This window comes from Papaver somniferum, chromosome 6, assembly GCF_003573695.1.
Source record: "Papaver somniferum cultivar HN1 chromosome 6, ASM357369v1, whole genome shotgun sequence".
Lineage (NCBI taxonomy): Eukaryota > Viridiplantae > Streptophyta > Magnoliopsida > Ranunculales > Papaveraceae > Papaver > Papaver somniferum.
The window spans coordinates 92,949,615-93,021,703 of NC_039363.1; the positions used below are offsets into that span (position 1 = coordinate 92,949,615).

At 36.1% G+C, this 72,089-nt stretch overlaps 2 protein-coding genes and 2 long non-coding RNA genes across 13 annotated transcripts; 1 reads left to right on the forward strand and 3 right to left on the reverse strand.

The window, feature by feature from the left end:
- The first annotated feature begins 7,257 nt into the window (after window positions 1-7,257).
- LOC113285893 lies at window positions 7,258-10,002 on the forward strand. 8 transcript variants are annotated; one of them, XR_003328992.1, is made up of 5 exons: window positions 7,258-7,548; window positions 8,659-8,710; window positions 8,818-8,879; window positions 9,035-9,469; window positions 9,575-10,002. It is a non-coding gene; the product is annotated as an uncharacterized LOC113285893 (long non-coding RNA). The 8 variants fall into 8 exon arrangements; XR_003328996.1 differs by having other exon boundaries at window positions 7,258-7,473; XR_003328989.1 differs by having other exon boundaries at window positions 7,280-7,336; window positions 7,474-7,548; window positions 8,659-8,879.
- Window positions 10,003-18,955: 8,953 nt separating this feature from the next.
- Window positions 18,956-20,933, reverse strand: LOC113288429. Of its 2 annotated transcripts, none has more exons than XR_003330623.1 (3): window positions 20,783-20,933; window positions 20,302-20,412; window positions 18,956-20,087 (listed from the first exon to the last, which is right to left on the reverse strand). It is a non-coding gene; the product is annotated as an uncharacterized LOC113288429 (long non-coding RNA). The 2 variants fall into 2 exon arrangements; XR_003330624.1 differs by having other exon boundaries at window positions 20,830-20,930.
- A 15,727-nt stretch (window positions 20,934-36,660) lies between these two features.
- LOC113288430 (ABC transporter C family member 2-like) lies at window positions 36,661-52,150 on the reverse strand. 2 transcript variants are annotated; one of them, XM_026537458.1, is made up of 28 exons: window positions 51,989-52,150; window positions 51,497-51,875; window positions 50,764-50,942; window positions 50,606-50,645; window positions 49,970-50,126; window positions 49,449-49,563; window positions 49,277-49,357; window positions 49,088-49,112; window positions 48,492-48,548; window positions 47,732-47,797; window positions 46,628-46,702; window positions 45,748-45,855; window positions 45,281-45,415; window positions 44,740-44,846; window positions 44,553-44,646; window positions 44,141-44,308; window positions 43,322-43,462; window positions 42,825-43,025; window positions 42,624-42,722; window positions 42,343-42,495; window positions 41,140-41,522; window positions 40,642-40,822; window positions 40,025-40,348; window positions 38,911-39,667; window positions 38,573-38,694; window positions 38,196-38,441; window positions 37,519-37,933; window positions 36,661-37,217 (listed from the first exon to the last, which is right to left on the reverse strand). In XM_026537458.1, exons 2-28 carry the CDS (start codon window positions 51,827-51,829, stop codon window positions 37,120-37,122), a joined length of 4,860 nt encoding a protein of 1,619 aa, XP_026393243.1. In that variant the 5' UTR covers window positions 51,830-51,875; window positions 51,989-52,150; the 3' UTR covers window positions 36,661-37,119. The 2 variants fall into 2 exon arrangements, with proteins under 2 accessions (XP_026393243.1, XP_026393244.1); XM_026537459.1 differs by lacking the exon at window positions 51,989-52,150 and having other exon boundaries at window positions 36,661-36,987; window positions 37,110-37,217; window positions 51,497-51,829.
- Window positions 52,151-57,422: 5,272 nt separating this feature from the next.
- On the reverse strand, window positions 57,423-58,083 carry LOC113285894 (ribosomal protein S14, mitochondrial-like). The gene has a single exon (XM_026534632.1). It carries the CDS (start codon window positions 57,991-57,993, stop codon window positions 57,658-57,660), a length of 336 nt encoding a protein of 111 aa, XP_026390417.1. The 5' UTR covers window positions 57,994-58,083; the 3' UTR covers window positions 57,423-57,657.
- Between the last annotated feature and the right edge of the window lie 14,006 nt (window positions 58,084-72,089).

Below are 72,089 nucleotides of genomic sequence, written 5' to 3' on the forward strand. Positions count from 1 at the left end.
CAGTTGTTCCTCTTTAAAGAATAGTCGTAAATCAGATGGTAATCAACGACCGGTTATTGTGAAAACTGATATGACTAGGAAACACTCAGACAAACTTCAAGGTTTTGGCCCATATTGTTGTTGTGATTATTCCAATCACCTTCAACAGGTTTGTATGTCGTTTCAAAAGAGTCTGAATGTTGCAAGTAATCTTTGTAAGAAAACTAAACAACTTTTTGATACTCTGAAAGGACATACAAAACTATCAGGAAACTATAAACAGAGAAGTACTAATAGTATGGGTGCCTTTTCTTTAAGATATACGTCTCCTTTTCAATGGTTTCTTGATAGTGGTTATAGTAGACATATGACAGATGATCTCACATGGTTTGTTTCGTCTATTGACTATGAAGGAGTTCATGTAACGTTTGGAGATGGGAGTTGTTGCTACATCAGCAAGAAGGGAACGATCAAGTTGCCCGGTGTTCCAGAAATCCATGATGTAGTATACGTAAAAGGTATGACTGCTAATCTTCTTTCTATTAGTCAAATTTGTGACAAAGGCCATCGAGTTGTCTTCAATGCAAATGGATGTAACATTGTAGACAAAACTGGGAAAGTAATTTTTCGAGGAACTAGTGGTAAAAACAACTATTATCTACTTGATACTCAGTTTAGCAACCGTTGCAATTTGACTAAGGTGGAATCTACACATCTTTGGCATGAGCGTTTTGGTCACATCAATTATCGTCTTCTAACTAAGATCATTAACAAAGAACTTGTTAGAGGCATTCCCAAAATAAATTCAAAGATTGAAGGTGTATGTGGTGCCTGTCAAAAGGGTAAGCAAACGAAAGTTCACCACAAATCATCTCGAGATATTCTCACCAAAGCTCCACTTGATTTAATTCATATGGATCTCTTCGGACCAATTCAACAACCCACTATTGCTGGTAAGAAGTATGAATTAGTTATGATAGATGATTACATCAGATTCACTTGGGTTGCTTTTCTATCTCATAAGAATGAAACTCTTGGTGAATTCAAGATTATTGTTAAAAGGATCCAGAACGAACAAGGTCGCAAACTAAAGAAAATTATTAGAAGCGATCGTGGAACTGAATTCAAAGACACCAAAGTATTTGAATTCTGTGACGAACTGGGGATCATTCAACAATACTCACCACCTATCACTCCTCAAGCTAATAAAGTTTTTGAAAGAAAGAATATGAATATTCAGGAAATGTCCAGGATAATGCTCCATAACAAAAACTTACCAGTAAGATTTTGGGGAGAAGCTGTTTTTACAGCATGTTACTTGATCAACCGTGTGTATTTACGGTCTAAAACCCTTAACACTCCTTATGAGTTGTGGTACGGAAGGAAACCCAACCTACACTATCTCAGGGTGTTTGGAAGTAAGTGCTATATTCTGAAAGATCGAGAACAGAAAGGGAAATTCAACACCAAAAGTGATGAAGGTATCTTTCTTGGCTATGCTTCTGATAGTCGTGGTTTTCGAGTGTTTAACCTCAGAATACAAGTCATGATGGAATCTGCTAATGTTATCATCGACGACATTAGTAACTTTCGTCATGATAATCCTCCTGCTGAATTGCCTCCAACCGAGACAACTGAGAAAGTCAAAGAAATTCCAGAATCAGTTGAAGTTATCCCAACGGTTACTGATCCTGACATTTCTAGTGACGAACAGAAGAGCACTGATCAAGCCATTCCTGACGAACAAGAATGTGTCCCTCCACGACATCTCTAGGTTCAAAGGAATCACGATCCCAACAGTATTATTGGAGGAAGAGATTCGACAGCCAAAACAAGAGGAGAACTTCAAAATATGTGCAATTTTGGTTGTTATCTTTCACAAGTAGAACCAAGGAATATTGATGAAGCTCTGAACGATCCCTTTTGGGTGAATGCAATGCATGAAGAGTTAAATCAATTTCAAAGACAAGATGTTTGGGAACTTGTACCTTATCCCTCAAATGTCAATATTGTTGGTACCAAATGGATATTCAAGAATAAGTCTGATGAATTTGGCACGATTATCAGAAAAAAATCTAGACTTGTCGCTCAAGGATATTCACAGATTGAAGGGATTGACTTTGACGAGACCTTTTCTTCTGTGGCACGCCTTGAGTCCATTAGTCTTTTGTTAGATCATGCTTGTTTTCTTAAGGTTAAGCTGTTTCACATGGATATAAAATCCGTGTTCCTAAACGGAATTTTAAAGGAGGAATCCAATGTCGCTCAACCTAAGGGGTTTGAAAATCCTGATTTCCCAGATCATGTGCTAAATCTCAAAAAGGCATTGTATGGGTTGAAACAAGCACCTAGAGCCTGGTTTGAAAAACTTACCACTTCTCTCATTAGAAAAGGTTTTTCAAGAGGCGGAGCTGATAAAACTTTGTTTACAAAATGGAGTGGGAAATATGTGGTTATTGCTCAAATCTATGTAGATGATATTATATATGGATCAACTTCTGAAAATTTTGAAAAGGACTTCCAAGTCTCTCTTGCTAAAGAATTTGAAATGAGCAATGTTGGTGCATTAAAATTCTTCTTAGGATTACAAATTCAACAACATAAGGATGGAATTTACTTATTCCAAGAGAAGTATGCTCGAGACCTTGTGACAAGGTTCGGTCTGGATTAGTCTTCCCCAAAATTAACACCTATGCCCACTACTGGTAAACTACATAGAGATGATAAAGGAGCAAAAGTGGATCAAAAGCTGTATAGATCTATATTGGTAGCCTTTTGTATCTTACAGCTACTAGATCTGATATTTCTTTCAGTGTTGGTTGTTGTGCCAGGTTTCAGGCAAATCCAAAGGAATCTCATCTTGCAACTGCAAAAAGGATCATTCGATATATTAATCACACTGCCGGGTATGGTTTATCTTACACTTTTGATACTAACACTGATCTATCTTCTTATTCAGATGCTGATTGGGAAGGATGTGTAGAAGACAGAAAAAGTACATCAGGGGGTTTCTCCTATGTAGGACTGAATCTTGTAGCTTGGCATAGCAAGAAGAAATTTTTTAAATCCCTGTCTACATGTGAGGCAGAATATATTGTTGCTGGATCATGATGTACTCAACTCCTATGGATGAAACAAATGCTAGCTGATTATGGAGTTGATACTGAAATAATGAAGATCTTTTGTGATAACTCTAGTGCGATTCGAATCACTGAGAATCCCGTTGAGCACTCAAGAACAAAGCACATTGACATAAGGTACCATTTTATTCGTGATTTCTATGAAAATGGTATCATAAGTATGGGATTTGTGCCTTCCGAACAACAATTGGCTGATATTCTTACCACACCATTAGACACTGCTACGTTTCAACACTTGCGGCAGTCTATTGGTGTTGTTTTGGTTCATTAAAACGTTTCTATAACTCTTGCCCCTATGCATATCTCTATCTTTTTGGCAATTGAGTTTGAAACTCCAGTAGGTTTACTCCAGTTCAGTTTATGTAGAGTTGTTTTTGTCTTGTTAGTGTCATTTTTGTTTCAAAATCCTTCTTTTCTTTTGAAATTAAGGCCGCTCTTGTTGTTCCCTTGGGAATGACATCAAATGGGGGAGAGTTCTTTTGAACTTGTGCTTAATGGTCATATCTTGAGGGGTGTGCGGCTGTGGAATTTTAAAGGGGTTATCTTGTATCTTTAAACTCCTTGATGAATGCTATTAGCTTCGGCTATATGATTGCATCTAAATTAGATGGTATGTATTTTCTTTTAGTCATGAAATGTCTCTTACGAAAATTTCATTATGATCCCGTTCTTGTACCTTTGCCAATTTTATTGACAAAAAGGGGGAGAATTAATATGTAGTTCACACTAAAAATACATATGGTTTTCGGATCATTGTGTAAGGGGGAGTGGTTTCCATGTGAGATGGAGTATTGACTAAGGGGGAGTGATACATATCACCATAGTATTATTGTTGAAGTTGTGATACAATTGGACTTTGACATGTGTAATAATACTATGACACTGTATAACAATGATCGAGACCGATGCTTTCTCATTGTTATAGCTACGGATCTTCAACAACGGTGATGCTAAACTTACAACCTTTGGGATCATTGGAGTACTTGGAAGTGACGAAGATTTCGAGGAATGTTGAAGATTAGACATGTGGAATAGGAGCTACTAAAGTTTCTTTATCTTTTTTGTATTCCATATGTATTGATAGTTTTGTCACTAAAATTGACAAAGGGGGAGATTGTTAGAGCATTGCTCGGTCGAACTCGCATGCGTTGCTATCTCAAGCATGTTTGTCAATGTTAGTGATCAAAACTATAAGTCTTGATTTCTAGTCTACTATAGCTAAGTCTCGGACTAGGATAGAAAGTGTAGTTGAGCTCAAGGACTTCATGGCGATTCATACAAGAAGAAGAACTACTCAAGGAACCGGTGGAACTTCTCGAAAAAAGGTATGTGAAGACTTGAACTTATCTGTCACTCAAAAGTCTATCTACTCTATCTCCTACTTCTTGAGACAAAAAGTCGTATGCTATATATAGACTTAGATTATACACATTTGGTATTTCGAGCCGAGTATACCTCCTATCTATATCTCGAAATATGTGTTGGTAAGCGTTTCGCTTCGACCATGTTTATCTTTACCTAGTGACGAAAGTCATGATATGTTTCAATCACTTTGAAAATTGCTTTGACGAGAAATGGTGTAACAACTATAACGTCCTCTAAGAATTTTCAATGGTTGGAATGAGAGTTTAGATTACATAACCAATGATGGACATAAGTATTGTTGTGGAAACACATATGTGCATAAGTCCTATTCCTTGAACCAAAGTTTGCGAACTTTGTTGATCAAGAGAAACCGGAAGAATGGCTTGTTGCCAAGTCCGCGAACTCAGTCCGCGAACTGCCGAACTTCTCATCCCGAGAAATTCTGCTGGAGTTGACAAACCTGTTGCGTGAGTACCAGTCCGCGAACCGGCGGAAAGTCTTTGCCGAGATTTTCTGCTGGAGTTTGTAAACTCTGCCCGGTTCCTTAAGTCCGCGAACCTAGTGTGCGAACTTAAGAAGGTTATATATCTGAAGATGATTTCTGAACTTAAACTTATAAAGACTAAGGAACGCAATTTGCAAACCGTGTCTATAAAGTTCATGAACCGATTCGAGTGAATCAAATCATCTTTGCTTCAATTGTCTCTTGTGTAGTACATAAGATTTCCTTGCAATTGAACAACTCTCTAACTAGTTCATTTGAGTCATTTGAAATAGTTATGGTGAAGAAGATTATGGTTGGTATGAAATGCTCATATGGATAACCTTTTGGTTAACTATTGTTGAACCAACAATGTACATGTTTGGGTACGGTTAACAAACCTAGAAGCGTGCATTTCATTTGTGTATAACAAGCTAAGTTTTCGATCTAACGGTTGAGAAATATTAGCTTGAATCTAAATCAGGTTTTCATCTAACGGTGGATATTGTTTGCTTTGTGACCAAGGAGAAACCCTGATTTGAAAGACTATATAAGGGGACATCTAGCAACTCTGCAAAACTAATCCCCACACTTCACGTGTGATACTAGTTTGCGTGCTAGAGTCGTTTCTCCTTTAATCTTTGGTTTTCTTCTCCTAAAACCAGGTTAACGACTTAAAGACTTCATTGGGATTGTGAAGCCAGACCGATACTACTTTTATCGTAGTTGTGTGATCTGATCTTGCATCTTCTGTCGTACGAGTACAATCAGATTGATTGTCTTGAGATTAATATCTCTGATAGGCAAGATATAAAAAGTAGTCACAAACATCTTCGTCTCATTGTTTGTGATTCCGCAACATCTTGTTTCGCTACCATACGATTAAGATTGTTGTGAGGAGATTGATTTATCTAGGCTGTTCTTCGGGAATATAAGACCGGATTATCAATTGGTTCCTGTTCACCTTGATTATTATCAAAAGACGGAACAAAAACTTTAGGGTTTTCCTGTGGGAGACAGATTGATCCTTTGATAGACTTGTCTGTGTGAGACATATTTGTTTATTGTCAAATCCTGCGATTTTGGGTCGTAGCAACTCTTAGTTGTGGGTGAGATCACCTAAGGGAATCAAGTGCGCAGTATCCTGCTGGGATCAGAGGCGTAGGGAGTACAACTGTACCTTGGATCAGTGGGAGACTGATTGGGGTTCAACTACAGTCCAGTCCGAAGTTAGCTTGGAGTAGGCTAGTGTCTGTAGCGGCTTAATACAATGTGTGTTCAATCTGCACTAGGTCCCAGGGTTTTTCCCTCATTTGCGGTTTCCTCGTTAACAAAATTTTTGGTGTCTGTGTTATTTCAGTTTCCGCATTATATTGTTTTATCTTTATAATTGAAATAATACAGGTTGTGCATTAGATTATCAATTAGAGTAATCCAACCTTTGGTTGTTGATTGTCATTGATTGATCCTTGGATATTGGTCTGTGGTACCATCCAAGTTATTCCTTGTATTTGATTAGTACTCGCAGTTTCTGTTTGAGGAAATCAAATCAAGAGAGAGAGATATAAACTCGTTGATGTACTTTTAATTGATTGAGTCTTGTTGATTCTCTTAAAAGTATATTTGAGTTTGTCCATACAGATTGCTAAGAGAGATACTGGATGGTGCTGTTAGACCCCCGTTTTTTTCAATTGGTATTAGAGCAGGCAAACACGTTCAAAACCTCAAAAGTCTGTGTTTGCAGCTATCTGACTCTATGGACAAGAGTACTATCTCTGATAAACGCTTTACCAGAAATAAAAGTTCTATATTGTCTAACTCTACTAAATAGAACGGTTCTACAATCTCGAATATAGATGAACCTTCTGTACTGACGAGACAGACTAACACTGACATGTGTACTTCCGATTACCCTTCAAATGTGAGCCTCTATATTAATGAACGGGATTCGGCTAAAGAGAGTGAATTGAATCTAAATCTTGTTAGAATCCAAGCTGATAGATTCAATCGGTTGAAGCACCATGTCAATGTTCTACTTGGTGTAATAAGAGATTGCAAATCCAAAGGTAATACTGAAGTTCATTCTTCGTGTACGTCTCTTGAAGCTAGCCTTAGAAGAGATGCCTTGGAAATTGAACATCGCCTGAGTAAGCTCTCTATTCAAGGATTCTCAAAGCAATATAATATGCCAAGTACTTCTGACACAACTAAAGATGGTTCATGCTCAGAAGTAAAAACGGAAGTCCCTTCTAGTAAAACGGATGTGCCTGAAGTCACCATCATTCAAGGATGTTGCACATCAAATGGAGGGAAGAAATCTTCTAACGATGATATTAAGATTGTACTATCTAATCATTCCGATGGTCAGAAAGTATGTCTTGTCTGTGAGGCAAAGAGTTCTGTTAAACGAAAAGGAACCTCTATGTCAAAGAAAAACTCCTTGCTTCTTTTATCTTTGCTTTTTTTTTAATCTTTTTTTTTTTTGAAGCAAATCTTTGCTATTTTCAGGTATCTTTGAGACTCATTTGAAGTTTTGGATTCGCTTACGTTTTAATGATTTCGATGCATTTATGAGTGGATCTGGTTCGTATTTTGTTAGTCTTTCTGGTTAGATTTGTAGTAGATTAGAAATTTGTGAATTAAATCGATTTTTTTGGGTTTTTGATTTCTAATTGAATTTCTGTTAAGCTTATCCATGGCTTCTCAGGGTTTTTATTTCAAGGGGTAAGTAAATTCGAAAAAGATCGGATTTCTGTCATTATAATTGATTTTCAGAGAGACCCAATTTATAATTTTTGCATTTTTTGGATACTGGATAGTAAGGTTGAGGCAGTAAGTTTTGTTGAAATAGGTTAATGGTTTGGCCGTTTGAAGGTTGAGGCAGCAAGTTTCAACATTAGAAAATCTAGGTTTTGTTTTTTCTTAATTTTTTTATATTTTGGTAGTAATTGCTGTTAAATTTAATGTTCTCGATGAATATGAATTGTAGATTTGGTATATAATCAAGTTATAATATCCATTTGGCAAGCAAGAATGAGCCATTTTAGCAGATTTGTACTCAATTGATTTGCGCATTCCCTGATTGTGACTACATTTGATATGATTAAGACTGACAAATTGCAATTAGATGTGTATATATTAGTCTGGAAAATGGAAATGGTGAATTCTCGAATTTTATATCCATTCTGTTGCTCATAGAAGAATGTTGTAGTATGATTGTGAGCTCGAATCATTAGAAATTGTTCAAATGAATAAGATATTTGCCACCCTGAAGGGCAATTAGTGCACAAGGATGCAGATCCTTGAAATTTACGGAATTGCTTGCTCAATTAATTTGTGTTATGTATGCTTAAGATGATTTCAGATTTAGCTTCTAGGTAGTATTGATTCAGCATACAATAATCGATTCGCTTTGAATGTATTTTTTTTCTTTGCTTTAGTTCAGTGGACACTATTGGATCTCCACGTTTGTTTTGTTAGTTTATTTTACTTAAATGCAGTTAGTTATTAAACTCAGTTTGTCTTATCAAGGATTTACAAGTACAATTTTCTTGTTAAAACTTTGATTGTATGACAGAAGTTTTAATTGTAGACAGAATCTTATTGTGGGTGGTAGCATAGTTATCTTGCTTTGATTGTAGACAGAAACTTAATTTGATTCTAATTTTGTTTCAATTTGTTTAATTTTCATAGGGGTTCTACATTCTAATGGGTGACGAATCAAGTCAATCGATTGCGGTAACAGGTAAGATGTCAAGTCCATCTGATAATGAGGATAAGGGACAGACAAGTCTGATGTTACTACCCCCCAATACCATGTAATAATGCTATACTAGCTGCTTCCTGCTATAGTTATGAAAAGTGCAGAAGGGCTTTAGTGGAGTTCATATAATGTTGGACTCAAACAACTACAGGTCTTAACTCATAAATTTTGTATTTTTTTATCTTTATTTATATTTTAGTAACCAATTACAAATTGCGTTTCTTAATTTTTCAGCGACTAAGATCTGACAGTAACAATTATTATACATTGTTACTCATTTTTGCCTTAAACATCTTGCTGTTGTAGGTCGGTATGAATGCACAATTATGAATGGCATGATATGAAGAAGAGCCTAAAGTCCACAATCGGCACAAAAAGATAAGTGCTTCACATCTTCTATTTTTCCTATTTGAAAAATTAAGAATGTTGTTTAACACTCTGATCTTGTACACTGTATCAGGCGAGAGTTGGTATGTGCTGAACTGGACTAGTTGCTCCTCTATAAAAATGATTAAACCAGTATTTTGACCCCCTTACACTGCTGTTGTACAGAATATAGGCTAGTATTCTACGATTCTGCCTATGAATCTCTACAAGACGATAACCAGAGAAATGCGAATGGCGTTGCTGGATGATTCACTGCACCTATGCATATGTTTCAGCTGCTCAAGATCCTAACATGTATTCTAACCAAGCTATGGGGGTATTGGATATGGTAACTATCAATAGCACCAACATCAGGTATCATCTTGTTGTTTCCTTTATTTTCGGATTTTAAGTTTCATTATTTCATGTAAATTATAGGCAGGTTAATATCTAACTTAATTTTGGTTTTGCTTCATCCAGTGATTTGATCAGATAGCCAGAGTCAATGTGGTGGGCAGATGAAAGCTATATTTTTCAAGTAAAGAAGAGGTCAGGTCTCAGTAGTCTAAGACTCTAATGGTTTAGATGTATCCTAGTTAAATCTCCTATTTTCCCATTTCCTGCTGCACGATGGTTTAGACTGCTAACTTAGGGTAGTAAATATGAAGAGATTGTTATTTTCTGTTTTTTTTCTTTTTTTGTTCTTTCTGGTTTTATGTCTGTGTATGACTTTATCTTCTTGTGATGATGTGTATGAGCTTCGGGTGATGACATCATGTGGCAAAGTCATTACTAAGAAATTCATTCTTACACCGTTGTATGCTTCTGTTGAATGCTCTCACTAGGCTTCTACATCTGATTATTCTGTATCTTATTTGTTTATATATGTTTGATGGAGCCTTGAAATCTTTTACTCCCTCCATCCCCTATTAAGTGACCTAGTTCAAGTTTGCACAATTTTTAAGGCAAGCAAGGAGAAAAGTATTTTTAATCACTTTTTACAATTATACCCTTATGGATAATAAATAGTGAAATTTTGAAATGATCTATCTCTCAAATTACACCAGGGATGTTCTCAAACTTTGTACCATTGAAAAGCATTTTAAAACACTTACGTAACGAATATAAACATGACTATCAAATTATGCATATTTCTTATATTTCTTATAATCAATTAAAAGGATAATTTTAGAAATATCACCTTGTTTAGTGATATAGGTCACTTAATGGTGGGACAAAATCTAAAAGTAACTAGGTCACTCATTAGTGGGACGGAGGGAGTATTATTTTACCTCATAGTCATTTGTTTAGCGCAATCGTGTCACTTGTGCCTGTACTTTCTTAACATGACGTCTGTTGGTGCATTAGTATAAGTTTACTCATTTCTACACTAGGTAGCAAGTCTTTTGAACCTTCCATTATACATTTTTACTCATTCCTGACTTAACCATCTTGTTGTTGTAGGTTGGTGTTAGCTGTCATCACTATATTATACACCGTACTAGTACTACTATTAAAAAAACTGTAAATCATCCCTCTAAAAGATCTCACGGATTAACCAAATTTTATCCTCATCATATCTTGTATTTTTTTTAGCATTTGGCTCTATGACAGGTCTCTCCCGTTAAGACTTCCAGTAGTCAACAGCACCAACTCAGTCAGCAAAGCCATACATCATAGTTACTTGGATCAACTGGAATGCACATGGGACTTGTACTTCATCTCTGATTACATTTGGATTATAGAGCATCATACTTATCACCTACCACAAAACAACAAAGAGTACTTTCAGAGAACTAAATACCTACATCACAAAATTCAAATTAAAGTGTTGAAAACCAGTACTACTCAAAACATCATCATAAACCTCAATACCACCAACACTACTAGAAATCATTTCATGGCCTCTTCCTCGGGAACTAAATCTTCTGATCCAGTTGAAAACCTTGTAGATCAAATGAACTCTTCTCTAAATATCCCTAAAGACCTTTTCCCAAAAGTTTTCATTAATGCTGAGAACACTCTACCAAAAAATAAAGAAGATTGGAAATGGATCTTCATTGGAAGATACTGCAGCAAGATTTACCATGAAACTAGAACAATCTCAAGATTTATCAATTCTAATTGGGAACTTAGAAGAAATGTTGAAGTCAATCTTTGGAAAAAGAGAAGAAACTATTACTCAATCAAACTTGGCAGCACAGAAGATTATAAAGTCTTTAGGAAAGGAGGTACCAGAGGAAATTTTGATAAACTCATAGTCATCACTGAAGTACCACCTTATGGACCTGATTTCATTGATGAAGCTAACTTCTACAAGGTGAGGATTGATGTGATTTTTAATTTGTTAAAGTAGTAAGATTCGAACTCTAAGACTTGTGAAGATTAATTTTAAAGATTTAAATAAAATACTAAATATAAACAAAAGCGAGAGTTACTGGGACTAGGATTCCACCAAATATTCAAATTCATGCGATTCACCTATTTATTCTAAACCATTATAGTTCATTCAATAAGAATTTTGACTCTAATTCTTTGCCTAAGGTAGATTCTTAAAATATTAATTGTAAATCTTAAGCATGGCATATCAAAAGAATTAATCCTAAGCATAAACCATCAAACGAAATGATAATTAATTAAGAAAAATCTTTTTCTAATTTTAATTTAATGCAAATAGTCATATAAATAATTACATGAATTTACCATATGACGAATTTTGGTTTCCGCCATCGACCTAGTGTAGGGGTTTAGCTCCACATGGTGAAAACACTCTCAAAATAGTATTTCATTGCTCAAATGGTGTTTACAAAGAAGAGAAAATCAATTAAAATAGGGAATCACAACGTTTATAAGCATTTCAAACCCATTGACACAAATAATAACGGTAAACTGTCGCACTGGACAGTCTTATATCTTAAGCATAAACGACAGAGTTTAACGACTGTCTTTGTCTGTATGTTCTTCGTGTTCTTCACTATTTTTCTGCTGCTGCTGCAGCAATTTTCTCCACTTTGTAGCCTCCCCAAACACTCGATGCCCCTTATCTGTTTCTCAACTACCTTTTTATACTCAACAACATCCAAATCTCCTCGGTTTAATGCAAAATATTCCCTCTTTAATCCATTATTCTCCACTGCCAGTACACGAAAATAACTTCCCTTTTTCTTCTCCTGCACGCGCCTACAACAGTTCAACTCTATCAAAACACGTCATACAAGTTCACCAGAGTTCAAACTCTCCAGAGACACGCCAACTCCCCAACTACAGCTCATACATTCCGGAAATAACCGAGAAAATATCTTCCCTGTTTTATCTCATCCCTGTCTCTTGAAAACATTCCCTTTACGTGTTATTCTTTGACTGAAACTCTCCAAACAGGATCCCCACACGTGCTAGATGATGTAAAACACTTTGTAACACATGAAACCCTTGATTAAATCCGATGAAATCCCGAGTATTCTTCACGAAGATAATATTGCCCTGTTTTCTTAAATTGGTGAAAATATCCTTCCTTTCTTGGATCAAACTTTATTACCAACTCTTTTTTACGTCAATAGAGTAATCCCAATCCAAAACACGAGCTAACTCCGACTAAAACTCATGCAAACCAAATCCAGGGAATTATGTTTTTTCTTTCCCGCCAAAAACAGTTTCAAAAGTGAAGAAGGAGATGGTAAGCCCTTAACTAGATATGGGGTTTGAATATCAGGTGTCCAACTGAGGTGCCCCTTATAAATTGAGGTTCCCCTTATCCAAAGTGAGATCCCGCTTAGCAAATGCCCTCCGGGTACAAAAACCACTTTTCGAGCAACTTTCTCCATAAGAGCTTATTTCATAAAAACACCTACAAACAAGTTTATTAGTGATAAAATGAGTCCCAGCTAATGTATTTATGGGTGAAAATGCGTCACACTTTCATGCTCATCAAGGATTTGGGCTTTGGTTAAAATGGTTCCAAAGCATATCATCCCAGATATCAAAAATATCATCAAACCAACTGGAATCCATCAAGAGTCTAGGAAAGCTTATGGCAGAGATGAAGATGAAAAGAACCTAGAAGTTCTGCTAACTATTGATGTAACAAAATCTCTCAAGTATGGCATCGATGCTTATGAAAACCCCACTACATCCTACTAAACTTTTTAGAATCCTTGATCATCCTGGTCCTCTCTGTGAAGAAAATGAAACACAACCTCAACATACCTCTCACCAAAACCATCCTTTAAATCTCAACAACTTATACCCCTCATCTTCCAGCAACCCTATAAACTCAAATACCCCCAACAATTCCAACACCAATAGTCCTCAAAAACCCATCAAGATAAGACACTACTCTGACAAGGATGCTGCTGAAGAGTTTGCCATCAAAATGAGACTAGCTCAAAGACAGATACTCTTTAAGAACAGCTCTGAAGAACTCGATGGACCTGAGGACTACATAATCTTTAAAGCTGGTCTTCATCAACCTATCAGTGGAGAAATTCCTACTACAAATTCTGAAGCTCTTGCTTGTCAAAAAAAGCATCGAAAAATCATTGAGAGTAATAGAAACAGGGAGAAGCTTTTAAAGAAAAAAGGCATCAACATTAAGGCTGCTGCTAGGAAATTGCATTCTACCAATACTGCTGGTGTGGATAACTCTACTACTCCTGAATACTTTTTCCCAAAAGTCAATAACCACCATCATCTACCAAACCCCTCTGATGTCACTCCCACTGTCTTTGAAACACTTCCATCTTAAACTGAAATACAAAATCAAATCAATGAGGACTTCAATAAACAGAAACAACTTCTTTGGGAAAGAAGAAAACAGGAGTTCAAACTCAAGGAAGTGGATACTCATTTTCACACTCAGTTAATGGATCCAAAAAGAAAGCTCTTCATTCCATAGGGTTCAACTGGTAACCTCCTATATCACTGGGACTAAACTCAACCTACCAAGAGAAGCCATAATCAAACTATGCAAATGGAAGAGGACCTTCTACATGATATGACTACTGGCAGTCTTGAGGGAGCAAACCCTTTCATAACTCCTCAGGTAACTAAATCTATCCCCAGCTCTTTCTGTCAGAGTTTACTTTTCATATATCTCAAACCTACCATTAAAATGCATAATCTTATTAAACTTAGTCTAACTATTTATCTCATTCCTATATTATTTAGTAGAATTGGGTATATCATTATAATCTTTACATATCCTATTGTCTCATATTTCTGGCAATTTTACTCTATTTTGGCCTGGAACTGTCAAGGATTAGGAAAACCAAACACTAGTAGGCAACTAAATCGTATTCTAAATAAGCATAATCCTGACATATTCTTTTTATCTGAAACCAAACAACAAACAAGAAATCTAAAAGCTATCCTTAGCAATATAAGAGTCTCAAATTTTTGGTTTGTAGAACCTAGTGGTAAATCTAAAACTGTTGGTGGTCTAGTTTTAGCCTGGAAAACAAATCTCAACCTCACTATAAAGTATTTCTCTAACTATCATATAAGTGCTACTGTTTATCCTATTAATGGGGAACATTGGATTTTCACAGGCTACTATGGTAACCCCTACACTACCCTAGACAAATTGCATTCCTGGAAAATGATAGAAATACTCATACCAATAACTCTCTTCCTTAGTTGATAATGGGTGATATGAACTTTGTCTTGCACGATCATGAAAAATACAGCAATCATCATATTGATTATAATGAAGCTAACATCTTATTGAGAAATTGGAAGCAGCTGAACTAACTGATTTGGGATACACTGAATGTCCATTCACATGGACTAACAAAAGAGTTGGTACTCAGTTAACAGAACAGAGACTAGACAGAGGCCTATCTACTGAAAGTTGGATTGAAATATACCCTAACTCTACCATTTCAAACCTTCCTTCCATTGGCTCTGATCATAACCCAATCCTTCTCAATACCAATCCATCCTGGAAACAAGGTCACATACCATTCAAATTATTTGGTCCGTGGCTGGATCATAAAGATTGCAAAGAGATTATAAATGAATGTTGGAAGACTGAACACAAAGGATGCCTTGCAATCAAGATAGATAAAAAGCTAAGAGATGTTAAGATCAAATTAAATAAATGGAACAAAGAAATCTATGGCAATATCAAGACAAATTTAGAAGATAGTATTAAACACTTGGAATGGGTTACTAAGAACACTTTTAACAGCACTAGAGGTCAAGCTATTAGAGAGGCCAAGAAAAAAGTGGAGCATTGACAAGATATTCAAGAAAAGTTCTGGAAGACTAAAAGCAGAGATCATCTCATCAAACTTGGAGACAAAAACACCAGCTTCTTCCATATTTCTGCCAAGAAAAGATACAGGAGAAACAAAATTGTATCCATTCAGAATGAAGAGGGCAACTTGCTACACAATAACAATGAAATTCATCTTTGCTTCACTAACCATTTCTCAAATATGGCTACAACTGAATCCATCAGCATCAATCAATGCCTCATAGATCTTATACCCACTACCATCACCAACAATGAGAACATCAAACTTCTCAAAATTCCAGATGCTTTAGAAATCAAAAACATACTATTCAGCGTGGCAGGTGACAAAGCCCCAGGTCCTAATGGATTCCCACCAAATTTCTTCCAAGCCAACTGGGAGGTAGTTGGTGAAGATATCATCAGCATGGTTCAATTTTTTTTCAGCTCTGGCTTCATTCTCAAAGAGATGAACTCCACCTTCATTTCTCTCATACTTAAAACTGATAACCCAACTACCCCATCCAAATTCAGGCCTATTTCTTTATGCAATACCACCTACAAAATCATATCCAAACTTTTTGCCCAAAGACTCAAACCTCTTCTTCCAAAACACATTTCTCCCTTTCAGTCTGCCTTCATTCATGGCAGACAAATATCTGACAACATTGTCATTGCCCATGAGATTATACAACATATGAACACCAGAAAAGGGAAAAAATGAGCTAATGGTACCATGGGAATTAAGATTGATATAGACAAATCCTTTGATAGGGTCAACTGGGAATTCCTTATCAAAGTTATGACACAGATGGGTTTCAGCAAACAATGGTGCAACCTTATACATCAATGCATTTCCACCACCAACCTTGCTATCTTAATAAATGGATCTCCTGTTAAATTCTTCAAACCAACTAGAGGGCTCGGACAAGGAGATCCCTTATCCCCATATCTATTCCTATTCTGTATGGATGCCTTATCAAGATATCTGATATCAGCTGAAACTTCTCAAGGGCTCATTCATGGACCAAAATATGTAATGATGCTCCTACTATCAACCATCTCTTATTTGTTGATGACTTCATGATCTTCTGCAAAGATAACATGACAGAATGCAACAACCTCATCAAGATCCTCCAAGACTTTGGTCAATCTTCTGGGCAACTGATCAACCTTGCTAAATCAGGAATTTTCTTCAGTAAAAACACTTCTCCAAACATTGTTGATGATATCAGTAAAGCTATGCATGTCCAAAGGATTAGCAACACTGATAAATACTTAGGATCACACCTCTTCACCAATAGAAGCAAGATACAAGCCTTCAAACCTTGTGTGGATAAACTAAAGCAAAGATTTGCTGGCTGGAAAACTAATCTTTCTACAGCTGGAAAAGTTACTTTCATCCAAACTGTTACTTCTACTTCAAGTATTTACCAAATGAATTGCTTCAAGATCCCCAAAGATACATGCAAAGAACTAAATGTTATTCAAAGGGATTTCTTCTGGAACAAGGAGCAAGACAAATCTAAAGGATTATTCTATATTGCTTGGGATGATGTTAACAAACCAAAAGAATTAGGTGGTTTGGGATTCAAAAATATGGAATTCTTCAATTTAGCAATGATCTCCAAAATTGCCCGGAGATTAGTTGAAGATACAAATTCCCTCTGGAGCACTACAATGAAAGCTTCCCATTACCCTAATCAAGATGTTATCAGAATGGACACCAAACCATAAAGCACTGGTTCTTGGATATTGAAGAGAATTCTAGAGGGTATATCTTGCATCCAACAATACTAAATTTGGAAGATTGGAGATGGAACAAAAATTAGTATCTGAGATGACAGATGGATTGAAGGCTCCTCGGATATCATCCAAAAACCTCCTCACTGCCCACCTAATCTCAAAACTGTCAACCAACTTTTCAATGCTCATGGAGAATGGGACACTACAATCTTAGCCCTCTGGTTTACCCAAGCCATTCAATAACTCATTACCCACAGTCATCACAACCCAAATGCTGAAGATACTATAACCTGAAAGCTGATGAATACAGGGAAATTCTATGTCAAATCCCTGTATGACATACATATCACTGACAAGTATGCAAATGATATTATCATAGCTCCTTGGATGAAAATTTGGATTCTAGACACCTCTCCAGCTATCCATATTTTCATTTGGAAATGTGCTCATGGCATTCTCCCTACCAATGCCAAGACTGCTAGTATCCTGCACTATATTGATCCAATTTGCTCCATATGCAAGAATTCCTCTGAAGATATCACTCATGTTCTTCTAGCATGTCCAGCTGCATCTGATGTTTGGGCTAAAATTTTTGGGGAGAACCGCCAACTCTTTTCCACCTTCAGGTCTTTCCATGATTGGTTTAATAGCTGGTTTAGTCAGGATAATCCAACAGCTAGGTGGAATGCAACCTTTGCTACCATTTGCTGGTTCATTTGGAAAGCTAGATGTGATCATATCTTCAGGATTATAAAGCCTTCCGCTGCTGATACTTCCCTGAAGATCACTCAATACCTATGCAACTGTTATAGAGTGCATCACAACCCAGGCCATATCTTAAACAATCCTTACTATCAAAAGGATTCTAATGCTCATCATACAAGCTCCATCAGTTTGGACAGAAATCATGGGGGATATTTCGGCATCACTATTAGCATACACATTCTTGAAGTAAACAATAAAAAGGCTAATAGTGATCTACCATCTTATACTAACTTTGTCTTCTACAGGTCAATGCATTGGAGCAAGAAACATCAAAGACATTACAATTGGATTCAATACAACAGTCAGAGCAAGCAGAGGAGCTCAACTTGCACTGAATTGGGGGAAGGAAATGCACCAGCAGCACATTGATTATGCTGTAGAAGAAGAAGGAATTCTTCAAACCATTCAGTCTCTCTACCAACTACAATTCCAGGAAAGATTTCAAGGAAAATATATACAAAACACCGACAGAAGCATAGAACCTATCGATTTTGTGTTGGGCAGGCTCATCACGCTGACGCCTCAACAGAACATCATTGCAGCCAACTTATCTAGAATAGCTAGTCACTCTATCTTATTTCAAAACTTTAACTGGAAAGGTCCTAACCTCCAGTCTCTTTGGACTTTATTACAGTATCCACCAAACACAACTCTTAAGGATAACTGTAATATTCGTACTCATTTTTTGATGGATCACCCTGATGCTAGGCTTGGCTCAGGTGATCCTCTGGCTGTAAACCAGAGTAGTTAGCTTTGACGAGCTCTCTTACTCTTTTTTTTATATAAAAAAAAAAGACGTCCATCTTCTTAAATCTTCCCTTTCTTGATCTAGATATATATATAATATATTCCCTCCGTCCCTATTATATAGGCGGATTTAGCAAAATCTTTTAGATTAAGAAATTATCTTGATTTCTTAAATATACATTTACTTTCCTGTTTTAACCTTTATCTTGTTCCTAATACAATTATCAATGCACAATAAATAAGAGCATATATAAAAAAAACTCATCTTGGAATTGTTATTTCGCCTATCTAGTGGGACTACAAAAATTGAAAACTCTGCCAATATCTTGGTGACGGAGGGAGTAGTAATCAAGAGGAACACAGTAGGATCAAGATTGAAACAACGTGAAATTCAGTATATGAAGAATAAATTCTGAAAACCATTCAACACATGCAACTAAAAAAACTCTAAAGGCCAACACATTTCCCCATAACCAAAGAAGCGTACCATTAATATTAAATGTTCACTGGTTTTAGATTATTAATATTAATGTTCTCAGATGGAGGATACCACCGAAACTCCACTGCCTCCAGAACCTTGACATGCCTGTGTCTTTAACTCTGAAAAAATCCAAAATCAGTAGGTCTTCCACTGAATTATACATATAACCCTTGAGCCTTCTAGAGTACTCGTTCGCCTGATTAAAACACCCGTTTCGTGAAAAAAAACTCCAAAAGACCTTTTTATTGTCATATATAAAAAGCTATTACGTGTCTGCCATAGTTCAGACCTAATCACCAAAACTGCTAGCAATCATAATTCCTTCACCATACAACTCCTTCCTCTAGCAGATTTATAGGCAGTAGAAAGGTTTATATGAGATTGCAAACCAAAATTGTCCAAATTCCACCTCCAAGTCCTCGCTGAAAAATCGCAGTACCACAAAAGATGTTCCAGGGATTCCTCGGCACAATTGCATAAGCAACATTTATTTATCACCTGAATTTTAAACCTACTTTTCATCAAAAATCATACATTGCACACGCACCCTTCAAATGCTTCCAATTTCTAGCAGCTAAGGATGGATGGACGGATTGTCTCCATAACAGAGTACCTTTACAATCCGGTTGCAAAATTCTACAATCTGCACCAGATAATAGGAAGATCAGCTTCTTCAATAACTACAGCAAGCAAAGTGTTACGGCAATCATCTTTCAAGTTCCACGCACCATTTGTACCACCAGCTCCAACAGTAATCCATCCTGCAACTTCAATGACACCTAGCTGCTTCCAGAATCAACCCATCTGTATTTTCATTCTCTCCCTGACTCTCACTACACCAGAACTAAGCCATAACTCCACTTGCAGGTTCCTATTTCATTTCAGTCACCACCGACACTAACTCCAGCTTCAACTACAACTGCAACATCAGCTTCATCAATATCAATTCCACCAACACTTCTCTTCGAATTCAAAACTTTACTCAAGTCTTCAACATTCAACTAATTCTTGATAAGCCCCTGTTCCTGTGACATCAAATCAAACACAAACCACATATAATTCCATTGCCACTACCGCTACAAGACAGACCCATTTCGATCCCATATCAAAGTCACAAATACACATTCTTCATTTAAATCATACAAATAATTAGATAGATAGACCAAACACCAAAGTGTTGTTAACCTTATAAGACATAACAAACAGACATTGGAGAAGGTGTAAGAAGACTCTGCATACCTAATTAAAAAAAAGAATCCATTTGTTATATAGCCTTGGCAATTAGAGTTTTACCACAACCAGGAGGTCCATATAACAAAAAAATCGTTGCTCTGTATTAACACCAAATTCCTACAAAATTGAAGTATATGATAAATTTAAAATAATCTTGATATACCAAGGAATTTAAGATTAAACCTATGACAATATAAAAATCTAAACAGAATGCAAAATTGCATATATAATTTCATCAAACAATCAAAATATATTAAAACACAGAATTAAGAATAAAAATTGATGGCATAAAAGAATTAAGACTAAAATTCAGGCGATATGTTCTCTGTCTCTCCTAACAATCAACTAAAAAGTGAGCCGACATCACAAAGATATCACTGAATCACAAATAATAACAGTTCAGAAACTAAGAGATCCTCAATGAATTGTTTGAACCAAAAGTATAATAATTAGGGTAAGGGTCTATCCTTTTCAGCAAAAATCATACCTGCAGAAACGAAAACAAAGCTTCCAATAATTAGAAAGATGGCTCACCATTGCTAGCCACTTTTTTTCTGTTAAACTTCTCACAGAGGATGAAGCACGAAGGTGGTGGAGTCGGTGTGGAGAAGAGAGTCTGTGCGGCAGGAAAACAATACTTCAATTTAGGATCATGAGACGATTAGGTTAATTAGGGTTTATAAAATAGTTAAGGTTTTTGACGGATGTTTGTCCACTTAACTGGCGTTAGTAACGTCCAGTTAAGTTTTCCGTGTAAATCAAATGTAACAAATTTATAAGCCGTGAAGAATGTTTTGTCCACTCATCTTTTGTGTGACGCCGTTGCTAATATCCAGTTAAATATCGCGTGTAAACAAAGTGTTATTTAGGTTTTAATGTCTTGACCAATAAAGTCTCGCCAAGTGCCCTCACCAGATTTACTAATGCCCAAAACTTTTATCTAATTTAATTTGATAGGGGTGTCACACTCACCGTGCGACGTGGAAGCTAACGTCCAGTTAAATATCGAGTGTAAACGAAGTGTTATTTAGGTTTTAATGTCCTGACCAATAAAGTCTCGCCAAGTGCCTTCACCAGATTTACTAATGCCCAAAGCTTTTATCTAATTTAATTTTAAGAAGGGTGTCACGCTCACCATGCGACGTGGAAGCTCATATGATTTAGTATTTTAAAGGAGGGAAGATAATGACCAGCATCGGTTCAACAACAACTCAATGGTGTTATTTCAACTTCTCATCCGGCCAGCCCAACGTGATGCCTTCGCGACCAATTTGAAAACATGGGACTTTCAACCTCGGATGTCTGCTTAAACTTGTTATAAAGATATTTCAACTGCTAGAACCATATGTTGGGATTCAGTGAATCACTTACGTGGAAGAACGTATATGGACTAGCTAGTCATGATAATACTGAAGCTGATTATGATATTCCAATCAACACTAAATGTCACGTTTGTTTGTTGTGCACACGCAAATAAAGATATGATTTGGAGAAGCCCTTGTAGAGTGGGTGTGCCAGTGCTACAACTATCAGGATCCCGTAAGGGTATTCCTTTCCCGCCAATAATACTGTCAATTGGGGCATCTCTTCCTTGTAAAAATCCCTCGGTGTCCCGTAACAACGCCTATCTATATCCGTCATTATACGTAGTTAGGCTTCATTTCCTGTAGTTAACTTTTTATTTGTTATAAACCAAATTATTTACTAAAATGCCCTTCGTGTTTAAGATTAGGGTTTACATATCTTGAGCACCAAGTTTTCTATCTGTATAAATAGAGCTTAAACTTTGTATTCTACGCACTAATGAATAAGAATTTCTCTCTCTCATTGTCCCTATATTTTTTGTCTTCTTCTCTCTTTCTCTATTTCATACTACGTTATCATGCACGTTGCTCTATCAATAGAGGCGGAGATGACTAATCATATTCATACCTAATCTTTTCTTTTGGGTTAATAATATTTTGTTCTTTTTATTGGTAGGATTTCTAATATGCTTTTATCTTTTTCAATGTATAGGTTTGTGCTAAGCAAACCATAACGAAGAAAAAGCGTTTCTTTTTAGCCGTATAAGATGGCACCATAAAACAGGGAAGCTTTGCGCCTAATATTTTGCTTAATACAGTCTCTCCATGTTATATTATCAGACGTCCATATATTTAATCATAATTTGATATGGTTCTAACATTGAGTTGTGTTCATGTGCATGTACCCCACTCACCACGACTGGATACTCCAAAGAATTGTTTACAATAAAGGAGTAGTTCTTTTGCATCACGGTATTTAATAACAAGAAATTGTTATTTGTGTTTAATTTCTATTGTATTAACTATTTGATTCAATATACAGTGTCTCTCTGTTTAACGACTAACTATTATGGTCGATACTCTCTATTCAACACGCACTGTCGTGTATTCCTCCTTGATGGGTTTTGTATGCTACGGTGCCCCAACTACGAAAATATGATTGTGGTTATTCTCGATTTTCTTCTCTCTTTTTTTTGGGCGCAATCAAAATATGTGGATTAGTCCTAAAAGACATTTTTACGGGACTTGGATGATCAATTTTGCCGACAGGTTTTATCTTCCATTCTTCTCTTATCCATTTTATAGAGAAGGAAAAAATTTAAAACAAAAATCATCAAAAGATGGTTTGCAGTTTCTATTCATATCTCCTTATTTGAATGATATGAGATTATAATGCCTACTGGCACTGGTACCAGTAATACTATGATTTTTTCAAGTATGCATATATTTGAAAATCGTGTGGGATCATAGTTAATTAATAATTGTCGAATATTCATTTAGTAGCTACTTATATAAATGATGGTTGTTTTTAAACCCTCTGCAGAGGAATATCGACATATGTGATTGGTTGGCATATAATCCAATTAGGTTGGATTAATTTCTCAATTGACGCAATTTTGGATCCAAACTTAACACCTTAAACATGCAAAGCCTATTAACTACAGGTTGGTGTAGTGATATTGCGTCTTTATATGAGAAATATTTTCGTTATAAAAACGATTTGAGGGTTTTATTAATTTATGTTTTTCTCAAACCCCAGGATTGGTTAAATAATTGTTCTCTTTGTATGATGCATTTGGCGTGGTAGTCTTTGAATGACTCGTGAGTATCTAGAGACCATATTCGTATTTGTAATCCTCGTAGGATTCAAATTATATTTTGGCAGCCACCTGACTCAATTATCAGGTTTAACAATACTTTAAGTGTTTTTAGAAATTCGATACAAAATCAAGAAACCGGATTAATTAGTTGATGCTATCAACTTTATTGGTCTCTTGAAGAGTCCTTAAAAACACCAAAATCCACGCTTTAGCAGCATAGATTCTATTTCCTTTCTTTCTTCCTTTCTTAAATTTCCAGTTAGAATTATGCTACCTTAAACTCGTCTTTGAGATAGACTAGAGTTATGATTTTGATGCTCATTTTCTGTAATACTCATATAGTTGAGTTAGCATCCATAAATCTTCAAAAGTTGTACTCTTTTTCCTTCGTTTCAGGTTTTGTCCCATGTGGTTTCCCTGAAAAGGTTTTAACAAGGAAACATGACATTTATTTTATTTTATTTCAAAATGTTGATATTTGTGCTCTTTCTCCTTTGTCCAAGTTTTTTCCCATTGGGTTTTACTAGCGAGCTTTTAGTGAGACACTTTAATTCAACATGGTGGTCATCCAAGAGGGAGTTGTATCAGTTTAGGCTATTTGGTGGATTATCACCATTAACTAGGTCATTTTGTTTGACCAATAAACATAGCGAGCCCTCAGAAATTTGGATGTCATTCTGGTATACCACAAATATAGCTTTGTTCACTTATCGTAATTTATCTCCATCTTGGCTCTATGTTGAAGAAACAACATCAACAACTTCTGCAAGTCATCTCGGGAAGCTAGCAATCCATGACACAAGTTCTCGATGTGTTGAAGAAGAATGTAGACTCCGCCAGATTATTAATCGAAGACATTACTGCTTGTGCAACACAAAAGAAGACTTCATTAACTATCCGACATCTTCATGAAAGCACAGTCGTCATCTGCATTCAATAAATTCTTTCTTCAAAATTGGAAGTCCCGACTCAAAGATTTACACGCCAAGAATTGACTGAAGTATTTATCAGGGGGAGCGTCAACATCAAATTAAGGTGCATTCAATGTACTTTATCGTGGTGTAATCTTTTTCCTTCGTCAAGGTTTTGTCCCACTGAGTTTTCTTTGTCAAAGTTTTAACGAGGCAACATATGCGTGTCCAACACTGTCTGAATCTTTACATGCTTATGCAATTTCAGGTTTTTCTCTTTTGAGTTTTCCTGGTAGTACTGACTTAGCCACAGTGGTCATCAGGAAGAGTGTTATAAACCAAGTTTATTTACTAAGATGCCCTTCGTGTCTAAGATTAGGGTTTACACGTCTTAGGAACCAAGTCTTCTATCTGTATAAATAGAGGCTTAAACTTTGCATTCTACACACTAATGAATAAGAATTTCTCTCTCTCTTTGTCCCTATATTTTGTGTCTTCTTCTCTCTTTCTCTATTTCACACTATTATTAATATTATTACATAATTAACTAATTGGAAGCCTAACAAGCTAAGATCCATGTCAAACTCTGTAATATTACGCCATCTGGGACTCGAACCTGGGACTTCCTGGAGCGCATGAAACTTCTGTGAAGCGCATGAAACCAGCTGAGCTACAAGACGGGATTTTTTTTTTGAAGTTTTTTTTTTTGCTTACACTATGACTGGGCCGTCACATTGGTGGTAGTCAAGAAGACGTCAATATTAGATATATTGCATTTTATTCTTTCAATCTCTCTAGTGCTCCCGGAGATGGAAAAGCGACAATTTTCCTTGTTCCTGAACTTATTCTATGGGGCTTTGGAATCGTAAAAGTATCGCATCTATCTACTTTAACATAAGAAAGAAAGTTCTTGTCAAGGAACCAGGGAAGCGTGCTCTAACACAAGAAAAGATTTTTCTGAAGCACGACTTGATTCCGTCATCATGGTCTGGTTAACAAAATTCTTATATTAAACTGTTGTTTAGTTTTTGTCGAACCTATTTAGACTTGACCTTGACTCGTTTATTAAGTAGGGGGCAAAATACTCTTGATTTATTGGACGAAGCCACTGACATGCATACATTTGCATTCAGTCAGGTCTGACTCAAAAAACAAACACATCACATAAGATATAGATAATTCAGGAATTTCAATCGTCTCAAAAGAAGAAAAAAATCCAAAAAAATGATGTAACTAAATAACCAAATCAAAATTTAGTTTCTTTTCAAAATAAGGCTTTATTAGTAAGAAAATTGATTCTAAGCATCTGAGAACCGTGATCATACTTTTGAAAACAAAGAAAATTAGCGTTGCTGATTCTTACCTAGGAGCATCTTTATTTATAAATAAAAATTTTAGATAAAATTGTCGCAAATATGGAAAACAGAGCTCAAAGTTGGAACGGTACAACTTTGGTCCAAGCTAGTAAAAAATTGACTAATCAAATATGTACTGTTTAGTCTTCCTATATGCCAGATGGGACAAAATAAATTCAATTCAGAGGGGCTTTTGGTGGGGTAAACAAAAAATACAAAAGGTTACTACCCCATCAGTTGATATTTCATTATTGAACACGTTGAACTAGGAGGTTTACGTTTTAGAGAAATCTAGCAAGATGAATAAGGCAATGACTGCCAAATTAGCATCGTGAAGAGCAACTCAGCAAATAGTCTTTTAGGATTAATTTTAAAGAATAAATACTTTAGAAGATCAGCTATTTTCCACTCCAATAAACACTATAATGCTTTTTGGATTTGGAGATGCATTTTGCAGAGGGTATCTTTGTTTCATAAATTCAGCTGCTAGGAGGTAAGTGAATACATATTTGGATAGAAAAATGGATACCATGTATGGAAATTAATCTCCAATCTTACTATGGTACCCAGCAAAATCATTTAAACTTGTATCTGAGTTGTTGGACTCAAATACGACAAATCGGAATCAAAGGAAGGTTAGAAAAAATTGTCCAACTGAAATTGCTGAAAAGATACTCAGCATTAGAATATTCGCCAGTACGGATGGAATGATGAAACACGATAGGTTAAGATGGATACTTACAAAAAATGGGAACTTTACGTTAAATCCATGTATCAAAAGCTTAAAAATCCATCTATAGATACTACTAGGACTGATAATTCATCCTTTTGGAAATATTTTTGGAAGTTAAATACCTCTAAGAGGATAAAAAAAATCCCGTGGAAATATAATCATAATGCATTGCCTGTTAGGAAAAAGTTAGGACAACACATGATGAAAGATATTGATTTGAAATGTATCTTCTGAAACATTTGTTTTTTGAATGCCTTTATGCTAAATTTGTGTCGATGTTACTTCTAATTGTAGGTCTAAATCCAAATAATGATATTGATTTCTCCTTTGCACAAATGTACCCTAACTGCATTGCAGGAGTATTTACAAGTACTGAAATAGAAGTTACAGACACAAAATGATGGTTGATTTGGAAGGAAAGGTGCAACGGAATCTTTGAATAAAAATCAACCACAAGCAAGCAATTATCTTTAGCTGTACAGAGGCATATGAAATTTTGGTCTCCTCTGAAACAATCTCCTGAATACTCAAACCAGGGAGTAAATGCTGATATAGTTAGGCAAAGTCATAAATATATATGTGAACAAAGATGGTCAAAACCTTTAATAAATCAATTAAAAGTTAATTTTGATGCCTCTTTGATTGATTCTTATTTTCCTGCTGGTTATGGTATAATTCTTCGTTTTGAAATTGGTAGAACTATCCAAGCTACAGCTGGGTACTTCAATGCCTCAAATGCAGAAGAAGCAGAGGCTTTGAGCCTGCTGGAAACATCTCGTTGGGCAAAGAACATGGAACTAAAGTATTTTTGAGTGGAAAGAAATTTCCACCGACTAATTATTTATGCTCAGGAAAAATCAAGTAACATTTGTTGGAGAAATCAGACAATAGTGTCAGAAGCAATGAAGATCCTGTAGACTTGTGAAAAATTTAGGATTTATTATTTAAGAATAGAAGATGCAATGAGGTTGCATATATTTTTGCAAAGGAAGCACACAAAAGAGGAATTCATAAACAACAATGGAAGCAGATGTCAGACTTCTTAAACTCAGCTTTGTTATCGGACTTTATTTTTTCAAATTCAATTGTAATTTTCATTTCAACAATAGAGGTAACATTATGTTGGTTGATACCAATATCTCAAATCACTTTTGACCAGAGTATTGAATGTTATAATATCAGGATCATATCCCTTTTTAAGAATTTTTCCAAACAAGCAGAAACCATAACTGACTCCATTTAACTGGAAACAAGAATTTATCAAAATATTAAATACTTTGTATTTTATGCCGGAAGTGAGTGATTTCTAAATCTCAGCTTATATGTTGTCTTTACTAGATTTTGATTATAGACAAGTTTTTGAGACATAAAATAGTAGATTTTTATCTTTTATTTTTATTAGTAAAATACATAACTTTTTTTTTAAACCTTTCTAATCTTAAAAAAAATTCCAATGTACCCCAAAAGAAAAATCTTAGTAAAAATAAATGAAGTAAAAACAAAAAAAAAAAATATTTAATCCCTGAACCATATAAGCCTAAACCTTCAAAACCAAACTGTGAACCATAAATTATGAAGGGTACGTTTGTCTTTTCTCTTGGACATGTTATCCCACACATATGATGTAACTGGTCGGATGGAAAAGGTGACGAAATGGGGCATTTCCCCAAGTTGTTATCGATTTTGGGGGACTTTTCCAATTTCTCCTAGTTGGTATTAAAAAATTAAGTCCAAACCTAAACTTGTAAACCTCAAGTAACTTTCTTTCCAATTTCCCCTCGTTGGTATTAAAAAATTAAGGTACCTTTTTCATATTGTTTTTCTCTTTTTTTTTGCTCGGTTAATATTTTTGTATTAATAAATGAGTAAGTACAAATCCCTGGTGAGATGCTTTTTATTTTAAATTTTAGAGTGTAAAAAACCTATGATAACATATAAAGTAAACATTCCCTTCTCCAAATCCACCACAACAAACTTTCCAACTTTCACAACCAGCCACAACACAAAACCGCCACTACGTTATTCATCAACATAAGCGTGAACCTTTGAATGATGAAATTAGTCGTGATTTCGAAATGATAATGATCAGGAAAGAAAAACAAAAAGATGGATTGGAAACAACAAGCAAATCAGCAACGCGTCCACTATGAATACAACCCTGAATCAAAACTCCAAAGATAACATCATAAGATCTAACCAGCATCACCACCACTTCAATCAAAAATACTTCTAACCCAAAAAGATTGGTGATGAACCAGACTCTGAGTACAATCAGAACGCGTAAGGAAAAACATCACATATAACCTTGGAAAACTAAGATTTACAATGATAAGATCAGACTGCAGACACCACAATCTCAACCAAAAATACCCACATACTCCGCATTGTTGATGAAGAACAATAAAGATGCAGAGAGGGAGAAAATAGAAATTAGAGATTAACTTGTGAAACATAAGAAATTGAACTACTAAAGAAACAAAAACAACCGAAAAAATTAAAATATTATTCTTAGATATTGTCATAAATACCGAATCTGAGCAGGACATGCATGACTAGAGAGGGCTTGTTTCGAGATGAAGATGTTTTAGAGAGAAGAGAGTGGTTTTAGATCGGGTATATTTCCTTTTTATGAAAGGTTCTTAAGCTTATGGAAGGTTCTTCATCTTATTTAAACACCTATAAATATGCTAGGAAGCATAATCCATGAACTAATTGCTAGTCTATTATTGTAGGTTCTACTTTTATTTGTATTCAATGGAGAGTCTTCACCTGGATATTCCAAACAAATTATGTCTCATTTACATTTATATTCAGTTTTCAGATGTAAAATAGTTTGCAAAACATGGAGAACTCTTCTATCTCATTTCAAGGTAGATCTCCTCAGAGTCGATCCTAAGATTAGAGGGTTCTTCGAAAACTTATTCATAAGGCTTTTTATATACGGTTAACTTTTTTTCATAATATAATAAAATAACCAAAATCTATTTGTTATCGACTAAAAAAAAGTATAGCCAAATAATCGTTGTACGACTCGTTTTTCATAATCGTCTTCAGCAAACTCATGAAAAATAATTAAAACTAACAAGATAACCAAAGACAGTATGTATACAAGTTTATGAATTTGAGTTTTATATAGGTACACACCTGACATAAGACATAAACAGAATAAGTAGCCTGATGGTTATGTGTGTAGTCCTCTAAAAGGCCATGAATGGGCTTGGTTGCACTACACCAAATTCCTGGATTAGTAACAGAAATGAACCGTTACTAAAACGGATTGTAACGGCTCTTGCCTGTTACAGAACGAGGTGTTACATTTTTTTGTACGGCAAAGGAGCCATTACGAATATTGCTTGTAACGGCCCTTAGTAACAGGTGGGAGCGTTACTAATTTCCACGTGGTAACAGCTCAGGGCCGTTAAGAATTTTCTTGTAACAAGGACGTCGTAACACCTCAGAGCTGTTACGACATGGCAGGTTAGTAACAGGCCACAGCCGTTACTACGTGGCAAGTTGAAACAGTTTCTAGCCGTTACGAATTTTCTCGTAAGAGCAAAAGGAATTACTGCCAGTTGAAACAGTTTCAATACTGACCAATTTTGACTAGGTCAGTATTGACCGGCAATCCATTTTCTGCCATAAATAAGCCAGAATTTCAATTAACCTGCGTCCAACTTTCATTCCATCCATCATCCACATTCAACGATCAATTTATATTACATTCAACCACTTCATGTCAAAGTAGAACACAAACTCTTCCAAGTACCAAATTCTAAGGGAATGCGTAAGTTCCTAAGTTCCTAACTTCAGTTCATATAAATTTTCTAAGCTCCTAAGTTCAGTTCACAAATTCTTCTAACTAAAATCACAGATACTATATAGAAACTTACAACACTTGTAGCTGCTAAGGGACCTAATGAGTCGAGCACTTCCCAACCACTAGTCACCAAGCACAAATCAGCCCTAAGCTATCCTTGCAATATTCTTCGCCAAGTTCTCTGTAATACCTGGCTTTAAGTTCGTAATTCCCAACCTGTACTACACAAAACAAACCAAAAACATCTATAAGAATACCAACTTAAAGGAGTTTATGAAATTTACCAGCAGACAACTATACATACCGAGAGGTGCGAGTAAATGAGAAAACATAAGCAACACTAAGAAACAAAAGGGTACCGGTTAAAGAATAAAGCAAAGCGGTCAGTTTCAACAGCCTTGTCAATGTGGCTTCTTCACATACAATACAATGAATGGAGATTTCCCTCCAAGCTCCAGAGTCACTGGCTTAAGGTTGCTTCTACCATCCAGTTTAGAAACAATTTTGCTGGTTATAGTTGATCCTGTGAAAGCAAGCTGAAAAGAAGTCAGCCTTTTCTATGTTAATACCTGAGAAAACAAAATATTGTGTTGATTATGCGATCTTCGGTATATAATCTTCCTCGGATATATGAAAACAAACCTTGTCGACATCCCTATAACTAGCAAGTGATGCACCTTCCGTAGGACCATATATAGAAATCATATTGAGAACACCCTCAGGAAGGCCGGCCTGGAATGGACAATACACAACTAAGAATCCTAAGCATGCATTAAAAAATGAAAACAAATTACACTATCAATTTCATTTTCCTACAAGTTAAGCAAATACACAAAACTGAAAAGTTAATCTTCAAAAACAACTTACAATTTTGCTTCTTCTAAGCTTGTAACGAATCGTGGTTGCTTGCACTTTAAATGGAAAGAACCAAGAAGACCTATGAGAAATGAGATCACTTGTTTCACAGTGATCCTGTCTAATGATAAGGAAGTTGTTTAGAATGAATTTACATCTGACCCATTAGCATATAACAAGACATTACACCATTTCCAGGATTTTGTTACAGGCTATAACTGTTACTTATTTAATTTGTAACGGTTATAACTGTTGTAAATAGGTCGTTATTAATAATTGTAATTGTGTTTCTAACGGTTTTATCTGTGACAATATCCAGATACAGTCACGTATGAGAAGCGTTACAATAATTAATATCAACGGTTTAGGAAAAATTAGCTATTTTTCTTTCATGACACGTGTCTTTTTTGTCACACTTTTTGTTACATTCTATATGTTGCTGTAGATTTGCAACAGACACTTAGGCGCCACGTGTGTTTTAGAACAGCGACGTGCCACGCTCCCACTGAATCGTAGTGATGACACGTGGTATTTATTGGTCACATTTAATAAAATTTATTAAAGCTATTCCCGTAAAGAATTTCGTTACATTTAAACAAAAAAAAAAAAATTACAAAATAACAGGATACTGTTTGGTCATCCTGAACCTGCAACACTTCAAAAAAAAAAAATCCAGGACCTGCAATTTCGCATTCCAAGAAGGATTTGCACCTGACATAATATTCTCATTCACAATACACTCTAATTTTTAGTATAGAACCAGCAATTTCTGCCTGCTAATGAAGTCTTCTTCATCCTTGGGTTGGTGGATTGTAATGTCAGGTAATGTAGTCACTGGACCATTCTTTCTATCGACCATGCATCTTTGCAGCTTCATCATAGCCTTGTTGTTACAACGGGTGGATGTTTGATGTGCATGTAAAGGCTGCAAGAATATGAGAACACGAAAATTGATTATCAAAAATTTAGACAGGTAATTGATTAGAAAAACTTTAGCTTCAATTCAAGATAAAGACAATGAAGAACAAACATCAGACTTTGAACTTGTCTGAGACTGAACTTCGATGAGCATCAACTAGATTTGAGGCAGGAAATGGAATAGCTTTCCTTTACCACTTATGTTAACATTTTTAAATAACACATTAGTAAAATCAACTTGTTTTTGTTTTGTTTTTGAATTAGAGCCAACTACAAGTTATATTATGAACAGCTATTAACATTCTCAGAAATTGATTAGATCACAACACAGTTACACGCACACATACAACAATGTTTAATTTATCGAATTCATACCTTGGCATCCAGGGCTGAGATAAGGGTTCCCTGCGAAGCCTGCGTCACAAGTGCAAATGTATCCAGGACCATCATCTGAATTGCTGCATTTGCTATGGGTTTGACAGGCAAAAGTAGATGAATCTTTCCGCGCTTCTTCACACGTCTTATTCCCGATCGACCAATTTAGCACAACTGGAATATCTCTTCCTTCGGTATGAAAATTTTTACCTTTTAAATCTGAAGCACTAAAATTGTACTTATCAAACTCACCGATAAAGGAATAACTGCACGGATCAAAAGATAAGGTCTCGGAGTTTCTTTTCGTATCAACTAGGGTTAAAAATCTCTTTAAACCTCTAGGTACTGGAAGTTGACAACATCCACTTCCAGTACAAGACCCATCTTTTATGTCTTCCCTGGTTTCACATTTCGTCAAACAAGTTGCATTGAAACTGGTCAGTAGATCTAAACCATGAGCTATGCTGTCACAACCAAGCCCAAAGAATTTGTTTTTGGTTGATGAAACCGAAAATGGGGTTTTAGTCAAACTCATCCAAGTTACGGAGTCATCGAAGGTAACTTTGCCAGTTTCATATTCGTAACACATTGTTGCTGGTAAATTTTTAACACGTATTTCAGTTTCTGATATGCTTGTCAGTTCAATCATTCTGTTCACACCTGAAGTTAGGTTAGTACCTAATCATAAGAACGGCTTTGGAGGGTCAAAAGTAAACATAAGATACATAATTTACAAGAATAATAGCAAAGAAAGCATAAATACTAGATATAAAATTAGGTGTTTTAGACACCTATCAAATTCCCCCACACTTAGACTTTGCTAGTCCTCGAGCAAATCAAACAAAATAATTCCAAAACATACAAACAACTCCGTCTCGTCGAGAATACGGTTACTCTTAGCATGAATAACAGGCCTTTGAACCCCTAGGTGTCCCTAGTGGACGAGTTATAGTCTCGTGAAGGTTTATAAGAGGTATGCCTACAAAACCTATATTTCCAACTCCAACTACCTATGACAAATCTCTGAACGAATCCAAAATGGATATTGGAGGAGGTACCCTGATGCGAATCCAAATTAAGCTCTACTCAGAAAGTTGAACAAACCATAATACTCGGAATCTGACTAACCACAATCACACATGAAAAGATTAAGAAGACGGATATAGAAGTAGATGTTTGCGAATGTTGACAAGTGATCGGTGTTTCCCATATCTGTCTGAAGGTCGTTGCCAATGATGAACCTATGAATCCTATTGGATTTAGCTATGATTGTTTATACCTCCACTCAGATGTGGTGCTTGAGCGAGTCAGACGGTTGGGGAGCTGAGTTGCATTCGTGTGATCTTCACATGCGAAGGAAGAATCAGTTATTGGTGCCGAATGAGTTGAACTGCCAAGTGTACTGTTGTTTATTCTCATAGATCCATCTATCAAAAATTTATGATTTGGGTTAGTGAACCTAGAGAAATGGCGGTTGCTTTACATAGTCTGAGAGTAATTATGCTTATGTTGCTGGAGAAGTGAAACGACAGTGATAAGATTTTGAGTATTGGAGACGGAAGGCTTTGCTCTTTGGGAACCGTCGCCACTTAATGTTGAAACGACCCAACACCAACCGATGAGATCCACTATAAGCATCTCTGTTGGAACTGAAAAATGTTTCAGTTTCTTATTCTTTTCTTCTTCTTTTTATTTATTTTCCTTGAGAGCAAAACTTTTACTCCAATCGCCATGGCTGATGCTAATGCAAACATAGATCGAAAGGGCAAGCAGAAATTGATTGAGGTTGAAGATGAGCCGCACATCAACTGGTATCCTCGGGAGCATTGTGTTACTCGATTGCCCCATGGAATTGCTTTTCCTCAGGGGTGTGAGTCGCCTGGTAATGAGAGAGATTTTACATGGTATAAGGATGATCTTCAACATAACTATGAAGTTAAAATAGAGGAGTCTCTGATGAATGAAGACCCACCAGGAATTGTGCATGAGTTGATGATGGATTCTCCAGTAGAGCGTCTTCGTCAGCATTTCAATCGTCCAAAGCATGTACCTATAAATCAGGATATTAGCAATCCATTTGCTGAATTGGATGCCCAATTTGAGGTTAGGAGCAGCAATGAACAAGAAACTGGTGAAGGGAGGCGTACGACTATTAGAGAGAGCATTGATGTTGAAGGTTGCTATGTTACTTGTATTCCAAAATCTTTCGAACATCCACAGATGGGTACTAGAGATCACTGAGTTTTGTATGCATTTCATCCCAAATATGGCCCGTTCGAGGTTCATGAGGGTGTAGCTGTTGTGGCTGATCAGTTCTTGGTGTCTGGTGTGAGCCGAGTTGGTTATCATTCCATCACTGTTGATGCACATGAGAGAATGATGGTTCGTCAGATGGATGGCCAACTTTGGCATCATGATGAGCCTATGCGCTTCCAGTGATGGATTCGTTGTGTCCAGCCACTGGAAGGATCGGTCGAGCGATTTTTGTAGGTTTTGAGAATCTAAAGACCAGTGCCTCCACTGTTCCAGCTGCTGAGCCAACCGCGTTTCCATTCACCGATCCCGGAGTAGAGCCTGAGATGGATGAAACTGCACCTTCGATGGACATGTCGACTGGTTCCCCCATTGAAGATGAAGTCAATGATGTTGGTCCTGATGGTGAGAATCAAACTCCAGTACCTGAGAGACGATCTGTTGTAACTAGAGTTCCGATGACACGCAGCCGGGCTCGAAGCGTTAGCCAAGGGACACAGAGCAAGACTCGCCTTTTTCATCAGTAAGAGAAAATTGAATCTTTTAATTTGACTTCTATTCTTTGAAGTACAATGGTTTTTGAATTTGGTTGTATGATGGTGTTTGTTTATTTTGAGGATACTGTTATCTTTGGATTTCGAACTTCTCTGATTTGTGGTTGTAGCTTTGTATGGACAATTTTGGTTTCTGGCTTTATGTTTAACTTTGGGTGGATGTTTATTGAATGCAGCTTTACTGGTATTTTTGTTGATTTTCTTCTGATGGTTATGATTTTTGATAATGAGGTTGTATTCATGAAATTGCTGAAGGTATCTATCCTTAGGAAGAGTATGATAGGTATTAACTAGGGGTGCACATACCCTACCCATACCCGCCAACCCTACCCTACCCGCCAGTTTTTTAACCGTATCCTATCCTATCCACTATTTGGCGGGTAGGGTGGCGGGTAAAGATTTTCTTAACCGCCAGTAAACGGGTAGGGTGGCGGGTATAGGCCATATCCTACCCACCCTACCTAGAAATGCACATACCCTACTCCTACCCGCCAACCCTACCCTACCCGCCAGTTTTTTAACCGTATCCTACCCTATCCATTATTTGGCGGGTAGGGTGGCGGGTAAAGATTTTCTTAACCGCCGGTAAACGGGTAGGGTGGCGGGTATAGGCCATATTCTACCCACCCTACCCGTTGTGCAGCCCTAGTATTAACCTCTTGATTTAGGTCGTAATTAGGAACAAAACTGGAGGGGAGAGATGGGTTTGAACATACTATAACAACATTATAACAATTTCCAGGGGTTCTAATTGATGATTGAGTTTGAAATGTTTGTAACATATTCCTGGATCAATTTTGGTGATAATTATAGAATTGGTATTGCTTGAAGTCATACAGAGAGTGGGATTATTTTTAGAGGTGTTGATGCAGCCCGACTTATTTGTGATTTCTGAGATACCAGGGCTTTCTGTGATTGTTAGATTGCCTGTGATTTTGATGAGCTTAATGTGATTCATGAAGAAAGAACTGAAGAAACAGGAAGCAGAGTTAACAGGTGGAAAATAGCCATTAGGGGGCTACAGGACAGAAGAAACAGCTAGAAAGAGCCGGAGAGAAGAGAGAAAGAAAGAGCTCACGTGGGAAAGAAAGAGAGGGAGTCGTAGAAGAAGATGGACGTCAATGCTGCATACCATGAAAGGATGAAAACTATCTCTAACCAGAATGAGTTGGTGTTTGTACATATCTATGCTTTTAAAAGCACTAAATTATTTGGCCAAGCCACGCCACACCAAATCAAAAATGCATGGGACAGGGCAGGACGAAGCAAATCAAAAACATTTTGCGACGGCACATCAAATCAAAAAACCTAAGCCACGGCAACTAAATCATTCCAATATAAGCATTCGCCTCGCCACACCAAATCAAAAATCAAAAATACACCGCGATGGGGCGGGACGAAGCCCCTTGACACCAAATCAAAAATACGCGACGAGGCGAGGCAAAGCCACATCACACCAAACCAAAAATATGTTTAAAACAAAAAAAATATGATTTCAGGTCCGTCCGGTGCGTAGCACGGGCACAAAATCTAGTTTGTTCTGATATTTGTATGCTACAATTATGGAAGAATAAGAATTACATTCTAGAGCGCTGAAGTGCTGATACCCACAACCAAAGTTTTAAACTTGCAAGCACCAATGATGCCATGCCCTTTTCTTACATAAATTTAGGTGCAAATATATGCCACCCCTGAAGAAGTTAAATGTACAAATTCCATTACGCGTACCCTTAGTGATGGCAAAGCACCTACAACTAAGAATGAGTACCCGAGCAGGACTGCTAGAGGTCAAGCAGCCTACCAAGGTGTACATGAGTATTGACGCCTTCTATACCGTATGTAATTTGGCTTAAAGTTAAGATGTTACAAATTATGTTATGCTATTCCAAGAGATGTCAAAATTAGTAATTAGTAATTACCTTATATTATCTACATCTCAAAATGGTCCCAATTGATCGGTCTATCCTCAAAGCCATCATCTGATTGATGCAACTTGTTGCGAGATAACTTGCTCATCGTTGCAAGACCTGAAAGAAACAAAGAAAAGAAGAAGCTAAGGTTTGGTACATCATCCCAAAGAAGAAGCGCGGTGCTTCATCAATTATTAGATTGCACAAATGTACTAAAAGAAAAAATAATCACGGATATAATAGTTAACCACAACACAGGTCACATTGCAGGAAGGAAAAAAAAGGACTTGACCAAGAACTGTTGATTATTGACCAGTAGCTTCTTCACAGCATCTAATCAATAATGATCGCGCTGAATTTGATACTAGGGTCCTATAAAATGTAGCTAATGAATGCTGCATATGCATTGAAGATGTACCTTCAACCATTCTGTAGAGAGCTGACCACCATCTATCTCTAGGAACCTGGTATTGATCTAGCGTCTCTTCAATAGCTTTATCATGCTTTCCTTCCAAAACTCCTTGCAGAGTGATGACGGCCTCCTTAGTTCTCTTGAGGATATTGTTATCGTCTTCGATTTCCAAGTTTTCCAGAGCATTGTATGAAGAACTGAGGCTAACTCCAAGAGCAAACTGGGCAGCAGATGTCCAGCGGGAAGAGACCAACCATCTTCTACGCCCATCTTGACGTTTGGTCTCTTCTTTTGCTGCTTTACTATCAACGACTAAGTTTCGCAAGTATTCCGCATTTGCAGCACCTGTACTCTGCACCATCTTAGAGAAACCACTCCCCTCATTTGACAGAAGATCCTCTGGGGTATCAAATTCAAGAACCTGGTAAATAGTTTAAAAAAGGGAGTAAATAAAAACTGTATAAGAATTTTAGTTCAACTTATTGCTGGTATTAACTTCATAATAGATCGTTAAGACTTAATATCTGCTTGTTTCCAAGTGCACATCGAATTTAAACAAAACTGACAAGCAAAGCTCGGAGACATGTACTATAAGGTTCATAACAACTAGGAACACAGTACAACACATAGCATAGGAAACCACAACTGAAATGAACCGGTTACAGACATAAGGACTTGTGTACCTGGCCCGCATCAAGAAGGAGAACACGATCACAGTCAATGATTGTATTTATTCGATGAGCAATAATGAGCATGGTGCATGATTTGAATTCTTCTCGAATAGTTTTCTGAATAAGAGCATCAGTTCTAACATCTACAGCAGCAGTTGCTTCATCAAGAACAAGTATTTTGGATCTCCGTAGTAGTGCTCGAGCAAGACTTAACAGTTGCCTCTGGCCAACACTGAAATTTTCCCCTGCCTCAGAAACCTACAAGATAAAACACAAAAAGTGATGCTTCAAGGTAGCACTAACAGAAGGCTTTGTAAAGTAATACACAAACAAGTACAGCCCTATTAAATTACTGAGTGTTTCTATTTTTAAGCGAATCGGGTGTTCACCTCGGCATCAAGACCTAAAGAATTCCTTCTAATGACATCCTTAAGGTGCGCTCTCTCTAAAGCCTCCCAGAGGTCAGCATCATTGTGCTCATCAAAAGGATCAAGATTAAACCGGACAGTTCCTACATATACGATAAAAAAAGAACGGTTAAAAGATTTAGAATAACAAAGCAAAAAAAGTTTGGTTGTTCAGGAAAATAACATAAACATTCACTGCAGGCAACACTATACAGTACAGCTAAATTTGAATATGAATGATCTATCAGCACTGTCTCTTGATTGGAGTATACAATCAGTATGACTTCAGAAAGTACATAATAATATCTAAAGATACACACCTGAGAAGAGAACTGGTGATTGTGGAATTATCCCGAGAACTTTACGTAGATCAGTTAAACCAAATTTTGCAATATCAGAACCATCAATTAAGATTCTGCCACTTTCAAGTTCCACGATTCTAAATAAAGCATTGATCATACTAGATTTCCCAGCCCCAGTCCTCCCAACTATTCCAACCTTCTCACAAGGAGAAACTGCAAAAGATAATCCATGAAGGACTGGAGGAAGTTCAGGCCTGTACCTAAAGACAACATCTTCAAACTTGATCGATCCTGAAGAAGGCCATCCAGGTGGGGATCGATTATCTTCAATCACGGTAGGCGCCTCTGAAGGCAAATCTATATATGTGCCTACACGCTCGACAGCATTTAAACTATTCTCTGCTGCACTGGCAATTCTAAGAACTCCCGACAACAAGTTTGTAATATTTAAAGCATAACTGAGAAGCAGACCCATGGAAGATGCATATGCCACGCGATCTGCTGCTCGTCCATTTTCCATGACAGCAAAAGTTGCTATCAACCAAATCATCAAGCCTCCAAGTGATTCCAAACGGATAACGAGCCAGCGGTTTGCACTCATATTCAAGAGGGTGTACCTGATGTTATTGTCCATAGACTTCCCGTTAATACTAGCCATTCGATCATAGGCTTTGTACGCACGAATGGTCGATAGACCATTTAACGCTTCCCCAAATTGTGCATAGACAGGAGATCTAGTTATGGAACTCAAGCGTTTGACTTCACGGGCTGTGCTCTGTACACAAGAAGAATCAAAATGTATTGGAAAAAATCTTTTCTTACAGATAACTGAAATAAGGGTTGGCTATACTTTCAGTGTGATTGATGTAGTTTTCCAACAGATGGTTAATTACCGAAGAATAGATGAGGAGGATCTCCTCATCAGATAGTGTAAACAATCACAAACTTTTAATTATATTGTATTTCATTTCTTACATATAAAAGCAAAGTGGTTATTAGTGAATAATCATCCACTTACTTAAAGCAAGTGGTTATGAGATAAACTAACTTAAAGCAAGTGGTTATTAGATAAACTATAAACTTGGGCAGACAACAAATTAACTAGATTAGCATGACTAGAAATTATGCATACCTGGTAATATAGATAGGCTGAATAAAATAAGATCAGGAGCGGCATTATGGCCCACAAGGATATGGTGCTCACGATGCCAATCAGCACAAAAGTTGAAAGAAGTTGGAATACTTGGTTCAGAAACATATTTACAAACACAGCAACATTGCGGTCTATGTCGCCGAGATCCTTTGCAAATCTATTAATCATCCTACCAACTGGATTGGTATGGAAAAATACCATTGGAGCTCTTAAGATAGAGTTGAGCATTGCATCATGCAACCTTTTGGCTGCAGTTAGACTTATTTTGATCAACCAGTAAGAGTTTGCCAAGTTTACAAGTACCTGAAAATTAACAACAAGTTTAGTATAAATTCAGATCTTGATAGTTACATCACAAGAAAGTGAATACGGACAAAAAAATCTTAAAAAACAACAGGATCATAGAAAATAAGATGCAGATTGAAACTGGCTAAGCAATTTGTATGAAAATGTTACATTTTACTCTCTTGTGAAATTGAAGTTTAGACACACAATGATATTACCAGAAAAGATTATAGTGTGCATTAGTGATCCAAAGAAAATGAAAACTAAAAAAATAATAATGAAATGTTTGCCACTATTTTGTCCATTTTTACCTGACTGAGGGATAGCATTGCGTAAACCAGACAGTAGAAACCTGGGCCATGGATCTTTGGGGTGCTTAGATCAGTCCAAACACTTAACCATGTACTACTCATAACTCGAAAGACTTCAGTTGACACATAGCAGGTAAAGAGTATCATAACTACCCAAAATCCTCCTAAAGCGTTCATATATCTGAAAAACAAGTTCAAATCAACAGGTACGTCGTGTTATAACAGAAAAAAAATAGGTAACCCAGTAATTTTGTAAAAAGAAAATCGTGTTCTCCAACAGATAGTAATCAAGACTTTTTTCCTCCACATGAGAAGCATTGTTGAAGACACGGAAAAGTGGAGATGTATAATTGAGAAAGAATATTATTATACTAGAATTTACTTATAATTTGCTTCAACTTCTGATAAATTATGTTCAGGTATCAGGAACACTACACTTAGTTTCCGCAAAGAAGGTCCATTAAGTGTTAACCAACTCACTGTGGAAGGAATTCTTACCTCATCAGAACTTTCAAACTGACAACACCTGTCTCACGTTCCTCCTGCTTGACAAGAACAGACTTGCCTTTTTCCACTTTGGTTACTTGACTCACACTTTTTGGCATCTCACTTGCCATGCCATTACCAGCCAAACTTAAGTCCTTCTGCTCAGGTTTCTCATCTTCCTTTTCTTCCACATGTTCCTCCACCTTGCCGGCATTTTCCATTAGCCTCTTAAATAATACACCGTTGTTGATAAGTTCGTCAAAAGTTCCCTCCTCTTTCACCATACCTTCATGAACCAGGAGAATTCTTTCTGCTTGTGGTAGAAAATGAAGCTGGTTTGTAACAAGCACTCTGGTTCTTCCTCTTAGTTCTTCTTTGATACATTTATCAAAAACCTGTGAAGGTAATCCTTTAAATATTATGCACATCCTAAAGGTAAACTCCCCTCATGTTCTAGCAACTCATGAGGAGATTCATGGTAATTACAATATCGACTTAGAAAATAGAAACTGTTAATTAAACAACTCATGTTTGGACAAAATTTCTCTGAACAAAATCAGTATAGGACACAAACGGTTGCCCCAAGGAGTCAGTAGGGTTTAGGTCGGAATTAGTAGTTATCAGTTGAACTGAGAAGAGTATCTACTTGTATCGTTCCATTATTTATTTAGCAAGGGTCTTGTAAAGCCTTAAGTATTGAGTTGGACTTACTTTGTTTAGCTATATGTCTGTTAACAAAAATTTGTACACCTCTTGAGCTTGAGAGTTAAAACTTAACTCGCCTTTGACAAAGAAACAAATTACACAATCTTTCGACCTCAAGTTATTCACCTACTGCAGAAATATTTGATCCTGAATCTTTCCTGGGTGTTGTGTAACTTAATTCCTAGTAATGTTTCTACTACAATGAGCACTTTGTGCGAGAAGAGAAACGCAAAAGAGATAACATGATGCAAGATATAGTGAACTACGTTGCATCAACCATATAATCTCGACCTAAAGGTTCAAATGGTGCAAAATTTACTCCATTGCAGAAACCAAAATGTTTGACCCTTAAAACATGCAACGCTAACAAATTCAGAAATGAACAACCTACTTTCTATATATTAGTCAATTAAACCCAAGTGAATTGAGAATTGGGAGAAAGGAAGGAGTAAGTTATGTTGAACCATGTCCAGATAACTGTTCAACTGGAATTTCAGAGTATAACAATACCTGGCGCCCGACATGAGCATCTAGAGCACTTAAAGGGTCATCAAATATATATACATCAGAGTTGGAGTAAACGGCCCTAGCCATGGAAACTCGTTGCTTTTGCCCACCGCTAATATTCACCCCCCTCTCACCAATCTCTGTGAGATCACCACCCTGATAATATAAGGGGGTAAGAGAACATGTAGAACATAACAGTATCATTTAGAACTTGATGGAAATATCCCGCTCTTACAATCTAGACAGGTGAGTTCACAATTATTATTTCATAAGCAATCACTTACAGGGAGTATGTTGAGATCATGTTGCAAGGCAGTCATATCTATAGCTTTTTCATAGCGTGAAGCTTCAAAAGGAGAACCGAATAATATGTTATCGCGTACCTGATAGGAATATGATTATGGAGAACCACGTAAGAAACTGGAAACCAAGAAGATGGATAATTGTGAAACAACTAGGAAGCTGTAAATAACACTGTGACTTACGGTCGCATTAAAAATCCATGAAACTTGTGGAACATAAGCAATGGTTCCTCGAACAACAACATCTGCATCAGTTGTAGGAGGTAATTCCCCAAGCATGGCTGATATGAGTGATGTTTTTCCTTCACCGGTACTGCCAACAACTGCCACAAGGCTACCCACCGGTATATTCAAATTAATGTTCGATAATGTGGGTTTCTCTGCCTGAAACAATAAAATGGGATTTAGACAGTGCTAGTTCTAAAACATGCAGGAACCAAAAATGCAAATAGGTACAACACATTGACTAAAATATTTACTTCAGAAAATAATTGATTGCGAAGTACAAACTACATTTCATATACAGTTTACTTAACTAGCATGCTTAAAATATGTGGTGATATTAATTTGCATCATTTATCAAGGTAGTTGGGACCTCGAAATAGTTATAACGTTACACCAAAGCTGAAGTAAAAGTTTATGTTTGTAAACAGCAAACATTAAAAACAAACAAGGTAGACCTTTGAATCCCAAGAAAAATTTCCGTTCTTTATTGATATGGCTGGAAGGCCTGGCTCAAGAGGTGGGTTTGGTAGAAGAAGTCTCTCCTCAGCTAAGAAAAGTTCCTCCAGACGTTTTAATGAAACATTTGCATTTACAACCTGCCAAGAAAATCAAAAACCATTTAGATTCTTTTATAATGCTTAGAAAATGAAAAAAAAAAAAATATCTACGCTAAATGTCAAATCCTTTTCTTGGGAGGGAGGAAACGGCCACAAAAAATCAGCTAAAGTAGGATTTTTAGATTATGAGAACATCCCAAAATAAGCTAAAATCAAGAGAGTTATAACATTTAGTTTGTTATCGTCATGCCTCACAACTCTTCAATATCCAAGGAACCTCCTCGGCCTAATTAATGAAATTTGAAGCCTCATTTGTTTCTAGAGACTCATGAGCAGGATTAGGATTTGATTTTACATGACTCGATAGGTGATGGAACAAGAGGAGATAGGACTAGGAGTAAAACAAACTCAGCATAAACGACCAGAACTCTAAGAATCCTAGCAACACATGCATAACCAACTCCACCTCCCTATTTAGATAATAAACTCATGGATCATGGAAGCAACATTATATCCAGTATTTGGGTTATAAGAAGCGTTGAAAATCCCAATGCAACATGTCGGCTATAAGAACTCGGGAGGAACTTTTTCACATCATGAATAGATTGTAAACCAACAGAGTAGATCTAAGTAACAGCTCCAGTGATTACCTAAAAAGGTCTATCAGTATTGTTATACTTGTAGCATCAGAGGAATACACAAGGATAAAAATAGCACCTGCGTTATCAAATTGGGAATCATGAACAAGGGGAATCTCAACACTGCAAACAGTGAAAGTGATGTGAACGCCTTCGCAGGTGTTAAGACCCCGCCAAGCAAAGTGTACATCCCAAAGGATATAACTGTCACCGCAACAGGAACGCTGTTGAGGATGAAACGATTCAACTGCAGAGAAAATAGTTTATTAGTAGGAAAAAAAATATAATCAGATAACTAGGCTTTTCTTATAAACATCGTCGCATTGCACAAAACGTGCATATGTGGTTCATCCCCTAGAGGAGCCAGGTATATTTACTAAGTTACTCAGTAACGGATTCCACATCAAATTTATCGATAAAGATATTTAAAAATAGACAATTAATCACAGGAGCCGCAAGCTTAGTAGAAGATTGCATTTTTTTTACCCTACCGCTGATAGTAATTGCGATTTGCGGAACCATGAGAGCTCATCATCACGAACATTTTGAACTTTCGATTTAAAACTCCACTCCCAGGCATAATATCTGATCCATTTCAATATATAAAGATTCAGATGATTGATCTCAAAAATTTTAATTTGTTGTAAGATTAGTAGTCATTCTCAAAATGAAACATACTTGACAGTGTCCATTGCAGCCAAGATTTCATTCATGAGCCCAATCCTTTTGTCTGTACGTTGTAGACCTTCTTTAGTGAGCTTCTTCATTTTGTTAATCACGAATGTCTGCTTCCGAGAAATGAACAGAATAAATAAACTACTAAGAGAACTAATCAACAAGAATCAGGATTAACACGAGGAGAATGCAAAGACATACCAAGCAAAAATATAAAGAGCAGTCTTATTCTAGTCAAAGCTATTAATTCAGTTACGGAATCGAAGGTTGTATAAATCCATGATTCTGCGTGTGACTGTATCAGAAAAACTAATGATTTGCTAAAAAAGTAAAAATAGCATTTTAGCTACGCAATCGGAGTCATAAAATTCATGGTTCAGAGCATTATCGTATAAGAAGGCTTAATGATTACTAATCATACTTTTCTAAAGGAAAAAGATGAGAAAGTCGGTAGGAAAATAATTCACAGGCAATAAACGGAAAGAAAAGAAATACTGTGCATGCTACAGGGAGGGAGGGAGGTGGGTGTGCTGGTAGTCAGTACCTGTAAAGGGAACATCAAAAGTAGCACCAATGAGCCTAACAAAGAAGCAACACCAAGTTCATTATATAGAAGAACCATAGCAACAATGATTCGAAATGGTGCTGACCACAAACTGTGAAGCTGTTGACATATTTGCTGCAAGCAGGAAAAGAACAAATTAATTACAAGTTTATGTCCAACAAGAGAAATGGTGTATGAATCATAGATCTAACTCGTACTTCAAGGTAGTGGAAATCACTATTTGAAAATGAATCATTTGTAAAATGAATCATGATTACAACATACCCCAGATGGGCTAATTTTTTTTGTTGATATATGGTGTCTCTTATAGTTATGGGACATGATGTAAATTTTAAAAAAGGTATGTAAGGGTAACTGCTCAAATGCAATAACTTAAAGTCTTGATAGAGAGCAGAGATCATATTGAAATGAGAAGCATGATTTTTGACAATAGTAGTGGAGCATGCCTGGAGAGATTCAGCATCTGTGGTCATCAAGTTGGTAATTTTTCCAGACGGAAACTTCCGACGCGCTTCGTGCGTCAATTTTAATGATTTGCGAAATATGGCAGCAACCTGAAACCAAAGATATTTTCAATTAGATATGATGCAGTAGGAATAGCTCACATTCATCACTCTGAATAAGAACAAAAGCTGAATGCGTGGACGCACAACCAAAAATGATAAATCCTGCTTTTAAGCTTTTCAAGAAAATATAGTTATGTAATCAGAATTTTCTGTACTCACCACCTCCCTATGCAACAATAATACAGATAAATCTGTGTATGTCTTGACACTTCTAAGAGGTGAAATTATCACAGCAAGTTCAAAAACTAAAATAATACATGGCCATGACCAACCTACGTTTCTCTTGGGTATAATGAGCTGTGTTATTTGTCTTAAGTTGTACTTAAAGATGGTCTACCATGGTCATTTAATACAGACAAGACCTTGACCTAGAAGATACATTCTGACCCATCTGTTTGAAATTAAAGAAGACACGTATACACAATATCTAATGTTACGCCTGCTTAAGGGTCCGCAAGTGCAGAATATGCAAATAGTGTCAATGCATGTTGGAATGGTCAAAATGCAAAGGTTGTCATAATAATTGAACTCCACACTGATATCAAAATCTAAGACTAGCATTATAACTTTTATTTCATAAGGCTCATTTTCAACGAGAAAGAGAACTATACTAGGAATTAACTTCTTTTGAGAAAACAAGGTGGACCCATAATTTGGTTATTTTAGAGCTAATCACACCTGAAAACTTATCTATACAAAAGATCACCTTGAGACTTAAATCAAGGATCAAAACAAAACAAAAAAATATCAAACTACATACCAACGTGGACCTCAGCCGGTAACCCACACGCATGACATTCTGAAAATATTGTGCTTCAGAAAGAACCCCCAAGGACTGCACCAAATAAACTTTAAGTTAATTATAGTAACCGCTTCATGTACCGATATTATTGGATACCTGAACTAAATGAGAACATAATGGGAACCCATGGATAACTAAGTACAACACTGAAGTTTTATAGTCACTTAAGTGGCCAATATCCTAGGCTCCAACACAACAATGTTGTGATAACTCTGTATGCAATTAAAAAGAAATGAACAAACTGAAGTGAAGTGAAGGCTATAAAGATATATGGGGAATAAATGCTGTACGGATTCTTCTCTAACGTACACCTTTTGAATGTCCTCCAAGAAACCCTAATTAGGACTTGTTAAGGTACGTGTGAAACGGAAAAAAGTTGTGGTGAAAATTGATAAAAATTGCCATAAAAATCTATCTATTTCTGTGCAATTTATTGATTTCAATAAATACATGAGTAGCTAAGAGTGGAGAGTATCGGCTATTGGGTGTGAATTGGGGAAGGACTACTGCAGTTATTATTGAAGCCAAGGACACAGCATTGCTGATAAGGGGATGTTGCTGTAAGAACAGCACGTTTGAGTTCCCCTAGTTAAACCTCTTAATAAGTTCATGTCATCAGATGAAGGGGTTCTGCATGGTATGAATAGTTCTACATTGCCGGAAAGACAGCAGTGGCATATGTACTAAAGGGTAAACTTCCTCTTAATGTTGTTAGAGGCGTCTTGGATATGTTAAACAAAACTCCACACCTCCTTGGGCTGCTAAATGAGGGCAGTATCAAGTGTGCATTGGACAAGATTTCAATGTTGCCAGTTGGTATATCAGGGTCTAGGATCGCTCGATATTCAAGCGGGTGGGACTCTTACTAAGTACATATTGGGGTTGCCTGCCAGTAAGGTGCCAAATTGGCTAAACAAGAGCCATTTAAAGGTCCTTTTGTGTGATCATATTTCACTAGATGCTTTTACGCTTAAGGAGCAAAGAGAAATAAGTTAAGTAAAATAGGAAAATACAAACAAGCATTGTACGATAGAGGAAAGACGTGTGGATATAGATTCGTACCACTCCGACAAAAATTGAAAAGGCATAGATGTAACCAATCCAAGCTGGTTCCCCTTCTTGCATAGACTGCAGATGATATCAACAAGCTAATTAAGAAATCTTACAGGACAAACATATAGAGCAATGAACAGAGAATCCTGACAAAGAGCTATGAAGTATGAAATGTGTAACTACAACATCACACCTGTACTCTCAGGTAAAGCTTACTAATAAATAATATGAAACCAAAGAATGTAACTTATAGTGCGTAAAATGAGAAGGGGCCATGAAATATGTAATTACAACATCACACCTCGGGCAACCAAACTAATAATATGAAACCCAAGAAAGATGCATATAGTGTGAAAACAAAGGAGGGAGCGACAGAAAAGGTGGTTTAATGCAAGGAAATTTTGGGCACTCGTAAACTAGTCGATCATGACTTCTGCTTCAGAATGATTCAGGCAAAAAATCCAGATGTGCCAAAACAGTAAACAAGTGAGGCAGACCGAACAAGGGAATATAAAGTTGTGAACAAAGACAAATTGGTACAACTGAAACAAAATAAGAAATTTGGCTTTTAAAACTTTTTAGCATTTAGCAAAAAACTGTCAAGGATATCAATCCTTATGGAATCAATGTGCATCTTTATCTATATGTATCTAGCTTTAAAAAAAATGAAAATTTTTGCCACAAATACAAATAAAAGGAATAGCAAAAGAACAGCATAAAGAAAGTTGCACCAACTACCTGTTAAGCAATACAGGAAAAGAAGACTCACCTTTAATAGACGATTCAATATAACTGGGCCCACAAACTGAGAAAGATCATTGCCAATCTAGAAAAATAACAAAGCAATAATACACCATGAGTTACAATAATCTAGCATGATAAGAAGCCAACACTTTCTCCAACTAGGCAATCACTTAACGCAACAAATTTCTTAAGAAAATAACAAATACAAAACAGTAGTAATGTATGCAACCCTCTGTTTTGTTATTACACCTAATTGTTGTACTGCGTCTATGGCCTCGTTATTATTATGTAAATTTTTCCGCCCATAAACGTATAGTTTTGAATTATCTAGTGCCACAATTGGTAAGAAGTTAGCATTGCCTAGAATGGATCAAAAGACGAATATTCAAATCAACTCACAGTGGAGTCAAAGGTTCTAACCACATTCTAGTCCATGTAGTATAATGAACTTGGTAAGCCGGTCATAAATAGAGGAACTGAACATATTAATTTGCAACTAAAAAAGAGAAACCTTTCTTGCAGAGAGAATTAGAAGAATTTTTTCACGAGGAAACAAAATTGATTTGAAACGACTTGGCTAAAAGAGCAAGAAATCTTAACATAAGATGGATGGTTTAATACCTTAAAAAACCCTCCAAACCAAAACCTACAATGGAAACATAGGAGAAAGTGATTATGGTGAAAAGGTCCAGCCACATGTACTCATGCCATAAATATATAAACAAAAAATTGCTTTGTAGTTTTTAGTCTTCTAGAGAAAGAAAATGAAACAAAACGAGCAGCGGCAACCACAAAAGTATCAGTTCATACCTTCCCCCGAGGCTACTATTAAGTGCTCTTAACAGCCATGGTTTAGATTTTTGAGATTCCTTTAACCAACAGTCTTGAAACCTACAAAGATATCATTACAGATGTGACTAATTCTAAATACGATCAAAATTCAAGGATAAGCATATTTTGAGGGATGCAACATGATGAGTACTTGCTATTCAGTGTCTCGGTCTTATCCCATGTATCCAGCTTCCACACATCCTTCTCAGTTATCGGCTTTCTAAATCCTTGTTCCATGAGTGGTGTCATCCATGCGAAAGATATCTCTGCAAAAGCAAGTGGACAGAACCAACATTAGATGATGTAAACCAGCTCACGGCAACTTAATTCTAAACAGTTGGCGTGTGAGACGTCGGCTTTTATACAGATGTGACACTCCTTGTTTGATTTAATGGGGATGTGTTAGCACCTGACAAAAAAAACAAACAGAAAAGGCTAAAGATGCTCATGACATTCCCAATGAAGTTTCTCTAATTAGTTTCATAAACAGAAGTCCATAGAAACCGATCCTGTAATTTTCAAATTCTTTGTTTTAGTTGCCAAATCTATACAGAGGATGTTGCCATGTTAACCATTTGGATAATAGACCATGCATATGACTGCTTTTAGGTTCTTATGGTACAATTTTATTCACAATAGCAACAAACGCAGTTTAGTAGGCGCATCACTTACTGGAAAACACATTGACATGCCTCTCCGGACAAATCTGCTCTTCCCCGTGAAGTGTTTGATACTCTGTGTTTTCAACGAACTCTTCCCTTAGCGGTGTGTAGCCCGGATATGGATCCAAATTAGGTACGTAAAATAACAAGAAAATTCCATAGAGCACCTGTATATAAATGATAACTATAATGTAAAGATGCAGTACACGTGTTCCAGAAGGAATGTGAAACAAAAGTATAACTGATAAAATGGCTGAGACCATGTGCCTCCGAATATCAGCTCGGACCAAAAGTCTCTGCACCTTTGATAAAAGTTCATATAGTATTTTAGCACCTTGTATGCCCTCTGAGTCTCGGTGATTAAGGAGTGAATTTTCACTATCGAGACTAATGCAATGTAAGCCAATATCTAAATCACAAAAGGCATGTTGCTGCCGTTTTGAAAGATTAAAGATCACCGAAGCAGTGTCTAAACCCAATGATTCAAAGCAACAATAAAGGATCCCGGAACAAGAAAACACCATTTTCTGTTGTCTCAACAATAGGTTCGGTCAGGGCGAGGAATAAAAAATGGATTTAAAAGGTATCAAGCTATTTATATGAAATAGGGAAAACCTGAGAAGGATGCAAATGTCATAAACTGTACCTGACAGAAAACTTCGCTGCTGTATAGGTACAAAATGGACCTGCATTGACAAAATAGAAAAAAAGTATGAATAAAGAAATGGTGGTAGTATATTCCATCTGATGTGCACATGCCCATTTTTAGAAAGTAGCAGAAATCTAGCAAGTTAGAGGACTTACAGATTCTGGTACTCTTTCACAGAGAGAACGAGATTCACCATAACGGCATCCCCTACAAGCGCATATATAACACCAAATCGGATGTACCAACGAAATTCGCGTATGTAGATCTTAGTTTCTAGGCAAATCATAACCAGCATAGACCACCAAGCAAAAGCCTCAATGACAAGAGAAAGCATCTGTAGTAAGAACGGCGATTGGCCGTATATATCAGTTTCGTTTTAAAGTTAATATAACAGTTTAGCAAACATAGTTCAAATGCACCTTTCACTAGCTGGACATGATATCCTTTATTTTATCCTACAATATCTACTAGAGTTACAAGAACCAGAGTAGTTAACTGGTGCCCTTGTCAAACTCTCTTAGTAGTAAACTAAACTCTAGTCTAATGGTAATGCTTTGGCCAGTAGCATTGGGAGTTCTGGGACTTATCGTGGTTACTAGTGTGACTAAATATAGTTAAGACCACAATTTCAGAGTCCAATGACAACATTTGCTGACCTTATCTTGGCTGTTACTTTGGAATTCATTGACCAGATAGATATACAGACAACAATAAGATCCACACGGAGTATTCACAGGCGCATACCATTAAATTTCAAATTGCCAAGACACAAAAAGATTTTGCATAAATTCAATAGGAATACTTAGTAACCACAAATAATCTGAATAGATGCTGCAACCTAAATGTTCAAACACCATTAAATCAACAAACGACAATTAGAAGTATCACCTCATACGGAGCGAGCGCAGTCTGCCCATCCAGATTCAAAATTGAGATACCCATGACCAACCTAACCATTGGCTCCACAGCACAATAAGCAGCTAACAAACCCAAAAAGTAATTGTAGTAATTCGACCTCAACCGAAACCTCTGAACAGTAAAATCCATTGTCATCTTCCATATCCGGTAAATGCAAAGACTGAGAAGAACAAGATGAGTGAAGGAAATCACTAAAGTATCCATTCCACAAGGTGTATAAACCCCAAATGCATTCTGCACCAGTTTAGACCAAACCCCATTTTCCACTGGCTTACAGTACCAAACCAGTGGTTTGAACCCCATCTTGAACTGTCAATCTTGTTTGTTCAATCAGAGCTCCAACATACTCCTACAGTGAAGTAGAATTTGAAGTATTAAAACCAGTTAGGGTTTTTGGAAGAGAATCTAGGTTAATAATAAGAAAATGCATGAGCAGACAAAAGAATGGAACATAAGCTTTACCTGATTTGGGAAGAGTTCTTCTCTTCTGTATTATGGATGGATGGAGAAGAAAGATGCTTCCTCTATCTGGTGTTTATTTTATTGGATAAATAACCAGAGCCGACAAAACCTCGTTTGCGTCATTCCTTGCGAATAATATTCACAAATATCAAATGTCAACGGTATTTGCCATTTGGAGTGTAAAGTGCGGTGGTGGTGGTGACGACTCATGAATTCTTGATTGCTTTATATACCAAAGGACCATAAACTCACGAATTGGTCAATTTGGATGCTGACGGTGACAAGTATTAGCCGTGTTCCGGCGAAACAAATACAAGATGGACCGCCGGAGTATCACCGTTTCAAATATTCGTAGCATGTTTTTGAGACATGAAGGATGAAGTCGAATTACACAACGATGACCAAAAGAAAGCAAGAAACACGAGTGACTTCATTGAGGATCCGACGCAAAAAAGAAACTCCCATTACTGCTTGACTTGGTTCTAGTCAGAGTCCTGGTTGTTCAAGTTACAGTTACCTCCCCGGCAAAGCAACCTTGTTCCGACCCGATTCACAGCGAGTGGTTTTAACTTTTAAGGCCTCATTATCGTTGTAAATTTCTCAAATCTGACTTCAGCATTTTATTGCCCATGTGGTTAAAAGTTCCCAAAATTACAACATACAAAACCGTTCCACTGTCCACTGTGGAGATGAGCGTCCAGAACACACTCATAGTCATACATCATGCATAACCCACGGCAGTCGTAAAAAATGTGCGAGTTCATTTTTAAAGTGTTAGTTTGATATATTCATTTGCTTGTTGGGTAATTACTGAAATTAAATGAAAAAATCATATTGAAATGTTGCATGAACGCCGGTGCACAAAATGGAAGTCGTGTGTGCTTAGGGAGAAAGTTGGGGGGTGTGTTTTCATGCATGCACCCTCTTAGCCTATCATTTTTTTTTTTTTTTTGAAGCATGTAATTAAATAAGACTTAGCCTATCATTTAAAAATCGATTATGACTTCTTTTTTTTTGAAAATAAGATCGTAGAACCAAAAGAAGCCACTAATCATTTGATTCAGTCTCGTTTGGGATCATCTCTGGATGAGTATGCCCAACAATGGCTGAATCAGATGGATTAATTGCTTTAGAGTTTACATAATCCAAATTTAAAGTAGAGTTTGCTTCAGAAGCTTTAACAATATCAAAGTTATTCTAGAAATGATAAAAAGAGGAGCTGATTCCTCCCAAACTTTGTCTACTGTTGCTTTCCTCCCTTCTTCAGCTAGTATATCTGCAGCTGCGTTAGCTTTTCTGTCCACTGTTTTAAAACCCAAAAAAGACTCTAATTGTTTTGCCTGTGATATTACTTCATCCAGAATTGCCACACTTTGCCACTGAACTAAACTTTCTTTTCCTTGAACATATAAGACCGTAGCCAGGTTATCTCAGCCAGGTTATCTCCTTCAATGAGCAGGTTTGTAATCTTCTTAGAGATGGCCCATTGAACTGTCACGAGCAGAGCTACTGCTTCTGCTTCTTCTGCTGATGAAGCTCTGAAATTTCCCATGCCTGCTGACTTGAATGTTCCTGTAAAATTTCTCCAAATAAAGCCATAACCTGCATTAGACTTAGCTGAAAACGAAGAAGCATCACAATTTATTTTATTTGTGGATTTTTCAGGAAATGTCCTGTTGATGTCTTTGATTAATGGCGTCTGTTCATGCATATTCTGGGAAACTACCAGGTGAGGATGCCAATAAGTGAGTGTCTTGTAATTGACATAGCTAGTTGAGAAGGAGAAGAAGTTTTGTTGTCAATTTACAACTTGAGATATCAGAATCCCTAGCAGTCTATTTACAGGTTTCCTGGGTCTTTTAATAATCCTCCAAAGTCCAAACTCAACATGTCAACCGCGTAATTGATGGTAGGTCAAATCAGAGTTTGCATCATCACATCACATTAGCCTTGTAGATAAGCGCGTTGTTTTGGATTTCAGAAGGATCCACACGCTCCTAGCTCAAAATGCCCAAGAATTAGCAGTTATCGACAATTAAGAGCGCAAGCAAAAGAGAGAAAGAGAGAGTGACTAAGCAGACTTCTTTGTTGAGAGTGAATTGATGCAACATACGTGTAACCACAACCACGACTTTCTAGTTTAGGAACTAATTTTCTTCACAAGACGAACGATTTTTTTGCTAAATACTAGATTACCCTTGTAAAATGGCTTCTACAGTTCTACTAACTGTTCTTGCAGCTGAGTTTCAAGTTTCTAACATACTACATCATGTTAATCTACTACTACAGCTACACATATATCTTCGAAGTTGAAAGAAGCTAATAAACCTAACAAGTTAAAACAACCACAAGAAAACAATTAAAGTCTCAGGGAGCTACATTGTTCCCTTCAAGCTAGATACCACCAGGCAACCACTGCAACTGGTGGCAAAAACAGCCAAACATAGTCTAATTGCAAAAATCATTGCCATGTTGTCAGTAAAACCTTTTTTTTTCACTAAAGAAGTAAACCCTGTTGACGAATTCTTCTTGACATTTACATCTTAACAAGATGATGCTAAGATTCTAGCTGCTGCCTTGAGTGATGCAATTCCTGGAGGGTATGACCAGACTAATGCAAAAAAAACGGACGTGTTTTTACCTCAGGTCCTCAGCCGAACCGCTTTTAATCTTTTCTCTGGATCTTTAACTACTAACTCTGAATGACTGAATTCAATTCCCAAGCATGTAATTAAGTTCTTTATTGATATGGCTGGAAGGCCTGGCTCAAGGGGTGGGTGTGGCAGAAGAAGCCTTACTGAACTAAGAAAAGTTTCCTCCAGGTGTTTCAACAAAACATTTGCATTTACAACCTGCCAAGAAATTCGAAATATTTAGATTCCTGTATAGTCTCATTGCAATGTAAAAACAAATAATCTAGTTAGATGTCAAATCCTCTTCTTGAGCGAGGGAGGGAGAGAGAGGTGGGTGGGTGTGCTGGTGGTCAGTACTTTACCTATAAAGGGAACATCATAAGTAGCACTAATGAGCCTAACAAAGCAGCAAACCTAAGTTCATTGTACAGAAGAACCATAGCAAACTTGCTGCGAGCAGGAAAAGAACAAATTAGTTAAAGTTGATATCCAACAAGAGAAATGGAGTATAAACAAATGGTGTTATCATGAGCTGTGTTATTTGTCTTAAGTGGAAATTAAAGATGATGATCTACCATGGTCACCTTGTGCGAACAAGACCTTGACCTAGATACGTTGTAACCCGTCTATGTGAAAGTAAAGAAAACAGATATACACAATATCGAACATTACGCCTGCTTTAAGGGTCCATACGTGCAGAATATGCGGCGGATTAGTGTCGATGCATGTTGGAACGCTAAAAAATGCAAAGTTTGTCATAAAAATTGAATTTCACTCTGGAATGAAAAATCTAAAACTAACAGTAAAACCTTTATATTATATAAGACTATCATTTTGAACGAGGAAGAGAACTATACTAGGTAGGCATAAATGACACCAAATCGGACGTACCAACGACATTCACGTACGCAGATCTTAGTTTCAAGATATATCATAACCAGCATAGAGCACCAAGCAAAAGCCTCAGATGACAAGAGAAAGCATCTGTAACAAGAATGTTGATTGGCTGTATATATCAGGTTCGTTGCGAAAGTTGATTAAACAGTTTAACATAGTTCAAATGCACCTTTCACAAACTGGATATGATATACATTATTTCATTGTTTTTCAGCATGTGCCCTATATTTGATGCTCTTAATATCTCTACCAATGTTACAGGAACCAAATAGTTAAATGGTGCCCCTGTTAAATTCTATAACGGTAAGGCTCTATCCAGTTACAGTAGCATAAGGACTTATTTGGTTGTCAGTGTAACCAGACATTGTGACACCAAAATTTCGGAGTCCAGTGACAACATTTGCCAAACAGGCATTGTTTCCTTCTTTTTTAAGAGCTATTGCAATGTTCTCTACTGCTGGCATTGTTCGTCCAGTGTTGTTAATCTTGGTCTTGGTTAGGCAGAAATACAAACAGCATTAAGAACCAAACTGAGTATTCAAAGGTGCAGATTTCTATCTCAACCAGCGCACCACATTTGTGCACTTCTTCTCATAAGGGATTAGCTACTCCCGCCCAATGTTTTACATATAGAATTCTAAAGCTTTAAATTTTTTCAGAACCTTAACCAAGATTGATAGTTTGCAAATGAATTAAAATCGTTTTTAGACATGCTAACCACTAAATTTCAAATGATATAAGAAAATTGCACAGGTACAAATAATTCGTAAGAACAAATAATTTGAACAGATGATGCAACCTAATTTTTCAAGCACCGATAAAGACAATAAGCCAACAACCCGCAAAACGTAGAGTGCTACAAACATAATATGGCATAACTAAAAAAAAGTATTACCTCATAAGGAGCGAGCGCAGTCCAGATTCAAAATGCCCATGACCAACCCAAGCATTGTCTCCATAGTACCATATGCAGCTAGCAAACCCAAAAGAGTATCGTAGTAATATGACCTCACCCAGAGCATCTGAACTGTAAAATCCTTGATCGTTTTCCATATCCGGTAAATGCAAAGACTCATAAGAACAAGATGAGTGATGAAAATCTCTAAAGTATCCGTACTACAAGGTGTGTAAATCCCAAATGCGTTATGCACAAATTTGGACCAGACCAGTGGATTTGAACCCCCATCTTCCACCCCCTTTCACTAAACCTAGTTCAATGACAGCTCAGTCCCACCAACATACTTAGGCTGTGTTTGATAAGAGTTAATTCCATGGAATCATCTTTCCATGGAAATAACGTGTATTCCGTCGTTTGGTCATAAATCTGTTTCCATGGAATTGTAAAAAAAGCGTGGCCTAAAGTATGTTTTAAACTTAATCCCATGGAAAGTCTTTCCTTGCTTCTCCCAGGAAACTGATTCCATGGAATTGTTTCCTTTCTCTGTTATCAAACACAGCCTTAGTGATTCCTAAACAAATCATACAGTCTGGTGGCAATATACCATAAATTGGCTCTCCACACAAGTCTGAAGACTGGAACAAGAAGTATTTACATAGTTAACAACTAAGCACAACACAAGCCTACAACTACACAAAATTCACATTCTACAGGGTGCACTAAAAAATTACAGCATTAGAGGCAATGTCAATTCTTTAACCAAATTCCTTATGCCCATAAACATTCTCTCCCTAAATGTAGGAGATGATTAAAAAACTTAATCTCCAAAAAGTTGAGAAGTGACTGAACAAAACATTTCATATATATATGAATAGATGGCAATGTTCAGCTAGGCAATTTATAAACACTTAACCTACAAAAATATTCAAGGAAAAACCAAAAAGGAAAATTCTCACTTAGGCAAATTATCAAACATTTAACCTACAAACAATTTTAAACATATTCATTTTCAAAAGAAATTTCCATATGTAGATTGATTGAACTTAAATTGTATTGAAACTTCAATAACATGATAACAAACTTAGCAAACCTTAAAACATTCTGGGAAAATGTAAAGATTCAGTTGTAGGTATACATCCCCAACTAGTGTTTTGATTTATTCAAAAAAAAACAAACTGAAACCTACTTGTTCAACCATCGCCACCACCACCAAACTGAAAACTAAATCTTCAGCTTTACTTCTACCAAGAAGATTTCTTAACACCAGTCAAAGCCCCTTTGTCAGCCAAATCACGGAACACAATTCTGGACATACGAAACATCTTATAAACAGCACGAGCACGACCAGTAAAAACACACCGATTAACAATCCTTGTGAACGAACTATTCCTTGGCAACTTTGATAACTTAAGACGATGTTCATCTCTCATTTCAGCTGGTAAACTGTTATCTTTGCTCATTGCTTTGTGGAAAATCCGCTTCATTTCAAATTTCTCAGCTAGTAATCTGCATTTGTGATCTCGAATGTTTCGGGTTTCCAGTGGGAATCGATTCTCACCTCCGTCTTTAGTTGACATTTTTGTCCTGATCGGAGGGAGGAATCACTGCTCTTGAAAAATGTGGGAGATATTGTGTCAAAACCTAATTCTTATCGATCGCTGTCTCGCAGAAAAAGAAGATTTCAAGAAAATTATAAATGGGCTCTAATGTCGGTTTTTCCCATAAAACTGGTCCCTAGGCTTAAGGTAACATGGCCCATAGTAGCTTGTAAGTGTTTGATAAGTAAGGGTTTGTGCGGCGATGTTATGGCGACGTTGACTCGGGTCAAGCTTTGGTTTTTCATTCAGTCTTTGGGATTTTTTCTCAATTTTCTTTGTCTGCTTGGATCGAGCTTAATGATTAGTGTTGGTTAGTAAGTTATTATTTTATTTTCTCTCAGTTTCTGCTTTATTTTTTCTTTGATTATGGTTCTTACCAGAAATCTGGTGTTGAATCTCAAATTGGAGGTGGTGATAGGGTTCCTTCTAAACCTAGTTGGAAGGGTATGGGGGGAATCGTAAACAGTTTGAGTTGTTATCTGTTGATAAGAATGTGGATATTCAAGATCCTTTGGTGTATGAAAATCCATCTATGATAGAGGGTGCAAAGATGATGTTGTTTTCTGAAGAGGAGATTGAGAAAGATGTGTGTAAATGTGAAGAACTAGTCGTTGGGATTTTTGGTGGTAAACTTTTATCTTTTCAATTGGTGAGGAACACGGTTAAGAGGGTTTGGAAAGTGAAAAATGATTTCAAGATAACTCTCCATGATGATTCAATTTTTGCTTTTGAATTTGATTCGGATGAGGATAGGTAAACTGCACTAGAACATGGATACTTTTTTATTGCATGTCAGTTATTCGTTGTTCGACCATGGACTCTGTTGATTGAGCATGAATTATCTGAACTTAAAAAAATTCATGGGTGGGTGAATTTAAGGAAAGTTCTTCTTCATTTGTGGATTGCTAGAGGATTGGGGAAGCTTGCTAGTTTCATTGGAGTACCTTTGGTGTTGGATAAACAAACAACATCAATATCCAGGATGGCCTATGCAAGAGGTTGTAAGGAGGTTGCTCCAGATTCTTATTTTCCATCTCATATAGATGCTCTAGTGGGGAAGGTGGAAATCCAAGTGCTTGTGGATTATAGTTGGAAACCCCCAAGGTGTCAAAATTGTAATGTACTTGTACATACTCATGGAAAGTGTTCTGTAGCAGCTGCTTCTGCTGTAGCTGAAGCTGCCGAAGTTGCTTCTGCGACTAAATTGTTGTTGGAGGCTTATGCTCAGAAGGAGAAAGTCACTAATGAGTCTAGTGGTTGGCAAATGAAAAATATTAAAAGAAATAGAGGTAAGAATTGTGGTAAGATAGATGGGGCTAGTAGGGCTGGAACAAATGGTGCCTCTAGCAGTTAGTCTATTGAGACAAGTGGGTTGGTTGCTTCAGTTCAATACAGAATAAGTTTCATCATCTTAAAGGAGAGGATACTGAAATGAATATGGAGATTCTAGTAATACCTACTTCAAAGGATCCTAACATTCTTAAAGAGATTTGAGGTAATGAGGAGAATGAAATGATTATAAAGGTGATTGGTAATGAAGGTATTGGTTTTGTTTTGACTCAAGTGGAAAAGTTTAATGATTGGAAGAAAGGAGAAGAATGTGAAGGTGCAAGAGATCACTTTCTATCTAAAAATGCAAGAGTTGGCAAGTCTAATTTGGTTGTGAAGGGAGTGGGAAGACCTGCTAAAGGGAGGAAACCTAACCCCCCACAAATGTTTAATATGATTAAAATGGTATGTTGGAACACAACAGGTCTTAATGAACCTTTGAAACAACTGGCGGTTAAGAATTTGATTATAGATAGTCATTTGAGTTTCCTAGGTATTGATAGTCCAGGTGTGGTGAGTATTTTTGAAGATTGGTTTCATGGTCCACTTCCTTATAAATTCTGCAGTTTTTGGGTGAATGAACCTGACTTTATGAGTATGGGATGGAACCAATGCACGATAACCCTATGATGGTGTTGGTGAATAAGCTTAAGAGACTGAAGAAGATGCTAATTAAGTGGAAGAATGAAATATTTAAGAGATTCTCAGAGCAAGTTTTAAATGCAAAATATTCTATGGACGAGGTGCAAAGACAATTGCAAGCTCAGCCTTTGAGAAATGATTTAGTTGTTAAGGAAAAGGAGGCTGTCAAGACTTATGTATGAAGAATCAATTAATAAAGGAGAAGTCTAAGGTTAGATGGATGGAGGCTGGTAATTTAAACACAAGATTTTTTTACAAATCTTTAAAGGAGAGGAGATAAAGAAATAATATTCTTGTGTTGACTTCAAGGTATAATGTGAAGTTGGAGGAGGATAAAGAGATAGGGGGAAATGTGTGAACCTTTTTAGTAGTTTGTTTGGTGGTGCTTCTGCTCATGAGGATATGCAGGAGGTGGTCAATAAGTTGCATTTTGATAAAATGATCACTCCTTTTGATATTGGAAAGTTGGTGTTGCCTGTTTCTAAAGATGAGATTGTTGCAGCTTTATTTTCCATTCATTCTTCTAAAGCTCCTGGGCCAGATGGTTTTAATAGTTACTTCTTCAAAATTACTTGGGTTGTGGTTGGGGATGATTTTGTTGTTGTTATTAGTAAGTTTTTCAAGACTGTAAAATTACTTAAAGAGGTGAATAGTACTTCCATTACTCTTATTGCAAAATATGAGAATGCTTCCACTATTTATGATTTCAAGCATATATCATGTTGTAATGTCATCTATAAATGCTTGAATAAGACAATGGCTTCTAGAATGAAGTTTAACTTAAAAGGATTAGTTAGCTCTAGTCAGTCTTCTTTTATCTCAGAGAGATTTATCCACGATAATATCCTGCTTGCTCATGAGACAGTTAGGAATTACCATAAGTCTGGTGGTAGTCCTAGGTGTACTCTTAAAATAGATTTACAGAAGGCTTATGACTTTGTCAGTTGGGAAGCTATTGTTGTTGTGATGAGGAAATTTGGATTTCCAGAGATGTTTATTGAATGTATTATGGTGTGTATTTCTACTGCCAAATTCTCTGTTATGATAAATGGATATCCCTATGGATTTTTTGGTGCTCAAAGAGGTGTGAGACAGGGATGTCTTATGTCTCCTTACTTATTTGTGATGGTTATGGAGGTCCGAAGTGGTATGTTGCAGCAGCAGGTTATTTCTGGCAATTATGGTTTACACCCTAAGTGTAAGGGCATGAAGATAATACTTGTGTTTTGCTGATGATATATTGGTCTTCTTTAAAGGTATTATGAAAGTTGCTCAGGTTTTATCTTAGGTGATGACAGATTTTACCAAATTTTCTGGTCTATTGGTGAACTGCGACAAGACTTCTTTATTTTCTTCTTCAGTGGAGGTTGTGGTTCTTGAAGATATAACTAGGTGCTTGAATTGTTCTAGAGGGAAACTACCAGTTAAGTATTTGGGTATTCCTTTGATTTCTTCTAGACTCTCATGTGTGGACTGCCAACCTCTCATCTGCAGAGTGACTAAGAGAGTTAAATCTTGGAAGTCTAGACATTTATCCTTTGCAGGGATATTATTTCTCATTAAATTGGTATGGTTTAATTCTGGTATTTCTGCTTCATCCTTCCCAAGAAAGTGATAAAAGAGTTAGATTATGTTTTCAAAAGACTTCTTTGGCAGGGTCTGATCTTGTCAAGAAGCATAATCCTATAGGTTGGAGCCAGGTGTGTACTATTGAGAAGGCTGGGGGTCTAGGTGTCAGATATTTGGAGCTAACTAATATGACTGCCAATTTAAGGCATATATGAGACTTAACCTCTGGCAAGGATACCATTTAGACTCAATGGATTCATTCTAATCTTATCGAGCAGAAGGATTTTTGGTCTTTGGATGTTCCTAAGGATTGCTCTTGGAGATGGAGGAGAATTCTTAACTTCAGAGATCTTTCTAAACAGTTTATGGGAATCTGCCTTGGTAATGGGGGAAATACTAGCTTGTATTATGGCTTTTGGCATCCTAAGGGTAGGTTATGTGACTGGATGGTAGAAGAGTGTTTAGAAATCATTTGTCCAAATAGGGAGATGAAAGCGGATGATTATATGGTTGATGGTAGACTTGAATTCCCAGACTGTAATCACAGTTCTCTTTGTGATGGTAAAAATATTTTTCAAGAGCTGGATTATGATATTAGAGATGATGACATGGTGATATGAAAGGGTAATACAACTGGGGAGTTCTTTATGAAAGATACTTTTAGAGCTCTCACTGAAAAGGTCATTGAGGTGGGATGGACAAAACTGGTATGGTTCAAAAATAATATTCTCATACATTATTTTATATGTTGGTTAGCTTGTCATATGAGACTTAAAACTAAAGCAAAATTGCAGAGATGGGGTCTTGTGAACAATGCAACTTGTGTTATTTGTGGGGAAGGTAATGGAGATGAGGAGCATTTTTTTTATTATGTCCTTTCTCTAGTATCATATGGAAACGCTTGTTAATCAATCTGGTAATTTATAGAGAGTTGGACATCTCTTGGGATGAAGAGCTTATTTGGTGTCAGAACAATTTCAAAGGTGATGGATCTGTCAATTCTATTAAGAAATTGTGTCTGAACAACTTTATTTATTATATCTGGATGGAATGCAATAATAGGATTTTTTTTCTCTAAGAAGTTCAGTCCTGATGGTGTTAGTCACTTACTCACTCTTGATATCAGGCTTAAGTGTGCAACAACAAAGATGTCTGTTTTAGACAAACCTTATTACACAAGATTTATAGAAGGATTGGGAACTGATTGCTTATATAAGGAGGTGAGGGTGGTGTCATGTTCTTGAATTTATCCTAGAGAATATGAAGTGATAGTTAACATATATGGATCTAGGAAAGATGAATCTGGGGGTAGTGGTGCTATCATCAGAAATCACCATGGTACTACTATTGCTTCTGCTTGTGGTGGTTTAGTTCCTGCAACTATTTTTGCTCATGAACTTCAAGGAGTGAAGGTGGGGCTTAAACTGGACAAGATTAAGAAGTGTCAGAAACTATATATTTGCTATGATTCTATGAATGTCTATCGGTTTTTCTCTGGTCAATGCTCTCCTATATGGAGTGTGTTACACATCTAGAGGCGTATAATGCATATTCAAAAAGAGTTTGTTGCTATAAGGTACTCTCATGTTTATAGATAAGCTAATATGGCTGCAAATTGGCTTGCTGGGAAGCACCCGCGGGATAGTTTTCTTATTCTTATAACTGACAATTTTGATAGTGAGATGAATAACATTCTTGAGGAGGATAAGAGTGGGAAAGTTTATTATAGGCACTAGGTTCTGTTTTGTTTTTGTTTTTTGGTTATGTTTGTAAGGTCCAGGTATTTCCTTAAACCCTGCGGATCTTGTCAAGACAAAAAAAAAAATGACCCTTAGTCATCATCCAAATGGTATCCATGTTCCGGCTAAAAGAAACCAATTTTGTACCTGGAAAAATATTTGCTATGTTTAGGGGCCTAGAAAGACTATTGTCATCACACTAGAAAAACATACAAAAGCTCCAAATTCGGGGCTCTAAATTCTAGAGTCTTAGGTCGTCACCTAAATCGCCTATATTCATTAATAGCCATGGTCGTGATTGAAATAGTCGATGTGATGGATAAAAACTTCCCCAATAAGCAATTTCTAAGATCAAGTCTTATGGTGGAAGAATTCCATCTTCCATGCTAGCTCAGTATTTGGAATTGTTCATGGAAGCTCCAGTGTTATGATGGAAACATAGAAACGCTAATACAAACAACGTTTAACGTTAAAAAGAACAGTGTTTGACTTAGTGAATGATATTCAACAAAAGTACTTGTATGGTTGAGATTAAGAATAGCTTTTTTGTGCTTGACTTGCGCTATTCAGAATACCGTTTTTCGTCTTTTAGCACGCTATTTCAAATATCGTTTGACGCTAATCAGATTACCATTTTTTTTGGATTCCACGCACCATTCCACAAAATTATAGAACATGGCCTGGAAAAGGTGTAGATGGCACCAACTTGGAATGCATTAGACTTGACATTCCACACTTTTTTCAAGCTTATAATAGGTTGGATTCCACCATAAGACTTAATCTAATTGACTTGACCCAAATCAGGGTCAGGGCCTAGAGAGTCGAGGTTCTCTAATTGACTACCCTGTGTTGGAAACCGAATATTTTCTACATTTAGGAGTTTTAAGGCCCAGTTATATCAAAATAAGAAAAAGTTACTTCTTCTTAGTTTTTCATAAACTTAATATCTCACTGCTAATTGAGCATGGTTGGGAACTTATTGCTAATAATGATTAATTATGGTCTAAAATGTTTAAGATTAAGAATTATCCCTATAATCGTCCGTTCTTTTATTTAAACTATCAAAGACGTACACGCAATGCAAGTGTCGTTCCCTTTCAAACCTAAAAACTGACTCGAAATCAATATAAGCTTTTAGTTGTTGAGCTTGTTATAAGCTATAATGTTTGTCATTAGGGATCACTTTATCTATAATCTATATATGTATCTACATCATCCCAATCTAATCAAACTTATAAATGATTAAAGACCCGTCTTCATAAAATAAGTATTTCAACTTGTGTGAGGAATGAACAACTCCAAGACAAAAGTGTGCTGATAAGGCTGTATAGGGTGGACATAGGAACTGGATGATGATTCGGTCCTGAAATCCAAACGTCTAGACAACTTTTTCACTTTGAAAGTGTGTTAAAAAGGAATTTTACTTCTATACCAGATGGAATATTGTCAGTAATGTTCATATATATATATCATAAGTCAATCTTAAAACAAAATATTGTACATTTATTGACAATAGAGACACATGAAAAGCATAATAGGATGTAACTGGAACCATATGTCAGTCTGGTACGCAATGAAAACTAAATGATAGACTCGACCGACTATATGATTTCCAACACCAAGAATGTTAAATAGGTAAATGTAAATAGTATCAAAAGTTTCATGCTAAAACAACTCTATCACAACTTATTTTGAACTGTTGAAAAACGAAAACTGAAGGCATAGAAATAGAAATCATAAAAACAAAATTGATAAACTACTTGAAGATCTTTAAAAACAGTCATAAACTACAGAGCTTGACTGTGTTACGGCAACACGCCAAAAGAAAATTGAATCGTGTCTGACACGTCTCAATTACCAAGAATAAAATAAAATATTATACCATAAAATAAAAAAATGCCTTAGTTATAGATTTATAAGAATTTTGTATTAAGAAGAAAAAAATTTCTCTGACTTCAATAAGAAGTTTATCTTTAGAAATAAAAATAGAGATACTCCCATAACTCTCCACCGATCTTCATTGGATTTTCTTAGCACACTGATCTTCATTAGATTTTCTTAGAAAAATAGAGATAAATATCAACGGAGATTATATTTTTAGTTCCTTTATATAAACATATGTATGTTGCTAAGTTCGCTATCCGAGTCCCCGTTTTCTAGTTTTTTAAGTCGCCATGTCAAGGTACCATACTGGATACATGACACTAGTACCGTGTCTGTATCACCGTAACACAGGAGCTTGCGTTACTAAAGTGTGTTGAATTCCAAGTCATAAATTTATATCCTTTTTTATATCATATAACCTTTTGATACTTCAAGTGAAGTTTCGAGGCTTTAACGTGTTACGGCTTTCCATCAACACCAAGGAAATGCTATTGATGCAACTGGACATAACTTTGCATAAACTAACACCTGGTAATCCGAGTGCATAGACATTCCTCCATGTCAATCGCCACCATATAACTATTAGACTTATCCGTAGACTATGCTTATCCTATGAGTCACCATATGCGATCAAGCTCCACCTAAGAAAAGCAAAACATTTAAGCATGATTACAATCAGAAAAACGTGCTCATAAAAAACTACTTAACACGACAAAATTAATTTCAACTAACTCTCAATCGACGACCATCGTAGTTGTACCAAAGTCCTTTAATCAGAACAAATAGTAACAAACAAAAACTAAAATTGTAAAAAATAATAAATAAAATATCAATAACCATAACAATAAATTAAAGTTTATACCAGCAACTCGAAAACGACTTTAGCAGCTTATATTCTTGTAAGAAGGAACCCGACTTCATTAGAAATTGCATAATCTAACTTGGTTTTGCCACAATCGGGTGGTCTATGCAGTAGTGTTGAGAGTTGTTGCTGGCATGATATGTAGAGAATAAAAAGAAAATAAAAAGAAAGTTTATAATGTAATTCATCACATGACTTGTATGCCCGCCAAGAGTTAAAATGTGGAGCTTCAGTGAAGTCTCTTCGGAATGAAAAATTCAGAACTGAATTACTTTAGTCTCCTATGTTGGTGAAGTTTAATGAGATAAAAACTTTTACGATTATAAAAAGGTGAGTTACTTTAGACATCCTCAGTATTCTTTAGAAAACTATTCTGGAATCTCCTGACGACCTAATTAATGTTAGATTCATCTCCCACCCCATATCTTCGTACTGATAAGTATTTTCTCAAAGTCGTATGAAATGTATCTAGCATCATTTAGTGAAAGTCCTTTACATTGAACTTATTAGTTCTCCAAGTTACACATGAAAACAACATTTGGGTGCCATTGCAATTCATATTTTTGTCCCATAATTATACAGTTATACCTGCCGAAAGTAAAAATGGCTAATTGCTCATATACAATTGAAATATTTCCTTATTTAAGATAGATGAGCAACCAATTGCACGGATGCTAAACAAAAATTTCCATAAATCCTCATTATGTAAGACCAACTAATCATAAACTCGAATATTTCACCGATGTTAACATAAATTAATTATGTTTTAGTATAGATATTTCTCCAAATAGTTGGAATCATACAAAACATATTATTTGATGATAATTTCTTAGGTATAGCCTACACAAAAATAAATGTTCTACAATAACAGTTCAGTCAAAGTTTCCAAATGATGAAGTCACAGAGATGGTCAATTGTTCTTTGAATGAATAATTTATTGAGATCCCATCGGTGGGAGCTTTTATAATGAAATCAAATTTTTCAACATTTCCTTCGATCCTAATTTCATATTCATTTTTAGAAATGAAAAGATTATAGTTATCTTAGATAAAAACAATAATTTCAAGTCTGATAAATTACAATAGTGAAAAAAAAAACTTCTTCTTAATTTTTCGTAAATTTAATATCTCATTGCTAACGGAGCATAGTTGGAACTTGTTTCTAATAGTGATCAATTATGATCTAAAATGTAAGAATAAGAATAATCCCTATAGCCATCCATCATTCTGATTGTCGGTGATGTGAAGTACCTTGTAGTCCTTGCACTCTGAATCACAACCAAGCACATATGTTCTTCGAATCGGAAGATTATCTGTTCAGGCTTTAATGATGTGATATTATGTGCACTTGAGGAAGAAAGGTATACTCTTTCATGACAAGGTTCCAAATACTTAACATATCAAAATCTACTTGTACGCATAATAAACTATTACAAGAGCTATGTAATGCTAAATACTCTCGATTTGATTTAAATAGACACCGAAACTCGACAGGGTTCTCAAAAATTGATAACGTTTCATTGAATTGTATGCAAATAAACCCAATATATTCAAAAAGTTCATTCAATTCATATTTTTTAGGGATGGGTAACAAGATTGAAATTTTTGGTTGGTTCTAAATGGGATTCGTGCAACTTATAAAAGAAGGGATCTGAATAAATTATCATTCCAAATCTTACAAACACTCTTTGATCTTCCAACGTATTTTGGAGGTAGACATGTAAGGATCTCGTCGATGGACCTATGTGGAAGAAGAATAACACATTTTTCCTTCATCTCTTTTAATTCCCTCTTGATATTAGTTGAGTGTTTACATACACCAGTGCAAATCATGGATACTTAAGTAAAAATAATATGTACCAACCAAAAGCTTTGTATGATTTATTTTTCATAGACAACTAGAAAGAATAAAATAACAATACATAAAAAATGTCGTAATAGCGTTATTAGACCCATTACAACTGTAAAAAAGTTTATAAGTCTATATTACCTAAGTAACACAGACATATAACATGTTTGACGCAAGATAAAATCCAATTATGCAAACAACTAATGAATTTACAAAAAAGTTTCAGAATTATAAGTAAAATTCGCAGTTGACACGAGACCAAACATCAAACCAAACAAAAAATTATCTCAACAACAAGTTCTATTATTTTTTTTTCTTTTTTTTTTTGCTTGATAATAAAATTGGTACAAGAAAAAAAACAGTGGAACGTGCTATTTCGAACATATTTTTAATCCAAATATAACTAACCTTTGTTAAATCCTTCAAACATACTTCTATTACTCATGATCCATAACTCTTTCATAGTAATGAAAGCATCATTAGTTCATAGTTTTTTCGCAGCTGAACTTTTAGTTTTAGCTAGAGCACATCATCAAAATTTATAAGATTAATAAAGTTGAACATACCCCATCCCACCCTCACCCCACACACACTCACTCATTGTAGTTATGATGCCAAATAATATGATAAAGAGTTCTTTATGATTCTTACAATAAACAAATTTATAGGCCAAACTAAATATTCTCTCTTTTTCAACACTCGACCGCTCAATTACTAGTAGTAGTATGGAGAGAGAAAGATGAGATTCAAAAAAGAGTCCCCAAGATTCGAACGTTGGACATTTAAAGTCACTGTTACTAGCAGTCTTAGATTCTTAGCATGTAGAGAAAATTTGTCTCAAAATTTATAAATGCAAATATTTTCAAAGGGATAACCCTCTACAATTATTTAAATAATAATGGCTCTTAGGTCTGAAATTGTATATGTACTAGTCTGGAAATTATGAAACAACATTACTGCTCGGAGTTGGGTAATGGTGAGTATATTATTTTTGGAAGGACCTTCTGGATCTCTACCAGAGATAGTGATAAGTGCATAATTCATATGATTTTAGTGTCAATTCCATACTTGCTTTAGCTATTATTCTTGCATATTTTCGTATTATTACTCTTGTTTTCTCTTATTTTTCTCTATTAGGTAAATCATCCAAAAAGGATCTACAAAATGCTGAAAATAACTAAGAAGATAAGTATCCCAAGTATCCAAGCGCCCAAGTCCAAGAGAAGTGGAAGAAGTACGACGAATAGGAGCAAAACGCTCAAAACCAAGAGAAGGGACAAAAACCGATCTTAACTCATTCAAATTAAGGATTTCTCGTCATCAACTTGAATAGAATTGAAAGATAAAAATATTTCAAAAAGAATGAGGTCATTCCAAGTTCGGATGAATAAGATGTGGCCAAAACAAGTTTTTATCAATACCGAAGACAGTAAGGTTCGCATACCAGGTTTTCATACCGGGTACGCATACTTAATTCCGAACATTTCTGCTGGAATTTGAAGTTTGTGGACCAGGTACGCGTACTTAGAAAGTGAGAAAACGTGTATTCATACCTTGGAAGGCCTAAGGGCACGTTTGGATTCGTTATTTCGCTATTTCGGGTCGGGTTCTTGAACTAAACTAAATACGTGAAGGCCAAGAAATGTATACTTATAAAAAGATATTAGGTTATGTGAAATATCATCACATCAAGAGGTCACGAAATTGTAAATACTTGGAGAGAAGAAAAATCATACGGAGTGAAAGCTAGGGTTTCGAAACGATTCTCAATCGTAACGATATCTCTAACCTTTTCTTATATATATATATCATGAATGTTTCTATATCCATGAGTATCTAAACACCCATTGGCTGAGGATGAATTCTAAGTTGTAAACAAGATTTGAGTTATTATATTAATCTACTTTGAAGTTCTTCATATGATTATCGATTGTTTATACTATTTGAATATTTATGATTGATTGATAGATTGTTTAGGTGGCCAACTAAATTGATTTGTTGATTCAATCTATTGCTAGTATTGAGTTAGGATAAGTAATCGTCGAATAACTTGTACGCAAGAAGAGAACACAAAACCTTGCAGAAGGATTCTGTGGAGCGATTGTCTGTATAAACAAGACCAAAAAGTGGACCTTGATCTAAGAGTCTAATTAGTAGGATCAACCTATAAATTCACAAAAGATAAAGCATTCAATTGGATTACATCTTGAGTGATATACTACTTGGTGGTTCGTTGAATAGAATCTGGTAGGCGAGAACTTATGTATCCAGTGATATAAGGAATTTAGGGGATATCACTGATCTAGTTGTTATTATACGGTTGGTGATAATCTATGATTAACGACGAGTAGGAAACTATAATAACTCATTGACGGTTTATTAACGAAGAAGGATTCCTCGATCATATATCTCTCTCTATTGATTACAATACAACTTTATTTTCTTTTACTTTGTTCGGAATCTAAAACAAAACCCCCCATTTGTGACACTTTGACAACTAAAACTCACTGCTCTTCGTGGGAACGATCCTTACTTCCATTATATTACCATTTAATTGTGTGGAAATAACATTATTAATTTGATTGCACTTACGACACGCATCAGACAGCAGATTGCAATCTAACTTTTTCTTTGTTGGTATTGTATATATAAATCGATTGATTGATAGAGATACTAACCATTGGAATATTAATATTCTTAAATATTTTATTGAAAGTGCTACAATTGATGATATTTTGCTCATACGAATACCCATAACCACAAGTGGGGATGATAAGTCAAGATGGAAGCCGCGTGTTAATGGAAAATTCCATATGAAATTAGCTTATAGAGCTATAATAAAAAAAGATTATGTTCAGTCTGGACCGACCTTTCCTAATATTCCTTGGAAGAAATACAGATTAACCCATCTCTCTCCTCGAATCCTCCACTGCTCGTAGAAGTATATCTACGGTCGTTAGCATGTAAGTAAAACAATGCGTAGCTCTCAATCATTGTTATATATTGTCATAGTATTATTACACAATATCAAAGTCCAATTGTATCATAACTTTTACAACAATACTATGGTGATATGTATCACTCCCCCTTAGTCAATACTTCATCTCACATGAAACCACTCCCCCTTACATAATGATCCGTAAACCATAAGTTTAACCAGAATGTTGATACACATGCAGTGTTCTTTACGCCTGAATGGTTAGGATAGTATTCAATACACGTTTCTTGAATGAAATATTTCTAATGAAGCTTGGAGATTTTTGAATCTTAACTTATAAAAAAAATCCTGAATGTTAACTTTGCAGGGTGATTGATGTCCTGGTGGCCTAGTCAGTCTCCATTTACTACTCAATCAATTAACGAATTTCAACTTGCAAGAATTATTTAAGGGTATATGTGGAAGGATAGATGTAATATGATTTTCGAAGATATGCAAGCAATGTGCCAAACCTAGTTGTTGTAAATCGTATTCCAATTATGATTCCAAAACATGGTGCCGACATTAAATTTTTCCAACACAAGTATAATGTTTGATCCTATTACAGAGGAAGCAGCTCGGAGACGCTTAAAATAGATAGATATGATGATGGAAAATGATAAAGAGAAAGTCAGGAAAAAAAAAGAAAGCCACAACAACAATTAATTGTAATACTTGGAAGAGTTGTAAGTCTTGTTGTCCTTTGAAGCCACAAAAACGTAGTTTCAAATAAAGTTTTATTGCTCGAGTGTTAAAGATCTAGCTGTTAGAGCTAAAGTTTAAATTATGAAGTTTTTACAGAGAAAGCCTCAGTGTCATCTAAAAAGCTTATTTAAGGGCATGATAAGGCTCTTTAATATTTTGTAATTATTGAAGTTATTGATATAATCTCATGAGTTATCTTAGAAAGGGAGATTGAACCGTTTTGTTTATTTTATTGGTGTTTACAACCTCAAATTGGGTAGATGAAAAAACTTTGTTAAATGACGCAATCATCTGCGAGCCTGGGAATGTAGAATATATGCAGGAATAATGGAAGAAAATTTGATCTCTACTTATTTTCACAATATGTTGGTCCTTTTGGGGGAAGCGAAATAGAAAAGTAATTGCACACAAATATTCAAGGTTTACAACGATTATCATTGATGAAGACAAGTAGATAATTTGTCCATGGGCTACATCCAAATGGTTTAGAACAAATTCATTCTGAGACATGGTCGTACAC

Bases quoted from the DNA above. Each gene is read 5' to 3' on its own strand.
- LOC113288430 (XM_026537458.1), bottom strand. From the start codon at position 51,829: ATGGGGTTCAAACCACTGGTTTGGTACTGTAAGCCAGTGGAAAATGGG. The intron at 49,564-49,969 runs GTAAGTGATGCG...TTGCTTTTGCAG, and splicing joins GCATGTCAATGTGTTTTCCA to AGATATCTTTCGCATGGATG. The intron at 44,647-44,739 runs GTATGTTTCATT...GAAATGGATCAG, and splicing joins GCTGCAATGGACACTGTCAA to ATATTATGCCTGGGAGTGGA.
- LOC113285894 (XM_026534632.1), bottom strand. From the start codon at position 57,993: ATGTCAACTAAAGACGGAGGTGAGAATCGATTCCCACTGGAAACCCGA.